The sequence below is a fragment of the Zea mays genome, chromosome 1 (genome assembly GCF_902167145.1).
Source record: "Zea mays cultivar B73 chromosome 1, Zm-B73-REFERENCE-NAM-5.0, whole genome shotgun sequence".
Taxonomy (NCBI): Eukaryota; Viridiplantae; Streptophyta; class Magnoliopsida; order Poales; family Poaceae; genus Zea; species Zea mays.
The window spans coordinates 35,392,098-35,463,368 of NC_050096.1; the positions used below are offsets into that span (position 1 = coordinate 35,392,098).

General features: G+C 47.8%; 3 protein-coding genes and 1 long non-coding RNA gene across 4 annotated transcripts; 1 reads left to right on the forward strand and 3 right to left on the reverse strand.

Moving 5' to 3' along the window:
* Positions 1-5,804: 5,804 nt before the first annotated feature.
* On the forward strand, positions 5,805-8,141 carry LOC109943088 (uncharacterized). Its single transcript, XR_002265710.3, has 2 exons — positions 5,805-7,330; positions 7,432-8,141. It is a non-coding gene; the product is annotated as an uncharacterized lncRNA (long non-coding RNA).
* Positions 8,084-18,446, reverse strand: LOC100282199 (chorismate synthase 2). Its single transcript, NM_001367060.1, has 13 exons — positions 18,253-18,446; positions 17,561-17,711; positions 17,190-17,266; positions 17,034-17,092; positions 16,840-16,923; positions 16,602-16,694; positions 16,150-16,230; positions 15,917-16,048; positions 9,374-9,476; positions 9,124-9,218; positions 8,955-9,020; positions 8,552-8,636; positions 8,084-8,481 (listed from the first exon to the last, which is right to left on the reverse strand). Exons 1-13 carry the CDS (start codon positions 18,392-18,394, stop codon positions 8,327-8,329), a joined length of 1,323 nt encoding a protein of 440 aa, NP_001353989.1. The 5' UTR covers positions 18,395-18,446; the 3' UTR covers positions 8,084-8,326.
* A 21,784-nt stretch (positions 18,447-40,230) lies between these two features.
* On the reverse strand, positions 40,231-41,976 carry LOC103633736 (pentatricopeptide repeat-containing protein At5g42310, chloroplastic-like). The gene is made up of 3 exons (XM_020541260.3): positions 41,821-41,976; positions 41,645-41,716; positions 40,231-41,411 (listed from the first exon to the last, which is right to left on the reverse strand). The coding sequence occupies exons 1-3, from the start codon at positions 41,935-41,937 to the stop codon at positions 41,265-41,267; spliced, it is 336 nt and encodes a 111-aa protein (XP_020396849.1). The 5' UTR covers positions 41,938-41,976; the 3' UTR covers positions 40,231-41,264.
* A 6,831-nt stretch (positions 41,977-48,807) lies between these two features.
* Positions 48,808-52,817, reverse strand: LOC103633744 (probable E3 ubiquitin-protein ligase LUL2). Its single transcript, NM_001347003.1, has 3 exons — positions 51,962-52,817; positions 49,679-50,180; positions 48,808-49,367 (listed from the first exon to the last, which is right to left on the reverse strand). Exons 1-3 carry the CDS (start codon positions 52,483-52,485, stop codon positions 49,191-49,193), a joined length of 1,203 nt encoding a protein of 400 aa, NP_001333932.1. The 5' UTR covers positions 52,486-52,817; the 3' UTR covers positions 48,808-49,190.
* Positions 52,818-71,271: the final 18,454 nt, after the last annotated feature.

The window sequence follows — 71,271 nt, forward strand, 5'->3', positions numbered from 1 at the left end:
AGCATCTTTTCCTTTTTCCTCTGGACCTGTTGATGAATGGCTTCGAGGTCCCTGATTTCTTGGTCCAAATCCTCCTCCTGAGGTGTCGAACTGGTAGCCTTCCTTTTTTGGCTCCTAGCTTCGCATAATGTGTCCTGATTGACGTCCAGTGGCTGTAGTGCAGCCCCTAGCCCTGAAGACTTCTTCGGCGGCATGACAAAGGTCACAGCTTATCGAAGGTGGTCAAATGAGTTCACCGGAGGTGGGCGCCAATGTTGGTCACTTGTTCTCAAATGCTATGAGATAAGAACAAGGCAACACAAATGTTAATTGTTAAAGACCTTCGTCCTTCGAAGCATTATCTCCCTTAGGATATAATGATCTTCAGACGAAGGTTATGAAGGGCAAACCTTCATCATCTCAATATGTCATAATATAAAGTAGGAACATATAAGACATATAGAGAACATGAATAATCATATTAAATCATTAGATTATCTATCTCCTCCTTATATGATCACGAACAAACATTAATGATATCGAGTTACATTTGTACCTTCGGCTTGACAAAAGGTAAGAATCCAAGAGTGACGTGCGAGTGATTACCGATCAGCGTGAACAATACGGTGTTACTGTTCATCTATTTATAGGCACAGGACGTAGCCTAGGTAAAATTACATCCATGTCCTTGACATTTACTATTGACTAAGGAGTAATCTATCAAGGACTAAGCAGTCTTTTCCCCTTTAGGTCGGTTTCATTCTCCATCACCGTCTTTGCGCTAAGCCGAAGCTTCTCCATTCATAGCTTCGGAACTGATTCATCCTTCTTCCAGATCGCGCCTTTCATACCGTGCGCGCCTTCATCTCAAAGCCGAAGGTTCCTGTTATAGCATAATATACTTGGAAAAGATGTTAGTCGTGTTTTTGAGGACCTTCGAAAGACAAAGGCCCCCCAACAGTAGCCATGTGCGACGTGTCGTCGGTCGTCGTGGCTTAGCTGTCTGTCGAGGCAGTTGTGGACACCACAGTCCTGGCAGTTGTCGAGGAGGCGGTCTTGGACCATGAGGACTTTCTCCTTTGTGGGCTCAGGGTGGACCGAGGCCTCCCTCTCTAGGCGAGAGGGGCCTGCTAGTTGCTCCGAGGCGGGCTCCTGAAGCTGGAAGGCAGAGCTCTCGGCCTGCTGGATCGCAACACACTCCAGGAGTCCCCTTATCTCACCATGGATTCAGCGTCCCTCAGTGGTGGATGGCTCTGGCATGGTTCGGAGCAAGATTGATATTGCGGTGAGGTTCTGACTAGCCCTATGAAAGGCCAGAGGGGCTTCAGCCTCGGCATCTTCCATGATGCGACGTGGAAATCACATGCCTGGCACGTGCTCCCTCGTCAGAAGCTCTACCTGCCGCTTCCCGCTCGAGAACTTGCCGAAGATGTTGTAGCCATCGTTGTTCCTCACCGAGCTTGGTGTGAAGCTCGTGGAGCTGCTCGAGGTGGGCCATGTGACTCCTCAGGGGGGTTCTGAGCATCACCCTGCTCCCTTGGTTCCTCGATGTGTGGGGGCGATGCATCGTCTTCTAGAGGCATGCTGATTTGGTTTCCTTCGTCATGCTCCTCGTGCCCCATATGAAAGCACTCCCGAGTTGGGTTGTAACCCACCTCGTCTGCGTTGTAGTCGTCAGAGCCATCGAAGAAGAGTTCATCGCACACGAACAGGAACTGCAACATGGCCTCTAGGTCATGAAGCCTAGAGAACTCCACGCCGGGGTCCGGACCATCCTCCTCCTCGGAGTCAAGGCACCCTGACAGGAAGAGGAGATCAGCATACATGTTGGTGAAGGCGCTTGTGTCAAAGCTCGGTTGAAAGGGAATAGGGTTGAACACTGATGGTTCTCCCCTAGCCACTAACGGAACCGACATCTCCTGCCTTGAGATGAAGCTGGTGCCTCCCAACACGCAGGTGGGGGAGTCGGTAAAGCTGGCGTGACTCGACCTATGTTGTGGGGAGCTGGCGGAGCTAGCGCTCACCACACCATATGAGGAGGAGCCAGTATAGTCGATGCGGGTATGCCTTTTGTTGCCATCGATGCTCCGGGTGTGATGCTGATGTTCGTCAGGTCCCTCGCGAGGGAGTCTATGTCATTAGTCAGACCAGGAGCGTTGAATGGGCATGGGGCGCTGCCCGCGGTGCGATTGCGGTTGTTCCGTCTTTGCCTCCTATAGCAAAGAGGACGGGGGCGGAAGTTTGGTTGCTCCTGAGCATCAGCAAGGTGTTTAGGTGGGAGGAGCACCATGTCATACTCAATGTCGAGCGACATGTACTCTAGACTCCCAAACCATATCACCATGCCGAGCCTCAAAGGGTGTTGGAGGTTGGCCATTTGGAACCTTGATGGGAACAAATGTTTTACACGTAGTGAGCCCCTACCCGGCGCGCCAACTGTTGGTGTCTTGACCTGAGGGTCTTACCAACTAGTGAAATGATGTTGTGTGCTCTGTCCCATATGGGTGATGCAAGTTGATGCAAGTCGTTTATCCTGGTTCGGGCGAGAGAAATCCCTACTTTTGGCAGGGGGAGGTTGAGACTTATATTACTTCCACCTAAGTGCTTGCAGTAGGGAGTACAAGCTGATCGGGAGAAGGGAGGATCCCAAGTCCCTAGGGATGATTGAGGCAAGTGCCAATATCGTGGTAGAGGTGAAAACCATGAAGTGTTAGCCCACCCTGCCTAAAGCCATGGACTCCCCTATTTATAGCCTCATGGAGGGCTACCAGGAGTTCCGGGGTTGGCCGCGTACGGTGAGGAGGCGAGGCCGAGCCCCTATAGACGGTATGGCATGTGGTATGGGGCTTGTACTTGCTGCTGACTTATGCTCGGTGGAGACATCTGGTTCCTGCAGAGAGCTGAGAACAGATCCGAGGGCTCGGTCATGAGCCCGAGTCTACCTGATGGGGAAGTTGACCATGCCGTAGTGGTTGGTGCAGTGTTGAATATGGCAAAAGCCCCTAGGTAATACGTCAGCTCCGTTGTTTCTAGTGACGTCGGGTGTCTTTCAGTTGATAATATCGAGGCCGAAGCTAGGCTCGGGCGAGGCGGAAGTCTGTCCAAGGCTATGACCGAGCCCGCTCTAGGATTTGTGGACGTGTGTGACACAGTTGAAGGAGTGGCCTCCTGTGGGATTCATGGAGAGCAGGTAGCCGAGGCCAGGCTCGGGCGAGGAAGAGTTTGTCCCGAGGATGAGGTCGGCTTTGTGCGAGGCGGAGTTTGCACCCGAGGACCAGCCCACACTTTTGTCGTATATGCGTCCCATCAAGGGTTGGCAGGCGGGTTGGGGAACAGTAGTTGTTGTACTAAGACATACGTCATCATATTTGGTGAAGGCCAACAGAATCTCTGTCTTGTCGCTTCTGTTCACCTGCAATGCTACGAGGGGTAGGTATGCGCATTTAATGATTGTATCTCCCGCGGCCTTCAGCTAAGACCTGCCTCGGGGTTGTCTTCCTTGCCCTTATTGTAGCTACGACATCATGATCAAGAAAATTATATTTGTGCAAACCTTGGGGAAGATTAGATTGAGTAGCATTTGTCATCTTTTAGCTCGTTGCTACTGAACTGGAGCTAAGATTTGGGCTATTATTTTTGTGTTTGCAATGTAAGCACCAGTTAGTTGTGGGGCTTGCAGAGGCTATGGGAGAACACCAGAAGATTGAAGTGAAAGAAGAGGAGCTCGCAAATATGCTTGCAAATAGTAAACATTTATGTGAAGCTTTGATTACTTCAATAATGCACATAACATTTATGAATTGTATCTTCTCCTTGCCCAGTCACACTGATTGTCTCATGCACTAGACTGGAGTTAAAACATACAGACCACAATAGGGAAATGATATGTCGAAATCCATGCTAGAATGAACTCAATATCATCATTCTTTTTGTATGCATGGTCCTTTGAACTAATTGATGAATTGATACGATTGGTTTGTTCATTCATTATTGAGTTAGTTTCACATGCTTCTTTTATGTATTAACTTCTTATGATAATATGTGATAGTTCATTTTATGTAATCGTTGTGTACTAACATTTTGTTGAATATTCAGTATGTTGTTGCAACGCACGTGCACCTAACTAATTCAAAAGTATTATGTAGCATCTAGCCTAGTAGTAGTAGCATTCATACAGACGTAGCAGTAGCATTTATATAGATGATTTCGTACATCCTTATATCAAGTGCATATAAATAAAAAGTGAAAGGGAAATGACCTCAAACCATTTACTATATATATTGTGCTTGATGACTATCAGAGCCATATGGACTAACTAGTTTGTCAAGTCTTTTGATTCACATGTTCATAAGATCAACAATTCACTTTCTAAGTAAGAAATAGCTCAAATCCAACCTAAAAGGGGTGAAACTTAGAATATATGAACTAGCAATAATTTTATACTTTAGATAAGTTTTAAATACTAAGACTGGGCGAAAAATCCGTAACCCCAATCCTGAATACCCAAAACTCGAATTCCGTTCGGAAATTTCGGGTGGTAACTTGTAAAACCCGAATTTATTTCGGGTAATTCGGGTACCCGAAATACATAGACTTTCATGTGACATGTACTTATATCATTGTTAATTATCAATTTATGGATCTATACTTATGTGTAAGTGTATATGACTTGTGAACTTGTGATTGTAGATTACCATTGTTTTTAAGTGCATGTATATCATTATTCAAACTGTGATTTTTTATTAATTTAATAGGGTGTTTATGAAGCTAACACAACAGTTCCATTAGTTTGGGAATACCCGAACCCGAAATTCTGGGTACCCAAATTTTCGAGTATTGTAAAACTCATAATAACTTTGGGTACCGATTCTTAGAACCCAAAAATTAGGAACAATTGGACCTATACCATTAAAAGATCCAAACTTTAGATATATACCATGGACCCCACATGTCATTGACTCATGTGGACCCACATGTAAGTGAGATAGTAATGGTATGGATCCAAAGTGGTGATCTTTTAATGGTATGGATCCAAATTTCCCCAAAAATTAAAGTACCCAACCCAAAAATTTGGGTAACCCAAACACCGAGCCCTACTAAATACCCTAGGAACCTATTTAATACATCTAAAGAGGTTGAATAGCTCAGTTTCAATAAATCACTTTTTTGGAGCTAGTTTAAGCCAAAACATGAATATGAGTTAGAGAGATTAAAATGTTCAAGATTCATGACTTACACTAGTTAGATAATCTATAGATATATTTGTCTTAAGTCATAGGAACATCCTCAAGACCAGTCAAATTCATTTGAACAAGAATTGGACAAGTTTGTAAAATTTGGTCTGCTGACTTACGCACCGGACCAAGTATGCAGAGAAGATCGAGACTTGAGTTTTTCCCAATTGGTGTGCTAACCGATCCGGAGACTATCTAGGTCGTTTACGCGCAGAGGATGTAAAATGGATTCTCGAGCAATGGAGGATCGGACCGGTATAGTGTGCATCGGACAAGTCAAGATGCAACGACTATTTTACAGATCAACGATCATCTGCTGATGTGGCACCGACGTGGCAGGTCCGATGGCTCACTGGACCGATTATTGTGACAACCACCCGTCAGAATGGTAACCTGCCAAGTCAGGTGTAAGGCGGTATGGTGGTGCACCAGGCACGCACTATAGGGGTTTGGTGCACCACCCGTAGGGCAGAATTTACCCCACTTTTACAACAGCTATTTGGGGTGGTTGGGGATATAAATACCCCAACCAATACATTAAAGATACAAGAGCTATACCAAACCTCCATATATTCATTGCAACATCTCCTAAGCATTTAAAGCCTCACAAGCATCACATTTGATCGATTTGAGTTAGAGAGACTTAGGTCTTGTTTGGGATAGCTCCAGCTCCAGAAAATTTGGTGGAGTAGGTCATGAGGTGCTCTAGAAAATAATGGAGCTAGAGCTGTAAGCTTTTAGAAGACATTTAGATGACTCATTTTATTTATTATTTAGATTAAAAATATTTTTAAAACTAATTAAATTCCTCAGTGCCTTGTGATTTTAAGTGTTGCAAATTCTTGTGCTCTTGTTTTATGCTTTCATTCTCTCTCACACCCCATTCTAAAGGGTTATTTCACTAGTCTAAACTACCCCTAAATATATACAACTCATCCATTTAACCAAGGGCAAAATGGACTAACTCCTATAATATGCATCTGATAGCCACGTGCTCCACATGAAGTTGCTTCGCCTCGACACACCCTTCGTGATGACGCCATGTGTCGCCTTTAATTCCTTCTGGAACCGCACCGCCGAGTTTTGAGTCCCAAACTCGGTGAAACCCACCATCCGTAGTGTTAGGTGGTTTGAGGTTCAACCACCAAAATATCGTGAGTAGCGTACCGCATACGTGTTCCCCACGTCTTGGACACGTGTCCCATCAGTCCTCGACAACTGGTGACACAATCCGTTCTGCCACGTCCTCGCGCTAGTACGTGACCTAGGTGTCAACCACCAAGGCTAGTCACCCGACTGCTTTGGTCCCTTAGTCAAGTCCCAACGCTCGTTCTTCGCCGCTTTTGGTCCATCGGCACAAATCCACATGACATTCACCTTCGTCGTCGACCACCGTCCCTATGCTTCGCACCTGCACACCACAAGCCGACGAAAATAGTTTTACAATACAAGCTCTCGTACTCTAGTTAGTCCAAGACTCACATTAAAATACTACCAATGTTGACAATCACTCATCATCAACCCGAACCATAAATGTGATATCCTGGCCCCTGGGATGGTGATTTCCTGGTCCAAGGCTTAATAGAATTAATAGAGTATCCATACCAACAAGGTGCATCTTCTTTTTCGGAAGCCTATCTCGAAAGAACCTCCATGTTAAGTGTGCTTGGCTTGGAACAATTTGGGATGGGTGACCGACCGGGAAGTTTTCTCGAGTGCGCATGAGTAGGACAAAGTGCGCACAAAAGACACATGTTTGTCTGTGGGGACAACATATGATTCAGAGAGCTGCCAGGAGTAAGTACCACCGATCCAGGGATTGGACGAGGTGTTACAATAGGTCAAGTCAATCTTGTGTTCGCGCGGTTACTTCGAGTCACTGACGTGTGGAACCAGTTCTAGTGCGGCCCCATGCGTCAGTGACTCATCTGCAGTTACTTTCACAAAAGTAACTACAGAGGATCTCCTCGGCTTTCATACGCCGCAAACCAGCAACAATGATGGTACTTTAGATTTCACAAGCAAGGGTTATTTATTTATTTATAGGCAAGAAAATTGTAAAATCCGTCTTAAATATTACATCAAAAGGTGAAAGAGCCTCTATCTAAGTTAGTTAGGTGGTCTCCAAGCCGAGGTAAAAAAACCTCTTATTTGAATTGTAAAATCCATCTTAAATATTACATCAAAAGGTGAAAGAGCCTCTATCTAAGTTAGTTAGGTGGTCTTCAAGCCGAGGTAAAAAAATCCTCTTATTTGAAGTTCTTCTTAACACAATAGAATCCTCTTATTTGAAGTTCTTAACACAATAGACGGTCGGGTCGATAAGAGCTTAAAACATTGTTACCCTGTTTTTTGCTATTTGCATAAAAAACAGTTCACGAACAAAAAAATAAAATCAATTAAAGGTCTATTTAGTTTAGTTATAGATTTCTAAAAAAAATAATTCTAGTGATGTTTTGGAGAAGCTGTTGCGAGCTGACCGTCATAGAAAAACTAAAATATATTTGATTGAAACAATTATAAACTATAGAACTGATAAATTATAGATTCTATAAAAACATGATAGCTCGGTAGATGATAAGAATCTATTCTGAATTAAGGATGTGTTTAGTGTGTGGCGCCACGCCACACCTAAGTTGCGGCGGCCGAATCAGCCGCCACAACTGCGGCGGGAAAAGCGGTGGCTTAGGCCAGCTATCAAACACGCCCTAAATCTTGCACAGAATGCCGAACCGAACACACCAGTGCGCATGGCGAGGACGTTTTTCACCCAAACTAAGCAGGGGTGGACGATGCAGCAAAACAGAGTGGTCTTAACAGAATTCCTTTATATAGACCGTTCAAGTGCTGATCATATGAAGACACTGTTATCTCTCCCAAATTAAACTTTATTGCTCAAACGACATCATGCGTCCTCTCTCAAAAAAAGAAAAGGGGTAAATATCAGTTATACTACACATCACAAAAACATTAATGCATTTCTATCTTGATATCCGTTCACTTTATCTCTAGGTACAATAGTCGAGGGTTTATGGGGGTTCCGAATTGCAAACTGCTTAGCAAAGACCAGAATTTCGATAGAAGGAAAGCTGGGACATGTTCCACGACAAACATTATGATAGGTTTGGTGACAGTTCAGATGCACTGCTAGCAGAGCCAATGGGCTCTTGTAGGGCAAGGTTCAGCGGAAACATCTCACACTGGGCAATATGCGCCATGAGCTGGTCCATCAGGACCAGCGCAGCCATGGATTCCACCATAGGAACAGCTACAGAAGTAATAGAATAAAAAACATCAGAACGTGATGATAAAAGGTAGGAAATTTTTGGAGACATTACCTCGAGGGACAACACAGGGGTCATGGCGCCCCCTTGCCAAAAGTTCAACATCCTCATGCTCCCTTGACACAGTATTTTGCTTCTTCTGGAATAGTGAAATCAATATCTCAGATAACTGACAATAACTTTTCACAAGTAGCAGAAGCATAACTGGAATCGTGTAAAAGATAACTATGCCATACTGCCATTATTGAATACAAAAGAAATTGCAGATGTTGAACCAAGTAAATATTCTAACATTCATGGTAGTTGCAAAAAGTATGTGTTTTTGACAAATTAGTGGTTCCAACTGTATTCACAGCATTTCTCTGTATTATCACTCAAAAGGCAGTATATGGTAATTATGCCACTGCTAACATTTTAAGGAAGCAAAGAAAGGAAGTTTTGAACTGGGATGCCTTACTCCGATAGTTGCTGTTGGCTTAAAAGCCACTTTGAAGTAAATAATTTCACCATTTGATATCCCTCCCTGCATGCACATACAAGTTAAAAATAATAAGTCAGCAATTTCATACGAAATACAACTATATCACAAAAAATGTAGTAGAGCAATAAGATTTTAGGATAAAAACCTGAACACCGCCTGAGCGATTAGTTCGTGTCCTCACATTTCCAGCCTCATCCATATAGAACTCATCATTATGCTCACTTCCAGTAAAGTCCGTACCTTGGCACAAGTTATTAGGAATTAGTCAAACTGTAGAGTAGGCTGCATGCAAACAACGCCAACTAGTCATGTGCAAAATGTACATATTCCTTGTGTATTCAAGGAAACAAAATGATCCATTTTTTCCAGGAACATAAATGAAAATGATTCCTTACCAGCGAACCCACTGCCAATCTCAAACCCCTTGCTTGCAGGAAGAGAAAGCATGGCTTTTGCCAGTTCAGCTTCAAGTTTGTCAAAAACAGGAGAGCCAAGACCCTACAAATTGTTGTTGCCCCAATCAAACCAGCTATCAGAATTCAAAATAAAATTTGAAATGGATGATAAACTTAAATGTTGTAGTGCTTATTGACGAAAGTCGGGCAAGAAAGACTGGAGTTTTGGTGGGAGACTAGAGTCCAAAGGTTTTAGATTTAGTAGACCTAAAACCGAATATATGAGATGTAAAACTTGACCGGTAGGGGAAAGACCACCCCCACGGTATTATATTAAGAAGAACCTCAATCGGTGCCTCGACCGAGAAAGGCCACGAAAACTGGCACCCCGTACAGCATGAGGGTCCGCCCACTATAGGTTGGGTCTTTACTCGTGCTTTGAGCCCTTCCAGCCCCTATCCCTTACACGAGGATCCGCCCCCCATAGGTCAGTCCATCCTATGTGCACAGAACCAGGGGAACCAGCGAGTGACCTTTTTAACCTCAGCCTGAAATTCACTCCCACTGGGATTCGAACTCAAGACCTAAGGAGTGTTACTCAGACCACCTAACCAACTTAGCTAGAGGAGCACTACCATATATAAGGAGATGTTTACCACATTTGAGAAAGGATATATGTTGTGAACCCGGCTGCGATGCGCAGGACGGGGAGGAGTGCACCACGAAGGGTGGGATATCAAGGTGGATTGAGTGGAAGAACGCAGCGAATAGGGTATCCTGTGTGGCGGCTGGGGACTTAGGTCACCTGATGGCGGAAGGTCCGCCGGGGTGATCAAGCAGTCGCACCCACAAGTACAACTTCTTTGATGATCTCCTAGTACAATCTAAGGCCACCTTTATAGCTTAGGTGCCTAACCATATTACAGATTTTCTAGGGGATAAGATAACTCTCCCGGGAGGATAAGCCTCCTTAATTATTGCCTAACATTTAGCCTTCTTAACAAACTAAATCTGGTGCCTAGTATAATGCCGGCCCACAAAAGAATCTACAACACTTCCCCCCTCCCCAACAAACAGCTCGTCCGCGAGCGCCACATGTGGATATTGGCGTTTAAATGCCTCAACTTCCGTCCGCGAGCGCCACATGTGAATATTGGCGTTTAAATGCCTCAACTTCTTCCCATGACGTATCTGCTTCTGAGCGCCCTACCCATTTTACCAGCAGCTCCCAGACTCCTCTATTCAGCCTTGCTCGGAGGACCTTCTCAGGAGATGGAATAATCCGCCCATGTAACAAGGGTGGTAAGGGGACCAGCTGTGTTGGCAGGGTGCCTTCGAACTTCTTCAAGAGAGCAACATGGAAAACGTCATGAATGCGTGCATTTGGTGGTAGTTGCAGCTTGTAGGACACCTCCCCTATCTTTTGTGTGATCTGATATGGACCATAAAATTTTGGTCCCAACTTGGAGGGAGAAGTCGTAGTGACCCCTACAGCCGTTCGCTATTGTAGCCGTAGCCAGACCCAATCTCCCACACTGAATTCCACTTCTCTGCGACGCTGATCCTGGTAACTTTTCATAGTGACTTGAGCTTGCACTAGACGTGCTTTGATCTCCTCAAGAAATGCATCTCTATCCTGCAGCTGGACATCAATGGCTGCTACCTTGGAGTTCCCTGGCGGGTAGGAAACCATAGGAGGAGGGTCCCTGCCATACACTACTTTGAATGGCGAGCACTTTAGAGCAGACTGATATGATGAATTATAGCAATATTCAGCCCATGGGAGCCACTTCAACCACGATTTAGGCCGATCCCCAGCGAGACAGCGGAGGTACATAGTTATAATCTAGTTCACCACTTCTGATTGACCATCTGATTGTGGGTGGAAGGCTGAGCTCATCTGTAACTTAACCCCGACCATGTGAAACAGTTCAGTCCAAAACTGGCTAGTGAAAACAGTGTCACGATCACTTACAATGGAACATGGTAGACCATGAAGTTTGACAATATCATCGAAGAAAGCCTTCGCCACTGAGACTGTCGTGTAGGGGTGGCCCAAGGCAATGAAATGGCCATATTTCGAGAATCGGTCTACAACTGTAAGCACTACTGACTTGCCACCAACCTTTGGAAAGCCCTCAATGAAGTCCATTGATATGTCAACCCAAACCATAGAAGGAATGGGCAAGGGTTGCAGCAAACCAGCTGGATGAAGGTGCTGAGTCTTGTTGCGTTGGCAAACTGCACAACTGCGCACGAACTCACGTACCCGGTGGAGTGCTTTTGGACTGTAAAAAGATGTTCTCCACCTCTGAACTGCCTTTTGCACGCCTTCATGGCCAGATTCATGAGCTTGGGCAAGAAGTACAGACCATAATGACGATGCCTCTGGAATGAATACTTTGCCCTTGAACCGTAGCAGACCATCCGTTGTAGTCCAACCTAGACTAGCAGTGTCGTCAGCCAACTGCTTGCAGATTGCAGCCACCTGTGGATCAGATTCAACTTCTGCCTTTAAAGTAGCAAATAAATCAAAGGAAGGCGAGGAGATGGTGTACATAGTTCCCATATCCTCATCCCGACGGGATAGCGCATCCGTTGCGCCATTGAGTGTGCCTGGCCGGTATTCCACCGTGATGTCATATCCAAAAAGCTTGTTGACCCACATGTGTTGAGGAATCGTTGATCAAGCAAGAACTTCAAGCTATAATGGTCAGTCCGGACTGTGAATGGTCGACCCCATACATATGGTCTCCAATGCCGAACTGCTTTGACCAATCCAATCAATTCCCTCTCATAGGCTGGCAGTTTCTGATGATGGCGAGACACAGGCCTGCTGAAAAATGCTATGGCTCCATCCCTTTGGTGTAGAACTGCCCCAAATCCTGAGCCCGACGCATCACAATCAATGAAGAATCTTTTGGTGAAATCGGGTAACTGAAGAAGTGGTGTTGTTAATAGTGATTGTTTCAGCTGCAAAAGGCCTTTGTTGCCTCATTTGTCCATTGGAAGGCATCCCTTTTTAGAAGAGCAGTGAGAGGGCTTGCAACAGACCCATAACCAGCTATGAACTTGCGATAATATCTTGTAAGACCAAGAAAACCGCGGAGAGCTCTGAGGGTACGCGGTATTGGCCACGACTCCACTGCATCCACTTTAGATGGATCCATGGCGACCCCCTGTGCTGATACAATATGTCCAAGATATGACACTGCAGGTTCACCGAAGGAGCATTTGGAACGCTTGAGAACCAACTTGTTGTCACTCAGCAGCTGGAACACCTACTTTACATGCCTTAGGTGGTCTGTCCAGGACGAACTATATACCAAGATGCCGTTGAAGAAAACCAGTGTGAACTTCCGGATGAAGGGCTTCAAGATGTTATTCATGAGAGCCTGGAAAGTGGATGGTGCATTGGTAAGGCCGAATGGCATTACAAGAAACTCGAAATGACCACAATGTGTCCGGAAAGCTGTCTTGTGGATGTCGCTGGGATGCATTCGGACTTGATGATATCCACTGCGAAGATCAAGCTTGGTGAAGAAGCATGAACCCCGTAAGCTCATCTAGAAGTTCATCAACCACCGGAATAGGAAACTTGTCTTTTATTGTTTTTGCATTCAACTCATGATAGTCGATACAAAATCGCCATGTATTGTCTGCCTTCTTCACCAACAAGACGGGTGATGAAAATGCTGATGTGCACTCACGAATGATCCCCTGCTGCAACATTTGGTCACACTGCCTCTCGATTTCATCCTTTAGAAGTTGGGGGTATCTGTATGGTCGCACTGCCACCGGTTCTGTTCCAGACAGTAACCGAATATGACATCATGGCAACGCGAAGGCGGCAGACCGTGTGGTTCTTCAAACAAAGCAGCAAAGGATTGTAGAAGTTCCTCCATGCATTCTCGGCTTTTGTCAACGGCTGTGCTGCAGAGAATAGGGTCCCCCATGCCTGTCAAGCGGATCAGCCGTCCTTGGCGCCAGAATGCCATAGTGTGGTTGTCAAAATTACATATGACGGATCCTAAAGACCGCAACCACTCAACCCCCAGAACTAGATCGAAGTCGTCCAATGGTAAGGAGTAGCATGTTGTGGGGAAATCCTCAGTGCCGATGGTGAGTGTGGTAGTGACCCTGCCTCTGCTGGATATGCGCTCGCCATTGGCCACTTTTACTGAGAGACCAGGTTGAGGAACCACTTGTAAGCCCAGGCGCGACACTGCAGCGTCACAAAGAAACGTGTGGGTGGAACCTGAATCAACCAATGCAGTGAGTGTGATGCCATTGATGCTGACCGGGAGTCTGAGAGTGTCAGCGACTCCTATTCCGGTCATAGCCTGCAGCGAGATACCCAAGTCTTCTGGTGAACCAGTCTCTGTGGTAGTGTCATCTTCCTCCAATTCTAGCAGGAACACGCCGCGACCAGAACACTTGTGGTCTGGAGAATACTTCTCTTTGCAATGGTAGCATTCGCCATTGGCTCGCTTGGCAGCGATCTCCTCAAGAGATAGACGCCGGAAGCGGGGCCTGCTGGAGGCAAATGATGTCGACCGTGCTGCTGCAGGTGTTGAGGATTTGGATGGTGCTGCTGGTGCCTGATATGAGGTGGTGTTGGGGCTGGCAGATAGCAGCAGACGCCGCTCATACACTCGGCCAGATGCATTGCCCGTTGAAGTGTCTCTGGCATTTCCATCTCCACATCAGTGCGTAGGGGCTCCCCCAATCCTGTTGTGTACATGTTGGTCTGCTGCCGATGAGTCATGTCGTCACAGCGGCATAGGATTGTCAAGAACTGCCGAGTGTAGTCTTCGACGGTGCCGGTGCGCTGCAATGCTTTCAAGTCAGCCATGCCGTTGAAACGGAGTGGTGGCCCAAAACGCATCTGGAGGAATTCTATAAATCTTGACCAAGTGAGTGCACCACCAATGTCACGCTCCAGGGCATAAAACCACTCTGCTGCGACGCCTTCCAAGTGCAAGGATGCCTGCCAAACCCGCTCATCTTGATGAACGCCCATGCCGCGAAAATATGTGTCGCATTTGTTGATCCAAGGCAAGGGGTCAGCTTCACCGTCAAAGTGGGGGAAGGTAAAATTTGGTCGTCGTGGTCCGCTATCTTCATAGCGATCGCGGTGACCGCTGTGCAGTGGGGCTCGACGACCACCGGCGAATCCGCCATTGTAAGCGCCAGAACTGGTGTGCTCTGCACTTGCGTGACTCTCTAGGGCAGGACCTGTGGACAGGGTCGTCGCGGCCAGAAGTGGCGCTAGCGGCGATCCTGTCGGTTGAACAGGTTCTTGTTCCAGGAGGGCGAGCCGTTGAGCGTGGGCGTCCAGGCGGTTGTTCATGGTCTAGCTTCTCGGAGTCAGTCATCTTCCCAAGATCTTCGTCGCTACCGGACATGGATGTCGCTGCAGCTTTGGAATCTGATACCAAATTGTTGTAAACCCGGCTGCGATGCGCAGGACGGGGAGGAGTGCACCACGAAGGGTGGGATATCAAGGTGGATTGAGTGGAAGAACGCAAGGAATAGGGTATCCTGTGTGGCGGCTGGGGACTTAGGTCACCTGATGGCGGAAGGTCCGCCAGGGTGATCAAGCAGTCGCACCCACAGGTACAACTTCTTTGATGATCTCCTAGTACAATCTAAGGCCACCTTTATAGCTTAGGTGCCTAACCATATTACAGATTTTCTAGGGGATAAGATAACTCTCCCGGGAGGATAAGCCTCCTTAATTATTGCCTAATTTTTAGCCTTCTTAACAAACTAAATCTGGCGCCTAGCATAATGTCGGCCCACAAAAGAATCTACAACATATGTTAGTTTGGAAGTTCGATATTTAGGATCAATGCTACTGAGGGGGATATTGATGAAGATGTTAGCCAAAGAACCAAAGCAGGGTAGATAAAGTGGCATCAAGCATCTGACATTCTATGTGACAAGAGGGTGCCATAGAAGCTAAAAGGCAAGTTTTATTGGATAGCGATTAGACCTGTTATATTATATGGTGTAGAATGTTGGCCTACAAAAAGACATGTTTAGAAATGCGTATGTTGCATTGGATTTATGGCCATACAGGAAAGGGTCATGGAACGATGATATATGTGATAGGTTAGATGATATACGTGATAGGTTAGGGGTAGTACCAATTGAAGAAAAGTTTGACCAACATTAGTTGAGATGGTTTGGACATGTCCAACGTAAACCTCCATAGGTGTGTATAGTGGGATCCTAATGTGCGATAGCAATGGAAAGAGAGGCAGCGAAAGGCTGAAGTTGACATGGGAAGAGGCACTATAAAGAGACTTGAAAAAAATGAAATGTATCCAAAGATTTAGCCTTGAATAAAAGTGCATGGAAAATTGCTATTCATGTATTTGAACCTCGATTTGTGGTTTCTGATGAGTTTCAATTCTAACCTATTTCAACTTGCTTGGGAAGTCCCTAAAAGACTTTGTTGTTGCTGATCAACCTTAAAGGATGTGATGCAATCAAAACTAAAACAAATAAAAATAACCATAGAGCTTCAACACTTACACGAGGAACATTTCTTGCAATGCATGTGACGACCCCACCAATTGAATCTCCTCTAACTCGTACCGTATCAATGGCAGCAATCATCTTCTCTGCATATTCTGGATCAGGACATCTAACGATGTTGCTCTCTATCTGAAATTTACAAGAATAGGATAAAAATCATCAAATGTGTGCAAAGACTAATAGACTATCCCTGTAATGCTTTGGAGGGGGAGGTAGTGACAAGAAGATACATGTTCCAAGGTTACAGTCTCATAATCAACTGCATCTTCTGGAAGTACGACTTGGTGCACTTTAGAAACAAATGCCAAGATCTGCATGTAGATGATGTTCTTCCATCAGGATTAAAAGGGAGAGGGAGGGACTGCCTTTTTGCAGTGTAAATGAAAATGCAAAAGGAAAGTTTATTACTCTAGGCAAATACTTGCATAGTCTGAACTACACATAACAAATGCTTGTCATATTAGGTCAAGCAACAACCAGGATCCAAGTCCAAGCAATCTGAGGAGCGCTGTTTAACCAGGATCCAATGTTTGCTCTTATAGCTTTTATATATAAAAAACTCAAAAAAACAAGCTTCCGTTTTCTTTAGCATTGCATTTTTCTATAGTAAGTAACCAGGCCAACTACAGTTGATCACAAGAGTATAATGGTTCAAGAAAAAGGTTGTCAAGTAGGGTCACACCTCCACTCCTGATTTGAGCTTTAGAATTTTCTTTGCAAGAGCTCCTGCAGCCACCCTGCCAATGGTTTCTCTGGCTGATGACCTTCCACCTCCCTACCATTAATCAAGCACAAATACTTTAATTCAAATATTAAAGTCTGAGAATCATTACTTACACAAATTCTAGCAAAAAAAAGTGTAAGAAATAGTTGTACAATGTGGTAACTACTTTATACTTATATGTGCATAAAAAAGGTACCTGCACAGCTCTAACTCCATACTTGAAGTCATAGGTTGCATCTGCATGGGATGGTCTGTACGCCTTAGACATTTCACTGTAATCCTGTAGAAGCGAGTATGTTTATGAAACAAAATATACTACTGACACTGTCCCTTCTAAATGTTCAACTTCCATTCATGAGAAAATATATATATCCAGAATTAGATACTTACACCACCCCTTTGATCTGTGTTTGGGACAAAGACGTGAATTGGTGTACCAGTAGTCATCCCTGGAGAAAAAAACAACACCAGTATTATCATGCTACTGAGAAAAGCTAATGCAATCTTAGTTCCAGAAATTGTCTTCTATCCTGGTAGGTACCATACCATCATGTGTCCCTGATAGAATTTTGCATGTATCAGTCTCCTTTCTTGGGGTTGTAATTCTACTTTGACCCGGACGTCTGTATAAATCAATCTTCAGAATCAGTAAACATTACAGGAATAGTTTAGCAATACATCGAGGAAAATTCATCCTTTGGCATCAGCGAACACCAAAGAAATAATCAAGCAAGGATATATGCTACTAGTGGTCCACCCCAATATGAGTTTGATGATATGTCATTCCGCATGTTTCTAACATGATAGTGGCAATGCGAGTGGCATATAAAAAATCCATATAAGAACTGTATTATGCTAGATTTTAGTAAACTAGTAATAACTTAAAACTAATATGTGGAAGAGAGTAAGAGACACACCTTCTATCGAGTTCTACTTGCATGTCTGCCTCAGTGAGAGGAATTCTGGGTGGGCAGCCACTGATAACGCAACCAACACCCCCTCCATGGGATTCGCCATAGGTTGCAACCTGGAAGTAGTTCCCGAACACATTTCCCGATGCCTTCACCTCTGTTCTCAAAAGCACACAATGTAAGAGTCGGCTCCTTTTTCATTCTTGTTCTAAGAAAATACCAATCATGTACTAGCAGATTAAGAAGCCATTTGCTAGAGTACCATAAGAATTGAGGCATGGAAATCAATGATGGAAATTGACAAAGATAACAATAGTTAGAACCAGCTGCGATAGCCACTAGGTCTAAAACACTTACTGATTAATTGAATACTGAACTAAGCAAACTAGCACCAGAACCTTGGAATCCTATATTGGTTGGGACGATTACTAAACGAATCACAACAAAGCATGTGCATGCCGTCATCATACGCTGTGTTATTCTCACTGCGGAGGGGAAGATTTTCATAACCCCTCATACCATCAATGAAAGGACACGATGCAATCCACCGAGAGGCAAAGCAACCCCCAGGTCCCACCCGGGGTTCCCGCCCCGCAACCTCCAACCCATTTGCGCCACAGACGCGCCATGCCCATCCGCTCAACGCCGTTTGCGCAACAAACTCCAGCAATATATAAGTGAAGGGGATCCAGGCGAACCTAGGCTGGCGGCCCGGCGACGGCGGCCGACGGATAACCGGAGGGACGTGGGAGCGGACTCCGGGAGCGCGCCTATCCCGCGGGGGAGAAACCGTGTGGACGCCCTGGCGGACACCGGCGGCTGCGACACGGGCGCGGCCATCGGAGAAGGTTTGGTTGCCTGGTTGGTGAGGGTCTGAGGGAGAAAGAACGGCGAAGTGGAGGATGGTTGCAGGGAGAGTTTTAATACACGGCGCGGAGTTCCACCTACCCCGTCGGGGCCTCCGGTCCGGTCCAGCCGCCCGGGCTGCAAAACCAGCACGGCAGCACCTACTACGCACGGGTAGTAGTAGTACACGAGCTCCGGTTCCGCGCCGCCTGGGTTCGCGGTTCGCCAAAGCCACACCTGCCAGTGCCATGCGATGCGATTTTGACTTGGACGCTGATCCGATCGGCAACCAGAATTGGCTTGCCAGCTGTTTAGACTACTACGGTTATAATCTACCGTAATAATTTATAGAGAAAAAAACATTATAATAATTTATATGAATAAAAATATTATAAAAATAATAAAAGCCAGTATAGATTAAAGTCAACCAAGCATACGAATATGTCTTGCAGTTGCAAATGAGTAAGACATGGGATAGTAAAAAAAACAAGGATCGGTCCGGACAAAAAATATTCTCAGATTTATCTTAGTTACTAGCAGTGCCGGCCCTGGCGGGGGTCGAGCAGTGCCCCCGACCAGGGCCCCCAAATTAATAGGGCCTCATTTTAGTTACTAAATAATAGTATATATATACAATCATATAGCGTATATTGTATATATATATATATATATATATCTCTGTTAGCTCTATAAAACTTTTAAAGACTTAATTATAAGTCAACAACATGCAAGGAGAATTAGACGTAACCCATTAATCTTAATTTATATATTCTAGTAGTAGTACTTCTTAGTCTCAGGCCCATCTGCCTAGGCTCTCAGTCGCAAACAGACAGGCGGTCGTGCCCTCTCCTCTCGGTAGCCAACACACGACATTGGGTACGACAGCGCTTTTGTCTTTCCCTACATAGCGAACACGAAACTAACATGACATAATCGATTGATCTTACAACGTATTACATCTATTTGATCATTGTTCGAGGTAACCTTCTTTTGAGTCATCTGGACACATATATACCCCATTTTTCTACGAGGTGTTATGTTATATTTTAGTTACTTTGTATTTAATATGAACAATGTTTTCAAATATACATAAATATTTATGAACAATATATATATATATGCACTATAATTATGTGTAATAATTAATATTATCAAGGGCCTTCATTATAAGTCTTGCCCTGGGCCTCTAAAATGTCAGGACCGGCACTGGTTACTAGGTATGTGCTCATGCGTTGCAACGGTAGTAAAAAAAATTTATATGAAACATAGAAACGGAACGACAAATATCAGTATGATATGCAAAATTTGTACCTTGGAACATTAGCAGGGCAGAGGAGCACGTCGGGGCTTCGACCACGGAGTCGTGACGACAAGCATGACAGGGAGAAGATCACGACTTGAGCGAACTTGACGCGGAGCAGCGTACGAAGGAGAGGCGGCACTCGGCACAACTTTAGACGTCAGGCGCACATGGCTCGACCACGTAGCAGTTAGTGATGACGACGAACTTGGATGATGGCAACGACTTTCCAACGTCGCGAACAGAGGGTGCACATGAACAGCGAGCTCGGCGAGACTTTCAGCGTCGCGAACGGAGGGCGTACGTCGAGCTGGCAGCAAGTAACAGGCGATGCAAAAAGGAGAAGCGAGCAGGGGATATGGCTCGGTTGAGGTGGGGGAAGAAGACCGTGATCTTGCATTTTATACAGCAGAGAGAGGCGAGGACGTCGTGAAAAGAGATCGTTGTTGCCATTAATGGCGTGCAAGAGAAGAAATAAGTCTGACGATCGTGGAAACAAATATTGGAAAGATAAAAGGAATTCACGTACAAGGGAAGTAGATCTAAAGAGGGAAAATAAACCTAGCAGCTGCTAAGAATGGGGTTAGCAATCTATATTCTTCTCTAATAGTAGAAGATGTGCACCGCGATCCACATAGCGATAAGATATATATCAAAGGAACAGAACTTTATCGTAAAGTTATTTATTCTATTTGTCGTTGGAATTATTGTCGATTTGTGCATATTCAATTAGGTCTAAACTTCATTAGTAACGTGTCATTGAAAGTCGCAACATATTTATAAAGACTAAAAAATATGCAGTGTGAAGCCCGAGAAATTGAAGTACCAAATGGATACTCTATTTGTATTCAGACATAGCAACATCTTAGCCATTGTTACTCCATCCGATCCAGCAATCCAAATCCATGTTTATTAGTAGTAAAAAGGATCATTTTAAGGTTTTTGGCCTCAATATAATACCTCAACCGACCCAAATTAAAAGCTAAAGTAAATACTAATTTGAGACGGAGGGAATGAACTGTAACCAGAAACTAATTGAAGCAAACATTTTCTCAGTAGTCTCCATTCATCTTGGATATCACATTTTTCAGTTTTTCAATATAAATATACATACAAACAGCCTTAAAGCTAGAAATCCGACCAGCAACTTTCCCTGGTATCAACCCCTTGTTACACCACGTCCACCACGTCCAATGATCGTGACGAGCAGAGCTTCAGCTCACCATGTACCTGCCACTACTAACATTTTCAGCTTTAAGTATTAGCTAATACCAATATTTCTAAGCACTTACCCAGTTCTTTCTTCTTTCCCATGTCGTTTGCACTTCACTGGTATATGTTTTGGCTAAGCTTATGTTGCGACTCTTCAAATTTAAGTTTAGTTTCAGCATACTAACATTAAATGAACCTGGCAAAGTAGTTATCCGCGTTCCAAATTTTGCTGCCAGCAACACATGTGGTGATCTGTACTACTCACTATTTTTGTTCTTTTGCCTTGCGTGGCTGATCAATTATGGTGTCCTCCTTCCTGAAAATGGATCTTTTGGACTTCCTATTCCTGAAATCAAATCGAGCTTCTGCACTTTAGTTAATGAGACATAAATCATATTGTTTATATTTATTTGGGATAACTAATAAATAATATTTACTTTTCAAATCAAATCTAAAAACATGTGGTGATCTGTACATCTCACTATTTTTGTTCTTTATACTTGCGCGGCTGATCAATTATGGTGTCCTCCTTCCTTAAAATGGACCTTTTGGACTTCATGTTCCTGAAATCAAATCGAGCTTCAGCTCTAGATGTGGTGCGAACAATCCCATACAGAGGAGAGTCGTGTCTATCCTCTAGAAGGTCTGTCGCTTCCAGCCTAGCTGTAGTGAGGCTGGTATGCACCCATGGCAATCTCATCGGACATTGGTGGAATCGAGGTGACTTAGTGATGAATACAACGAGTGGACCATTGTCAGGTGGAGATGCTCTTGCTCCATTGGTAGGAGCAGCACAAGAGTGATCAGTGGAGTGTCTTGATGTCAAGGTTTACTCTGGGGTTCTTAAGAGCTGATGTTACCGGTTACAATGAAAGTCATTAGAAAGAAAAAAAGCCCAGTTAGACGATGAAATGAGATTAACTAATAAGCATTGACCAGAGAACCAGAATGGCGGGGAGAGAAAAATGATGGATCCATTGTTTTAGTCTGTGTGATGAAGCAACATGTTGCTTATTGCAGGTATACTTCCTACCACCCTTTGGCCAAATATCAAAGACCTCTCTTTCTCCCAATAAAATGCAGCCTCATATGTTGTCAATGGTGACAAACTACAGTGCTGACTAAACAGAAGTGGTAAACAAAAGTATGAATTAGTTCTTATCTAGTGTGAATAGCGCACTATAAGAGCACTAAGATTAATTGCAGATTATAGAACATAAAACAAAGATACAAAATAATCCAGTGTGGTGAGTACCAAAAAAATCCACTAAAATTGCAAATCTTTGCCCAACTTCCTGGTGAAATTGGTACATTTCTACCATCAAATTTAGTCAGTTTTCCATATCCAAAGAAGACAGAACTGGAATGGGACAGAAACACAGAATGAAGTATTAGCAATGTTCTTAAAAACATTGCACATTATAAAAACATTGCACATCGCCTAGAGGGGGGTGAATAGGGCGAAACTCAAATTTACAAATATAAACACAACTACAAGTCGGGTTAGCGTTAGAAATAAACACGAGTCCAAGAGAGGGCGTGAAAACAAATCGCAAGCGAATAATGAAGTGAGACACGTGGATTTGTTTTACCGAGGTTCGGTTCTCTCAAACCTACTCCCCGTTGAGGAGGCCACAAAGGCCGGGTCTCTTTCAACCCTTCCCTCTCTCAAACGGTCCCTTGGACCGAGTGAGCTTCTCTTCTCAAATCACTTGGGAATCAAACTTCCCACAAGGACCACCACACAATTGGTGTCTCTTGCCTCAATTACAAGTGAGTGTTTGATCACAAGAAAGAATGCCAAAGAAAAGAAGCGATCCAAGCGCAAGAGCTCAAATGAACACTACAAATCACTCTCTCTAGTCACTAAGGCTTTGTGTGGAGTTGGGAGAGGATTTGATCTCTTTTGGTGTGCTTTGCAATGAATGCTAGCTCTTGTATAGTGGTTGGAAGCTGGAAAACTTGGATGCAATGAATGGTGGGGTGGTTGGGGTATTTATAGCCCCAACCACCAAACATGACCGTTGGTGGAGGCTGTCTGTCGTATGGTGCACCGGACAGTCCGGTGCACACCGCACATGTCCGGTGCGCCAGCCACGTCACCAAAGTCGTTGGAATTTGACCGTTGGAGTTCTGACTTCTGGGCCCGCCTGGATGTCCGGTGGCGCACCGGACATGACTGTAGAGTGTTCGGTGCGCCAGCATGGGCGTGCCTGACGCCTGCGAGCTCTGGCGCGCATTAAATGCCGTTGCAGGTGACCGTTGGCGCGAAGTAGCCGTTGCCCCGCAGTTGCACCGGACAGTCCGGTGAATTATAGCGGAGCAGCCGCTTCGGATTCCCGAGGCTGCCAAGTTCCGGAGCCGCGTCTTCTTGGAGCACCGGACACTGTCCGGTGTACACCGGACAGTCCGGTGAATTATAGCGCGCCGGCTCTGAGAATTTCCCGAGGCTGAGGAGTTCTGGGCAAAGTCCCCTGGTGCACCGGACACTGTTCGGTGCGCCACCGAACAGTCCGGTGCGCCAGACCAGGGAGCCTTTCGGGATGCCTTTAGCTCTCTATTTTGAACCCAACTTTGGTCTTTTTAATTGGCTTGTTGTGAACCTTTGACACCTGTATAACTTATACACTAGAGCAAACTAGTTAGTTCAATTGTTTGTGTTGGGCAATTTGAAAGGGAATCAGGCTTACACCTAGTCCCTAATTAATTTTGGTGGTTGAATTGCCCAACACAAATAATTGGACTAACTAGTTTCCCCAAGTGTATAGATTATACAGGTGTAAAAGGTTCACACTCAGCCAATAAAAAGATCAAGTTTTGGATTCAACGAAAGGAGCAAAGAGGGAACCGAAGGCACCTCTGGTCTGGGGGCACCGGACTGTCCGGTGTACACCGGACAGTGTCCGGTGCACCAGAGGACTCCAACTCCAACTTGCCACCCTTCGAGAAAATCCAGAGCCGGCACGCTATAATTCACCGGACTGTCCGGTGTACACCGGACAGTGTCCGGTGCTCCAACGGGACGCAGCTCTGGAACTCGCCAGCCTCGGGATGTTACGAAGGCTGCTCCGCTATAATTCACCGGACATGTCCGGTGTGCACCGGACTGTCCGGTGCAACCGCGGAGAAACGGCTATTTCGGCGCCAACGGCTACCTGCGACGCATTCAATGCGCGCGCAGCGCGCGCAGATGTCAGGCACGCCCATACTGGTGCACCAGACATCCAACAGTACATGTCCGGTGTGCACCGGACATCCAGGCGGGCCCAGAAGTCAGAAGCTCCAACGGTCAGAATCCAACGGCATTGATGACGTGGCGGGGGCACCGGACATGTCCGGTGTGCACCGGACTGTCCGGTGCGCCATCGAACAGACAGCCTCCACCAACGGTCAAGTTTGGTGGTTGGGGCTATAAATACCCCAACCACCCCACCATTCATCGTATACAAGTTTTCCACTTCTCAACCACTTACAAGAGCTAGGCATTCAATTCTAGACACACCAAAGAGATCAAATCCTCTCCAATTCCACAAAAGGCTTTAGTGATTAGCGAGAGAGATTTGCCATGTTCTTTTGAGCTCTTGCGCTTGGATTGCTTCTTTACTTTCTCACTTGCTCTTGTGATCAACACTCCATTGTAATCAAGGCAAGAGGCACCAATTGTGTGGTGGCCCTTGCGGGGAAGTTTTGTTCCCGACTTTGATTTGAGAAGAGAAGCTCACTCGGTCCGAGGGACCGTTTGAGAGAGGGAAGGGTTGAAAGAGACCCGGCCTTTGTGGCCTCCTCAACGGGGAGTAGGTTTGCGAGAACCGAACCTCGGTAAAACAAATCCGCGTGTCACACTCTTTATTTGCTTGCGATTTGTTTTGCGCCCTCTCTCGCGGACTCGTTTATATTTCTAACGCTAACCCAGCTTGTAGTTGTGTTTATATTTGTAAATTTCAGTTTCGCCCTATTCACCCCCCCTTCTAGGCGACTATCAATTGGTATCAGAGCCCGGTGCTTCATTAGAGCCTAACCGCTCGAAGTGATGTCAGGAGATCACGCCAAGAAGGAGATGGAGACCGGCGAAAAGCCCACTACAAGCCACGGGAGCACTTCATCGGAAGAGTCCCGCACCAAGAGGAGGGAGAAGAAGAAGAGCTCCTCCAACAAAGGGAAGGAGAAGAAATCTTCTTCTCACCACAAAGAGAAGAAGGAAAAATCTTCTTCCCACAAGCCGCATCGGAGTGGGGACAAGCAAAAGAGGATGAGGAAAGTGGTCTACTATGAGACCGACACTTCATCAACATCGACCTCCGGCTCCGATGCGCCCTCCGTAACTTCTAAACGCCAAGAGCGTAAGAAGTTTAGTAAGATCCCCTTACACTACCCTCGTACATCTAGACATACTCCATTACTTTCCGTTCCATTAGGCAAACCGCCAACTTTTGACGGTGAAGATTATGCTAGGTGGAGTGATTTAATGAAATTTCATCTAACCTCACTCCACAAAAGTATATGGAATGTTGTTGAGTTTGGAGCACAGGTACCATCCATAGGGGATAAGGATTATGATGAGGATGAGGTGGCCCAAATCGAGCACTTCAACTCTCAAGCGACAACAATACTCCTCGCCTCTCTAAGTAGAGAGGAGTATAACAAAGTGCAAGGGTTGAAGAGTGCCAAAGAGGTTTGGGATGTGCTCAAAACCGCGCACGAGGGAGATGAGCTCACAAAGATCACCAAGAGGGAAACGATCGAGGGGGAGCTCGGTCGGTTCCGGCTTCGCAAAGGGGGAGGAGCCACAAAACATGTACAACCGGCTCAAGACCTTGGTGAATCAAGTGCGCAACCTCGGGAGCAAAAAGTGGGATGACCACGAGGTGGTTAAGGTTATTCTAAGATCTCTTATTTTCCTTAACCCTACTCAAGTTCAATTAATCCGTGGCAACCCAAGGTATACACTAATGACCCCCGAGGAAGTTATCGGGAATTTTGTAAGTTTTGAGTGCATGATCGAAGGCTCGAGGAAGATCAACGAGCTTGATGATCCCTCCACATCCGAAGCTCAACCCGTCGCATTCAAGGCGACGGAGGAAAAGAAGGAGGAGTCTACACCAAGTAGACAACCAATCGACGCCTCCAAGCTCGACAATGAGGAAATGGCGCTCGTCATCAAGAGCTTCCGCCAAATCCTCAAGCAAAGGAGGGGGAAAGACTACAAATCCCGCTCCAAGAAGGTTTGCTACAAGTGTGGTAAGCCCGGTCACTTTATAGCTAAATGTCCATTATCAAGTGATAGTGACAGGGGCGACGACAAGAAGGGAAGAAGAAAGGAGAAGAAGAGATACTACAAGAAAAAGGGCGGCGATGCCCATGTTTGTCGGGAGTGGGACTCCGACGAAAGCTCAAGCGACTCCTCCGACGACGAGGACGCCACCAACATCGTCGTCACGAAAGGGCTTCTCTTCCCCAACGTCGGCCACAAGTGCCTCATGGCAAAGGACGGCAAAAAGAAGGTTAAATCTAAATCCTCCACTAAATATGAATCCTCTAGTGATGATAATGCTAGTGATGAGGAAGATAATTTGCGCACTCTTTTTGCCAACCTCAACATGCAACAAAAAGAAAAACTCAATGAATTGATTAGTGCCATCCATGAAAAGGATGATCTCTTGGACACCCAAGAGGACTTCCTTATTAAAGAAAATAAGAAGCATGTTAAGGTTAAAAATGCTTATGCTCTAGAAATAGAAAAATGTGAAAAATTGTCTAGTGAGCTAAGCACTTGCCATGAGACCATAGACAACCTTAGAAATGAAAATGCTAATTTACTAGCTAAGGTTGATTCTATTTCTTGTAATGTTTCAACTTCCAATTCTAGAGATGTTAATGATGATTTGCTTGCTAGGATTGAAGAATTAAACTTATCTCTTGCTAGCCTTAGGAATGAAAATGAAAAATTACTTGCTAAGGCTAAAGATTTTGATGTTTGCAATGCTACTATTTCCGACCTTAGAAGTAAAAATGAAATATTGCATGCTAAGGTTGTAGAACTAAAATCTTGCAAACCCTCTACATCTGCCGTTGAGCACACTTCTATTTGTACTAGATGTAGAGATGTTAACATTGATGCTATACATGATCACATGACTTTAACTAAACAACAAAATGATCATATAGCAAAATTAGATGCTAAAATTGCCGAGCATAACTTAGAAAATGAAAAATTCAAATTTGCTAGAAGTATGCTCTATAGTGGGAGACGTCCTGGCATCAAAGATGGCATTGGCTTCCAAGGGGGAGACAATGTCAAACTTAGTGCCCCTCCTAAAAGATTGTCCAATTTTGTTAAGGGCAAGGCTCCCATGCCTCAGGATAACGAGGGTTACATTTTATACCCTGCTGGTTATCCTGAGAGCAAAATTAGGAAAATTCATTCTAGGAAGTCTCACTCTGGCCCTAACCATGCTTTTATGTATAAGGGTGAGACATCTAGCTCTAGGCAACCAACCCATGCTAAGTTGCCTAAGAAGAAAACTCCCAATGCATCAAATGAACATAGCATTTCATTTAAAACATTTGATGCATCTTATGTTCTGACTAACAAATCCGGCAAAGTAGTTGCCAAGTATGTTGGGGGCAAGCATAAGGGGTCAAAGACTTGTGTTTGGGTACCCAAAGTTCTTGTGTCTAATGCCAAAGGACCCAAAACCATTTGGGTACCTAAAGTCAAGAACTAAACTTGTTTTGTAGGTTTATGCATCCGGGGGCTCAAGTTGGATACTCGACAGCGGGTGCACAAACCACATGACAGGGGAGAAGAAGATGTTCTCCTCCTACGAGAAAAACCAAGATCCCCATCGAGCTATCACATTCGGGGATGGAAATCAAGGTTTGGTCAAAGGTCTTGGTAAAATAGCTATATCTCCTGACCATTCTATTTCCAATGTTTTTCTTGTAGATTCTTTAGATTACAATTTGCTTTCTGTATCTCAATTATGCAAAATGGGCTACAACTGTCTCTTTACTGATGTAGGTGTCACTGTCTTTAGAAGAAGTGATGATTCAATAGCATTTAAGGGTGTGTTAGAGGGTCAGCTAAACTTAGTAGATTTTGATAGAGCTGAACTCGACACATGCTTAATTGCTAAGACTAACATGGGCTGGCTCTGGCATCGCCGACTAGCACATGTTGGGATGAAGAATCTTCACAAGCTTCTAAAGGGAGAACACATTTTAGGACTAACAAATGTTCATTTTGAGAAAGACAGGGTTTGTAGCGCATGCCAAGCAGGAAAGCAAGTTGGTGCTCATCATCCACACAAGAACATCATGACGACCGACAGACCGCTTGAGCTACTCCACATGGATCTATTCGGCCCGATTGCTTACATAAGCATCGACGGGAGTAAGTATTGTCTTGTAATAGTGGATGATTATTCTCACTTTACTTGGGTGTTCTTTTTACAGGAAAAATCTCAAACCCAAGAAACCTTAAAGGGATTCTTGAGACGGGCTCAAAACGAGTTCGGCTTAAGGATCAAGAAAATTAGAAGCGACAACGAGACGGAGTTCAAGAACTCTCAAATCAAAGGCTTTCTTGAGGAGGAGGGCATCAAGCATAAGTTCTCTTCTCCCTACACGCCACAACAAAATGGTGTAGTGGAGAGGAAGAATCGAACTCTATTGGACATGGCAAGGACCATGCTTGATGAGTACAAGACTTCGGATCGGTTTTGGGCCGAGGCGGTCAACACCGCCTGCTACGCCATCAACCGATTATATCTTCACCAAATCTTCAAGAAGACATCGTATGAACTCCTAACCGGTAAAAAGCCCAACATTTCATATTTTAGAGTCTTTGGTAGCAAATGCTTTATTCTTGTTAAAAGAGGTAGAAAATCTAAATTTGCTCCTAAGACTGTAGAAGGCTTTTTACTAGGATATGACTCAAACACAAGGGCATATAGAATCTTTAACAAGTCCACTGGACAAGTTGAAGTTTCTTGTGACGTTGTGTTTGATGAGACTAACGGCTCTCAAGTAGAGCAAGTTGATCTTGATGAGATAGGTATTGAAGAGGCCCCATGCGTCGCGCTAAGGAACATGTCCATTGGGGATGTGTGTCCTAAGGAATCCAAAGAGCCTCCAAATGCACAAGATCAACCATCCTCCTCCATACAAGCATCTCCACCGACTCAAAATGAGGATGAAGCTCAAGTTGATGAAGTAGAAGATCAAGCAAATGAGCCACCTCAAGATGACGGCAATGATCAAGAGGGAGATGCAAATGATCAAGACAAGGAGGATGAAGAGCCAAGGCCGCCACACCCAAGAGTCCACCAAGCAGTCCAACGAGATCACCCCGTCGACACCATCCTCGGCGACATTCATAAGGGGGTAACTACTAGATCTCGTGTTGCACACTTTTGTGAGCATTACTCTTTTGTTTCCTCTATTGAGCCACACAGGGTAGAGGAAGCACTCCAAGATTCGGATTGGGTGGTGGCAATGCAAGAGGAGCTCAACAACTTCACTAGGAATGAGGTATGGCATTTAGTTCCACGTCCTAATCAAAATGTTGTAGGAACCAAATGGGTCTTCCGCAACAAGCAAGACGAGCATGGTGTGGTGACAAGGAATAAAGCTCGACTTGTGGCCAAGGGATACTCCCAAGTCGAAGGTTTGGATTTCGGTGAAACCTATGCACCCGTAGCTAGGCTTGAGTCAATTCGTATATTATTGGCCTATGCTACTTACCATTGCTTTAAGCTCTATCAAATGGACGTGAAAAGTGCCTTCCTCAATGGACCAATCAAGGAAGAGGTCTATGTTGAGCAACCTCCCGGCTTTGAAGACAGTGAGTACCCTAACCATGTCTATAAGCTCTCTAAGGCGCTTTATGGGCTCAAGCAAGCCCCAAGAGCATGGTATGAATGCCTTAGAGATTTCCTTATTGCTAATGGCTTCAAAGTCGGAAAGGCCGATCCTACACTCTTTACTAAAACTCTTGAAAATGACTTGTTTGTATGCCAAATTTATGTTGATGATATTATATTTGGGTCTACTAACGAGTCTACATGTGAAGAGTTTAGTAGGATCATGACACAAAAATTCGAGATGTCTATGATGGGGGAGTTGAAGTATTTTCTAGGATTTCAAGTGAAGCAACTCCAAGAGGGCACCTTCCTAAGCCAAACCAAGTACACTCAAGATATTCTAAGCAAGTTTGGAATGAAGGATGCCAAACCCATCAAGACACCCATGGGAACTAATGGGCATCTCGACCTCGACACGGGAGGTAAGTCCGTAGATCAAAAGGTATACCGGTCGATGATAGGTTCTTTACTCTATTTATGTGCATCTCGAGCGGATATTATGCTTTCCGTATGCATGTGTGCAAGATTCCAAGCCGACCCTAAGGAAGCTCACCTTACGGCCGTAAAACGAATCTTGAGATATTTGGCTTATACTCCTAAGTTTGGGCTTTGGTATACTAGGGGATCCACATTTGATTTGATTGGATATTCGGATGCCGATTGGGCGGGGTGCAAAATCAATAGGAAGAGCACATCGGGGACTTGCCAGTTCTTGGGAAGATCCTTGGTGTCTTGGGCTTCAAAGAAGCAAAATTCAGTCGCTCTTTCCACCGCCGAAGCCGAGTACATTGCCGCAGGCCATTGTTGCGCGCAATTGCTTTGGATGAGGCAAACCCTGCGGGACTACGGTTACAAATTGACCAAAGTCCCTTTGCTGTGTGATAATGAGAGTGCAATCAAGATGACGGATAATCCCGTCGAGCATAGCCGCACTAAACACATAGCCATTCGGTATCATTTTCTTAGGGATCACCAACAAAAGGGAGATATCGAGATTTCTTACATTAATACTAAAGATCAATTAGCCGATATCTTTACCAAGCCTCTTGATGAACAAACTTTTAACAAACTTAGGCATGAGCTAAACATTCTTGATTCTAGGAATTTCTTTTGTTGACTTACACACATAGCTCATTTATATACCTTTGATCATGTCTCTTTCATATGCTATGACTAATGTATTTTCAAGTCTATTTCAAACCAAGTCATAGGTGTATTGAAAGGAATTGGTGTCTTCGGCGAAGACAAAGGCTTCCACTACGTAACTCATCCTTCGTCGTCACTCCAAGCAACTCTCCATTCTTGGGGGAGAAAGCATGAGCACAAAGCAAAAGGACTCCATCTTTGGTATAATCTTCACTCATTTGTTTTGACCAAAGAGGGGAATGTAACTCGAGGGCTCTAATGATTCCGTTTTTGGCGATTCATGCCAAAGGGGGAGAAAGTAAGAGCCCAAAGCAAAAGGACCGCACCACCACCAATTTCAAAACTCTGTGTTTCCAAGAATATTATCAATTGGTATCCTTTTGTGTTCAAAAGGGGGAGAAAGTAGTATTTCAAAAGTGATATATCAAAACCCTCTTGAACATTAAGAGGAGGATTTCATTTAGTGGAAGTTTTGTTTAGTCAAAGGAAAAGCATTTGAAACAGGGGGAGAAAATTTCAAATCCTGAAAATGCTTTGCAAAATCTTATTCAATTACCTTTGACTATTTGCAAAAGAACTTTGAAAAGGATTTACAAAATAGTTTGCAAAAACAAAACATGTGGTGCAAGCAAGGTCCAAAATGTTAACAAGAGAAGAAACAATCCATGAATATCTTGTAAGTATTTATATTGGCTCAATTCCAAGCAACCTTTGCACTTACATCATGAAAACTAGTTCAATTATGCACTTCTACATTTGCTTTGGTTTGTGTTGGCATCAATCACCAAAAAGGGGGAGATTGAAAGGGAATCAGGCTTACACCTAGTCCCTAATTAATTTTGGTGGTTGAATTGCCCAACACAAATAATTGGACTAACTAGTTTCCCCAAGTGTATAGATTATACAGGTGTAAAAGGTTCACACTCAGCCAATAAAAAGATCAAGTTTTGGATTCAACGAAAGGAGCAAAGAGGGAACCGAAGGCACCTCTGGTCTGGGGGCACCGGACTGTCCGGTGTACACCGGACAGTGTCTGGTGCACCAGAGGACTCCAACTCCAACTTGCCACCCTTCGGGAAAATCCAGAGCCGGCGCGCTATAATTCACCAGACTGTCTGGTGTACACCGGACAGTGTCCGGTGCTCCAACGGGACGCAGCTCTGGAACTCGCCAGCCCCGGGATGTTACGAAGGCTGCTCCGCTATAATTCACCGGACATGTCCGGTGTGCACCGGACTGTTCGGTGCAACCGCGGAGCAACGGCTATTTCGGCGCCAACGGCTACCTGCGACGCATTCAATGCGCGCGCAGCGCGCGCAGATGTCAGGCACGCCCATACTGGCGCACCGGACATCCAACAGTACATGTCCGGTGTGCACCGGACATCCAGGCGGGCCCAGAAGTCAGAAGCTCCAACGGTCAGAATCCAACGACATTGATGACGTGGCGGGGGCACCGGACATGTCCGGTGTGCACCGGACTGTCCGGTGCGCCATCGAACAGACAGCCTCCACCAACGGTCAAGTTTGGTGGTTGGGGCTATAAATACCCCAACCACCCCACCATTCATCGTATCCAAGTTTTCCACTTCTCAACCACTTACAAGAGCTAGGCATTCAATTCTAGACACACCAAAGAGATCAAATCCTCTCCAATTCCACAAAAGGCTTTAGTGATTAGCGAGAGAGATTTGCCGTGTTCTTTTGAGCTCTTGCGCTTGGATTGCTTCTTTACTTTCTCACTTGCTCTTGTGATCAACACTCCATTGTAATCAAGGCAAGAGGCACCAATTGTGTGGTGGCCCTTGCGGGGAAGTTTTGTTCCCGGCTTTGATTTGAGAAGAGAAGCTCACTCGGTCCGAGGGACCATTTGAGAGAGGGAAGGGTTGAAAGAGACCCGGCCTTTGTGGCCTCCTCAACGGGGAGTAGGTTTGCGAGAACCGAACCTCGGTAAAACAAATCCGCGTGTCACACTCTTTATTTGCTTGCGATTTGTTTTGCGCCCTCTCTCGCGGACTCGTTTATATTTCTAACGCTAACCCGGCTTGTAGTTGTGTTTATATTTGTAAATTTCAGTTTCGCCCTATTCACCCCCCCTTCTAGGCGACTATCACAATTCAACCACCAAAATTATTTAGGAACTAGGTGTAAGCCTAATTCCCTTCCAATCTCCCCCTTTTTGGTGATTGATGCCAACACAAACCAAAGCAAATATAGAAGTGCATAATTGAACTAGTTTGCGTAATGTAAGTGCAAAGGTTACTTGGAATTGAGCCAATATAAATACTTACAAGATATGCATGGATCGTTCCTTTGTTTTTAACATTTTGGACCACGCTTGCACCACATGTTTTGTTTTTGCAAATTCTTTTGTAAATCCTTTTTAAAGTTCTTTTGCAAATAGTCAAAGGTAAATGAATAGAATTTTGCAAAGCATTTTCAAGATTTGAAATTTTCTCCCCCTGTTTCAAATGCTTTTCCTTTGACTAAGCAAAACTCCCCCTAAATGAGATCCTCCTCTTAGTGTTCAAGAGGGTTTTGATATACAATTTTTGAAGTACTGCTTTCTCCCCCTTTTGAACACAAGAAGATACCAATTGAAAATGCTCTTTGAAAAACTAAGTTTTTTGAAATTGGTGGTGGTGCGGTCCTTTTGCTTTGGGCTCATACTTTCTCCCCCTTTGGCATGAATCGCCAAAAACGGAATCATTAGAGCCCTCGAAGTGCTTTCTTCCCCTTTGGTTATAAATAAATGAGTTTAAGTTTATACCAAAGACGAAGTCCTTTTGCTCTCTCCCCCAAAGATGGAGAGTGGCTCGGAGCGACGGTGAAGGATGAGTTACGGAGTGGAAGCCTTTGTCTTCACCGAAGACTCCAATTCCCTTTCAATACACCTATGACTTGGTTTGAAATAGACTTGAAAAACACATTAGTCATAGCATATGAAAGAGACATAATCAAAGGTATTCAAATGAGCCATGTGTGCAAGTTAGCAAAAGAAATTCCTAGAATCAAGAATATTTAGCTCATGCCTAAGTTTGTTAAAAGTTTGTTCATCAAGAGGCTTGGTAAAGATATCGGCTAATTGATCTTTAGTATTAATGTAAGAAATCTCGATATCTCCCTTTTGTTGGTGATCCCTAAGAAAATGATACCGAATGGCTATGTGTTTAGTGCGACTATGCTCGACGGGATTATCCGTCATCTTGATTGCACTCTCATTATCACATAGCAAAGGGACTTTGGTTAATTTGTAACCGTAGTCCCGCAGGGTTTTCCTCATCCAAAGCAATTGTGCGCAACAATGGCCTGCGGCAATGTACTCGGCTTCGACGGTGGAAAGAGCGACCGAATTTTGCTTCTTTGAAGCCCAAGACACCAAGGATCTTCCCAAGAACTGGCAAGTCCCCGATGTGCTCTTCCTATTGATTTTACACCCTGCCCAATCGGCATCCGAATAACCAATCGAATCAAATGTGGATCCCCTAGGATACCAAAGCCCAAACTTAGGAGTATAAGCCAAATATCTCAAGATTCGTTTTACGGCCGTAAGGTGAGCTTCCTTAGGGTCGGCTTGGAATCTTGCACACATGCATACGGAAAGCATAATATCCGGTCGAGATGCACATAAATAGAGTAAAGAACCTATCATCGACCGGTATACCTTTTGATCGACGGACTTACCTCCCGTGTCGAGGTCGAGATGCCCATTAGTTTCCATGGGTGTCTTAATGGGTTTGGCATCCTTCATTCCAAACTTGCTTAGAATATCTTGAGTGTACTTGGTTTGGCTTAGGAAGGTGCCCTCTTGGAGTTGCTTTACTTGAAATCCCAAGAAATACTTCAACTCCCCTATCATAGACATCTCAAACTTTTGTGTCATGATCCTACTAAACTCTTCACATGTAGATTCGTTAGTAGACCCAAATATAATATCATCAACATAAATTTGGCATACAAACAAATCATTCTCAAATGTTTTGTAAAGAGCGTAGGATCGGCCTTTCCGACTTTGAAGCCATTAGCAATAAGGAAATCTCTAAGGCATTCATACCATGCTCTTGGGGCTTGCTTTAGCCCATAAAGCGCCTTAGAGAGCTTATAGACATGGTTAGGGTACTCACTGTCTTCAAAGCCGGGAGGTTGCTCAACATAGACCTCTTCCTTGATCGGTCCGTTGAGGAAAGCACTTTTCACGTCCATTTGATAAAGCTTAAAGCCATGGTAAGTAGCATATGCCAATAATATGCGAATTGACTCAAGCCTAGCTACGGGTGCATAGGTTTCACCGAAATCCAAACCTTCGACTTGGGAGTATCCCTTGGCCACAAGTCGAGCTTTGTTCCTTGTCACCACACCATGCTCATCTTGCTTGTTGCGGAAGACCCATTTGGTTCCTACAACATTTTGATTAGGACGTGGAACTAAATGCCATACCTCATTCCTAGTGAAGTTGTTGAGCTCCTCTTGCATCGCCACCACCCAATCCGAATCTTGTAGTGCTTCCTCTACCCTGTGTGGCTCAATAGAGGAAACAAAAGAGTAATGCTCACAAAAATGTGCAACACGAGATCTAGTGGTTACCCCCTTATGAATGTCACCGAGGATGGTGTCGACGGGGTGATCTCGTTGGATTGCTTGATGGACTCTTGGGTGTGGCGGCCTTTGCTCTTCATCCTCCTTGTCTTCCTCATTTGCATCTCCCCCTTGATCATTGCCATCATCTTGAGGTGGCTCGTTTGCTTGATCTTCTACTTCATCAACTTGAGCTTCATCCTCATTTTGAGTCGGTGGAGATGCTTGCGTGGAGGAGGACGGTTGATCTTGTGCAATTGGAGGTTCTTCGAATTCCTTAGGACACACATCCCCAATGGACATGTTCCTTAGCGCGATGCACGGAGCCTCTTCAATACCTATCTCATCAAGATCAACTTGCTCTACTTGAGAGCCGTTAGTCTCATCAAACACAACGTCACAAGAAACTTCAACTTGTCCAGTGGACTTGTTAAAGACTCTATATGCCCTTGTGTTTGAATCATATCCTAGTAAAAAGCCTTCTACAGTCTTAGGAGCAAATTTAGATTTTCTACCTCTTTTAATAAGAATGAAACATTTGCTACCAAAGACTCTAAAATATGAAATGTTGGGCTTTTTACCGGTTAGGAGTTCATATGATGTCTTCTTGAGGATTCGGTGTAGATACAACCGGTTGATGGCGTAGCAAGCGGTGTTGACCGCCTCCGCCCAAAACCGATCCGAAGTCTTGTACTCATCAAGCATGGTTCTAGCCATGTCCAATAGAGTTCGATTCTTCCTCTCCACTACACCATTTTGTTGAGGGGTGTAGGGAGAAGAGAACTCATGCTTGATGCCCTCCTCCTCAAGGAAGCCTTCAAATTGTGAGTTCTTGAACTCCGTCTCGTTGTCGCTTCTAATTTTATTGATCCTTAATCCGAACTCGTTTTGAGCTCGTCTCAAGAATCCCTTTAAGGTTTCTTGGGTTTGAGATTTTTCCTGCAAAAAGAATACCCAAGTGAAGCGAGAATAATCATCCACTATTACAAGACAATACTTACTCCCGCCAATGCTTATGTAAGCAATCGGGCCGAATAGATCCATGTGGAGTAGCTCAAGCGGCCTGTCAGTCGTCATGATGTTCTTGTGTGGATGATGGGCACCAACTTGCTTTCCTGCTTGGCATGCGCTACAAATCCTGTCTTTCTCAAAATGAACATTTGTTAGTCCTAAAATGTGCTCTCCCTTTAGAAGCTTATGAAGATTCTTCATCCCAACATGGGCTAGTCGGCGGTGCCAGAGCCAACTCATGTTAGTCTTAGCAATTAAGCAAGTGTCGAGTTCAGCTCTATCAAAATCTACCAAGTATAGCTGACCCTCTAACACTCCCTTAAATGCTATTGAATCATCACTTCTTCTAAAGACAGTGACACCTACATCAGTAAATAGACAGTTGTAGCCCATTTTGCATAATTGAGATACGGAAAGCAAATTGTAATCTAATGAATCAACAAGAAAAACATTGGAAATAGAATGGTCAGGGGAGATAGCTATTTTACCCAAACCTTTGACCAAACCTTGATTTCCATCCCCGAATGTGATAGCTCGTTGGGGATCCTGATTTTTCTCATATGAGGAGAACATCTTCTTCTCCCCTGTCATGTGGTTTGTGCACCCGCTGTCGATTATCCAACTTGAGCCCCCGGATGCATAAACCTACAAAACAAGTTTAGTTCTTGACTTCAGGTACCCAAACGGTTTTGGGTCCTTTGGCATTAGAAACAAGAACTTTGGGGACCCAAACACAAGTTTTGGAGCTCTTGTGTTTGCCCCCAACATATTTGGCAACGATCTTGCCGGATTTGTTAGTCAAAACATATGATGCATCAAAAGTTTTAAATGAAAAGCTATGTTCATTTGATGCACTAGGAGTTTTCTTCTTAGGCAACTTAGCATGGGTTGGTTGCCTAGAGCTAGATGTCTCACCCTTATACATAAAATCATGATTAGGCCCAGAGTGAGACTTCCTAGAATGAATTCTCCTAATTTTGTCCTCGGGATAACCGGCAGGGTATAAAATGTAACCCTCGTTATCCTGAGGCATGGAAGCCTTGCCCTTAACAAAGTTAGACAATCTTTTAGGAGGGGCATTAAGTTTGACATTGTCTCCCCTTTGGAAGCCAATACCATCCTTGATGCCAGGGCGTCTCCCACTATAGAGCATACTTCTAGCAAATTTAAATTTTTCATTTTCTAAGTTATGCTCGGCAATTTTAGCATCTAGTTTTGCTATATGATCATTTTGTTGTTTAATTAAAGTCATGTGATCATGAATAGCATTAACATCAATATCTCTACATCTAGTGCAAATAGAAGTGTGCTCAACAGTAGATGTAGAGGGTTTGCAAGATTTTAATTCTACAACCTTAGCATGCAATATATCATTCTTAGTTCTAAGGTCGGAAATAGTAGCATTGCAAACATCAAAATCTTTAGCCTTAGCAAGCAATTTCTCATTTTCAATCCTAAGGCTAGCAAGAGAAATGTTCAATTCTTCAATCCTAGCAAGTAAATCATCATCACTATTTTTAGAATTGGTAATTGAAACATTACAAACATGAGAATCAACCTTAGCTAACAAATTAGCATTTTCATTTCTAAGGTTGTCTATTGTCTCATGGCAAGTGCTTAGCTCACTAGACAATTTTTCACATTTCTCAATTTCTAGAGCATAAGCATTTTTAACCTTAACATGTTTCTTGTTCTCCTTAATTAGGAAGTCCTCTTGGGAATCCAAAAGGTCATCCTTTTCATGAATAGCACTAATCAATTCATTTAATTTTTCTTTTTGTTCCATGTTAAGGTTGGCAAAAAGGGTACGCAAATTATCTTCCTCATCACTAGCATTATCATCACTAGAGGATTCATATCTAGTGGAGGATTTAGATTTAACCTTCTTCTTTTTGCCGTCCTTTGCCATGAGGCACTTGTGGCCGACGTTGGGGAAGAGAAGTCCTTTGGTGATGGCGATGTTGGCGGCGTCCTCGTCGTCGGAGGAGTCGCTAGAGCTTTCGTCGGAGTCCCACTCCCGACAAACATGGGCATCGCCGCCCTTCTTCTTGTAGTACCTCTTCTTCTCCTTTCTTCTCCCCTTCTTGTCGTCGCCCCTGTCACTATCACTTGATAATGGACATTTAGCTATAAAGTGACTGGGCTTACCACATTTGTAGCAAACCTTCTTGGAGCGGGACTTATAGTCTTTCCCCCTCCTTTGCTTGAGGATTTGGCGAAAGCTTTTGATGACAAGCGCCATTTCCTCGTTGTCGAGCTTGGAGGCGTCGATGGGTGTTCTACTTGATGTATACTCCTCCTTCTTCTCCTCCGTCGCCTTGAATGCGACGGGTTGAGCTTCGGACGTGGAGGGATCATCAAGCTCATTGATCTTCCTCGAGCCTTCGATCATGCACTCAAAACTTACAAAATTCCCGATTACTTCCTCGGGAGTCATTAGTGTATATCTAGGGTTGCCACGAATTAATTGAACTTGAGTAGGGTTAAGAAAAATAAGTGATCTTAAAATAACCTTAACCATTTCGTGGTCATCCCATTTCTTGCTCCCGAGGTTGCGCACTTGATTCACCAAGGTCTTGAGCCGGTTGTACATGTTTTGTGACTCCTCCCCTTTGTGAAGCCGGAACCGACCGAGCTCCCCCTCGATCGTTTCCCGCTTGGTGATCTTTGTGAGCTCATCTCCTTCGTATGCGGTTTTGAGCACATCCCAAACCTCATTGGCGCTCCTCAACCCTTGCACTTTGTTATACTCTTCTCTACTTAGAGAGGCGAGGAGTATTGTTGTTGCTTGAGAGTTGAAGTTCTCGATTTGGGCCACCTCATCCTCATCATAGTCTTCATCCCCTACGGATGGTACCTGTGCACCAAACTCAACAACATCCCATATACTTTTGTGGAGTGAGGTTAGATGAAATTGCATTAAATCACTCCACCTAGCATAATCTTCACCATCAAATGTTGGTGGTTTGCCTAATGGGACGGAAAGTAAAGGTGTATGTTTAGAAATGCGAGGGTAGCATAGGGGGATCTTACTATACTTCTTGCGCTCTTGGCGCTTAGAAGTGACGGACGCCGCGTCGGAGCCGAAGGTGGATGTTGATGAAGAGTCGGTCTCGTAGTAGACCACTTTCCTCATCTTCTTTTTCTTGTCCCCACTCCGACGAGGCTTGTGAGAAGAGGATTTTTCCTTCTTCTCTTTGTGTGAAGAAGATTTCTTCTCCTTCCCTTTGGAGGAGTCCTTCTTCTTCTCCTTCCCTTTGGAGGAGTCTTTCTTCTCCTTTCTCTTGGTGCGGGACTCTTCCGATGAAGTACTCCCGTGGCTTGTAGTGGGCTTTTCGCCGGTCTCCATCTCCTTCTTGGCGTGATCTCCCGACATCACTTCGAGTGGTTAGGCTCTAATGAAGCACCGAGCTCCGATACCAATTGATAGTCGCCTAGAGGGGGGGTGAATAGGGCGAAACTGAAATTTACAAATATAAACACAACTACAAGTCGGGTTAGCGTTAGAAATAAACACGAGTCCAAGAGAGGGTGTGAAAACAAATCGCAAGCGAATAATGAAGTGAGACACGTGGATTTGTTTTACCGAGGTTCGGTTCTCTCAAACCTACTCCCCGTTGAGGAGGCCACAAAGGCCGGGTCTCTTTCAACCCTTCCCTCTCTCAAACGGTCCCTTGGACCGAGTGAGCTTCTCTTCTCAAATCACTTGGGAATCAAACTTCCCACAAGGACCACCACACAATTGGTGTCTCTTGCCTCAATTACAAGTGAGTGTTTGATCACAAGAAAGAATGCCAAAGAAAAGAAGCGATCCAAGCGCAAGAGCTCAAATGAACACTACAAATCACTCTCTCTAGTCACTAAGGCTTTGTGTGGAGTTGGGAGAGGATTTGATCTCTTTTGGTGTGCTTTGCAATGAATGCTAGCTCTTGTATAGTGGTTGGAAGCTAGAAAACTTGGATACAATGAATGGTGGGGTGGTTGGGGTATTTATAGCCCCAACCACCAAACATGACCGTTGGTGGAGGCTGTCTGTCGTATGGTGCACCGGACAGTCCGGTGCACACCGGACATGTCCGGTGCGCCAGCCACGTCACCAAAGTCGTTGGAATTTGACCGTTGGAGTTCTGACTTCTGGGCCCGCCTGGATGTCCGGTGGCGCACCGGACATGAACTGTAGAGTGTCCGGTGCGCCAGCATGGGCGTGCCTGACGCCTGCGAGCTCTGGTGCGTATTAAATGTCGTTGCAGGTGACCGTTGGCGCGAAGTAGCCGTTGTCCCGCAGTTGCACCGGACAGTACGGTGTACACCGGACATGTCCGGTGAATTATAGCGGAGCAGCCGCTTCGGATTCCCGAGGCTGCCAAGTTCCGGAGCCGCGTCTTCTTGGAGCACCGGACACTGTCCGGTGTACACCGGACAGTTCGGTGAATTATAGCGCGCCGGCTCTGAGAATTTCCCGAGGCTGAGGAGTTCTGGGCGAAGTCCCCTGGTGCACCGGACACTGTCCGGTGCGCCACCGGACAGTCCGGTGCGCCAGACCAGGGAGCCTTTCGGGATGCCTTTAGCTCTCTATTTTGAACCCAACTTTGGTCTTTTTAATTGGCTTGCTGTGAACCTTTGACACCTATATAACTTATACACTAGAGCAAACTAGTTAGTTCAATTGTTTATGTTGGGCAATTCAACCACCAAAATTATTTAGGAACTAGGTGTAAGCCTAATTCCCTTTCAGCATACATCATCAGTCATCCATTCTACTCGCCCTTAAAGCACAACTCATATGAAATGAAATACTTACATCCTCTTTGTTCTAGAACTACAGTTGCATCATGTAACATTTCTCTAGCCTTTCTATCTGGAGCGCATCCAGCACGTTCCATTTCTCTGTATACTTCAGATACCTACTCGAGCCAAGAGCAGAATTATTTCAATGCTTTTAGATTAATCAGGTACATACAATAAAATCAGTTACTTTTATATTCGACCATCCTAATAAAAAACAACTAAAATTTGAAACCTATATTCATGAGCTGAAAACAAAACCTTCCATAATCATAACCAACAGTTAATATTCTGTGCATGTTACCATGTGTGGCTATTCTAATTTTACAAAAGAGGAGATAAAATGGCAGACCTTTTCAAATTTCTTTGCTCTCATGAATGTCTTCATAAGTGTAGTGTATGTCACAACATCTGGGCTCATACCCTATAAGAAAAAGAACAGGTAATCATAGGAGTGCAAAGAAAGCAAAACTTCAAAACAAGATTTTTAAAAACAATTTTCATCTCGTTTCTAGATGTGGTGCATACACTATCCTTGATATGCTGAAATACAGCTAGTGCCTCCAAATGCCTTCCAGCAGTGCCAAAAGCATTGATTAACGAATTCAGCATAACAAGGCTTGGCTCAAATCCTTCTTCCTCCATCAACTGAAGTACATTTACAGTTTGCTCACACGGTCCCTGAAAGAGAAAGGGAACACCTTGACTCCTTGAGTAAGTAGTCAACATGATTCGCATGGATTGAAACATGTGCATAAGGACAGACAGATATCGACGTTCTACTGACAAACTAACCCTCTCTCCCCTAAGTAAAAGGCAAATACAGAAAAATAGTTGAAGGTTGTATGGCATTGACCTACTGCATTGGGGCAAGCTTATTAATTGTACTAAACAAAAACAATTGCAGCAAGTGAAGCCTATTCATGGCACCAAAAAAATTGGGGCAAGTTAGCACAACCTTTGTGCATTAATTTGCAAGAGAATGCACAGATTTACAGTACCATGGCTACTAAACACCCTTTAAATGTTTTTCCTTTTAAAAACATAAAGAGTGTGCACTTCTTCAACTATACAATGTGCACTGTGCAGTAAGAGTTTTTATTTGAATATCGATCTCCAATAGCCTTATAGGGGATAGTGACAGGAATTCATGCTGTATTTGAAGTTAGTGTGTAAAACCATTAACAAACCAGATATTGGCCCTAAATTCTCACATAACTAATGAATATTTTGCACCTAAAGTCCATCAATATACAAGGGAACTCATAAATATAGCTGGAGGAAACGTACGAGCAATTCATAAATTGCTACAAAAGGATTTACAGAAATAGTGTAAGCAACATATCTTGGTTTCTCCCGATAATCATGTACTTGAACATAAAACTAAAGGTAGAATGAGGTTGGCCAGGGAGGTTGCAACTAATGCTGAGGTACACGGGCTTGCTCTCCCTCAGTGCCATAGCAATGGCCATGTCGAGTGTGCACCATTTAGATACCGCCTGAATTCTCAAACAACCAAGCAGATGAAAACGGACAGTCAAACCCACCCGAAATCACAAGCAAAAGTAGGTCAACACATAAATATATTTAAAATAAACAGCAATATGAATTGTTTCATGTAAACCAACCAAACTAAGAAGCATATTCATCTAAACTACAACTGCATTGCTTGCATAGAAAGAGCCAGTCAATAGCCAATAGCACAAATAAGCATCTGCATTAACTCCGATTAATAATACATGTTTAACAAATGAGCCTGTTGCATGACCAAAATTTCAGTCTAGTTATCTAGGAACATAGAGTTCTTTAATACTTATTATTTGGCCCGTTTGTTGTCACTCCAAACTTATATGGCTTTAGTAGGCAAAAAAGATAAAGCATCGCAGTGTACATATTGCATATAGGCATAAGGCAAAACCAAACCCTAATCCTATGAAATACCCAATCATAAAAAACAAAAACATGTGACCATAATATAATCCATGTCAAATATGCAACACATCAACAGTTCTAACACCATATACAGATCTAAAACAAGCTATTTAGATATACTCTTGTAATGACATGATTCAGGCTCAAGTGCAATAAGCTGCAGAAAAATTAAAGCACCAATACCTGGATGACATTGGTGACTTGTTTCACTTCCCAGCCAACTATTGTGGAAATAAACACCAAGATAATGATGGGGATTTGGTTCAGGAGACCTTTGCATGCCTATGAAAATATTATTGATAATACAGAAATGTCAGGTGCCAAACAACTCACATGCCAACTCCAAATGGCAATATATAGAAATGATGCAATCTTACACTAAGCAAGCTTGTTGACTTCTCATCAGCAAAGAGAAAGAGGATAATATATTCAAAACCTGTAAGTTTGGTCAAAATAAATAGTTTAGAGGATGAAATGTAAACGCATATTTTGCTAGCTGAGTAAAAAATTGCTGGATGTGCTTTATTCAGTCCACAATACAATCTACATTCGGATTGGATGAATTCGAGCTGCACAAGATCATAATTTCTAAGGACAACACAAAGTATGAGCAATGACTTACCTCATAAGAAACACAGCAGAAGGCCATGAATGGCCTGTACCGATAATATAATTTCAGAAATCAATAATGAAATCGAGATCACAAACCAAACCTTCTGCTGTGTACCCAGACGAGCACTCCGACCTTGGCGTTTGGCCCTATCACGCCCGTTACCGAGCACCCCAAATCTCTCACCTCCTCGTCCGGTGCACTTGGACCTCGTCGACGATGCTCATGTCTGTGTCTGCTGGTCGTTCGGCTCGAGCAGGCCGGCACCGCACAGGGGGAGGGGGTGCAGTGACGGGGCTGCCTCAGTGGACATCGCAGGGAGGAGGCATGAGTGCATCACGGCTGGGTGGGGGTGGCGCACCTCCTCGTCCGACGCACTTTGACCTCGGCGACGATGCTCCCGTCTGCATCTTCTGGTCGTTCGGCTCGAGCAGGTCGGCACCGCGCGGGGGGGGGGGGGGGGGCTGCTGTGGTGGGACAGGGTGCGTGCGCGGCGGCGGCGGCGCTGTCTCGGCGGACATCGCGGTTGGGTGGGGGTGAGTTTTGCGGCGACTGGCGCATCACAAGTGGACGGCGGCGGGGGTAGGCGGGGTCGGGGGTGTGGACGCCTTCGTTAGCTGTGGACTGCCGTGATGTGGGGAAGATTGAGGCTGCACTCTCCAGCGACGATGGAAGATCTCCAAATTTGGGAAAGGTTACCAGATGTCGACGCACATTGTGGGGAAAGGAGAGGAGCCGGGTAGGGTTTTGGGGGATGCGGGCAGATCGGACGCCATGGTGGGTCGAGGGCGCGTACTTGGACTGTACTGTCGAGGAACCGAGGCGGGATCTGGCCGCCATGGTGATTGCGGGGACACGGTGAAGCCATCGCGGTGATTGCGGTGGAGACACCGAAGGTGCGGTGGGGAAGGGCGAGGATTCGGGGCGAGGACTTTGGAACGAAAACTGCGGCGAGGATTCGGGGCGAGGATGGCTCCATCAGCGTTGAAGCCAAGGGCGCTGATGGCTCCACTGCGCCGCGTGTGGGGACGGGTGTGGAGGCGGGGGCTCGGGCGCAGTCGGTGGCGCCGCGCAATAGTGGCGGACTGGCGAGGCGGGGGCATGGTGATGCCGGGTGGACGCCCTCGTTGGATACATATGGTGTAGTAGAGATTAATATAAAAATAGTCAAATTTTATTCTAATCTATCCCAGCACATCTAAACAAGTTCTCACGGTCTGATGCTTCCACTTAAATTGATTGAATTTTCTTTTTAAAAATACTAAAAAGATTTGTGTATCAATAAAACTTGCTGACTTTATTTGTTTCATTCATACCAATAGTAAAAAAGGAATATAAGAGAATGCATAGTAGCTAAGAGTCTACATGATATAATTTTGAACTCCTAGATCATAATTATAGTTATCAGACAATATATATAGAGTCTAAATATACTCTTCACAAAAAGTTCATCTCTTATACTTTTCCCAGTTAACCTCGAAAGAACATTCAAGAGACACATATTAAATGGAGTTGTGCTTATGCATACCCTAAAGACCCCCTAAGGCTATCTACAACATCTTATTCATTCACATCTTCTATTTCAAACTCTGCTCTATAAAAGTGCAGTATATATTGCAAAATAATGCTTTGTATGGGCATATGCACAGTCTGCTGGCCATAGTCTAGAGACCCCTTAATAGCATGCACAATCACATTTAGTATAGGGTCTCTTAAGGGGTCTTTAGAGGGAGGTACAAGAGATGTGCTCTTCACGAAGAGTCCATCTCTACACGACTCCATACATATTATCGCATAAGTACATTTATGATCTAGGACTCAGAGTTGTACATGTCCTAATGCCCTCGTTCCATCGAAGTTGGTGCTACAGTAAACACTTACAGCATGTGGTCTTAAATAAGACTAAAGCCCCTTTGGTAGGATTATTTTAAAGGCTCCTCCAATAGCTCCAAAAAATCCACCAAATGGAGAGTTCCTTTATTGGCTTCTCCGTAAAAATGGAAAAGAGCTACCGTCCTCCCCTCTTGTGAAAATAGGAGCTAGTTTCCAACCATATAGGGGGCTCCTTCAGGGTAGGGATATCAATGGATGGGTGTGGTACGGATGGAACAAACACCCATATATGTCGATATCCGGTACATCAAGCCACACCTCGCACCTATAATGCCTACTTGGTGTGTTTTACGCCCATGTCTACACCCGCTAGGTGTTGGGCACCCACTCGTGATCGACAATTGCAAATAATTAAATAAAGGCACCACAAATATCAAAGGAAAATACATATAAGTATTTAGTAGCACACCATATTTAAAAGCTGAACAAGGGGATGGTTGGAGAAGAGGTGAAATAGGGGAAGATATATAAAATGAATAGAAAGTACAAATAAGGGGATATGAGAGGGAAAATGGTTGGAATCAACCTTATGGCACGACGACCTCTCTCTCCGTATTTGTTCCTAATTTGTGTTGAAGGTTCCTTTGTACTTTTTTGTGATATTACATTGAGTATTAATCATTTGTTATTTGCTGATGACTCAATGTTTCTCCTTAAAGTTCAGTGTTGGGGAGAAGGTCTCTAGCCAAATGTCTATACTAATAAAATCAATGTTTAGATATTTTTTCAGAATAAGGAACTCAATCAAAGCTAAGAACCCTCACGTATAAAAGGAACTTCAGACATCAAAGTAATCTTGAAGCTTATAGGGAACCGAATGAAGGGGAAGAGGAGCTTCAACGCCTTTGGAACTGTCTCTGGAGAAGGTGGAGAAGGGAGGTGAAGAAGGTTTCCAGGAAGAACAAAAGTCACACACAACACTATAAAATGGCATAATTGTACCTCATGTGTTTCCTCTCTCGTATGATGCTTCTCCCACATATGTTCGTCCTCCCACAAACACGATAGTGCCTCCAAGCATCCACAATGATGCAACCTCTAATCGGTCCATGTACTCTGGTGCATCACAATTCCAGCAAGGACTAAGATTGTGAATGAAAGACTTGTAAGTACACAAATGCTTTTTATCACTTAGACCCAATTTTTAAGTCAAGCAAAGTTTTTTTAGTTCATAAATTTATAAGCGCATGTGTGGCTACTACACTCTATTGACCTCGTTGAGATCAACTCCAAAAAAGGAATCGACCTCTTCGGACCAAATAGCATCTTCGTACAACTCAACCATCAAACCTCCTCACTATTAGGAGCAAATGATCATGTCTCGATGTGGAAGACGATTATAGCTTCACATCACCGGATAGTGTCGGATTGACACGCCTTATTGACCACGGGCACAAGCGCAACGCAAAGGTAACCCTGCAATGAGTAGCAACATGTCCCTTGCCATGGAGAAGAGAATGATGAATAAGCTCTACAAGGCCAACAAGAATATAAGTCAATAAAAAATATACGAGCACTTCACTAAGTTCCACCGCTGATATGGATGATGATATAAAAAAGACCCAGAGGTTTATCGTAAAAATCATCAAGAAATGAAAAGTAGCTAATAAAGAAAATGCAAAAGGAATAAAGAAAAAATGAGTAAAGAATGACGATGATGTTTTTTACGAACTATGCGAGTAAAGAACATGCTTGTTGATTTTTTTGTCAAATAAAACGTGTTCCACCCGGAGTATGTAAAATAAAAGCTGATGTAGACTAACGTTATAAGCTATATACTAGAATACTACTAGCATATAAGCACGTGTTAACGTGATAAATCCGGAGAGGGGCCGACAGCGGCAGCGGTGCAAGTGAGGGGAGGGAGAGGGCTAGTGGGGGCATCGAGGTCATGGGAGGGAGAAGGGATGAGAGATGATCCAAATAATATTGTCTATTGAATTTAAGTAAATGAGAGTATATTATCCAGCGATCTGAACCGTTGATTTTGATGATGTGTTAAATCTGGATGCAATTTATTTGGTGAATTTAGTGAAGGTTATGAGTGTGCGGGTGATTTGGTTGGGTGGATTTTATGAAGTTTAAACTAATGAATTATATAGTGATATAGTTAGTACTAAATAAAACCTGATGGTGATATAGTTTGATAGGGTATCAGACAGTTTAAAGGAGGCTCGGCGGTAAGGTCCTGCTTGGTTCCCATTAGTCCCAGAGCTAAAGTTTAGTCTTTATCTATTCGGTTTCAAGGACTAAATAGGTTTAGAACATATTAAATATACTATAGAAAGAGTGAAATACTCATTGTATGTTTAAGATGTCACAAAGAACAATAAATGAAGAACAAGGAGATGAATGAATTTGCTTTAGTCCTTTTTAGCGGACTAAATAATAAGACCTTGTTTGGTTCACAGGACTAATTTTTAGCCCCGTTTAGTTCCCTTTTTACTAAATTGAAGGACTAAAATAGAGACTAATTGACTTTAGTCTTTAATCCCTTAAAAGGTAGCTAAAAGGGACCAAATCAAATTTATTCCTCTCTCTCTCTGCGTGACATCTTAAGCGTACAAGAGGTATTTAAGTCTTTCTATAGAACAACTAATGTGTTCTGAACCTGTTTAGTTTTTAGAACCAAACAGATAGAGGCTAAAATTTAGTCATAGGACTAAACTTTAGTTCTAGAGCTAATCGAACCAAATAGGATCTAAAGCCAATAAGTCTCTACTTCGATCCTTCTGTTTGGTAAAGAAAGGAACTAAGCAAGACTAAGAGGATCGTTTGGTTCACCGAAATGTAAGCAAACGATTTACATGAGATAATGGATACCGATACTTTTGTTTGGTTGAGCTCTTTCCATTAGTACTAAATACTATTATCCAATCCAATTATAACTGGTAACCATTACCACCAATAAGATATCTCATTGTCATCCCTTAACTATGTCTAAACCAAACACCATCTAAAAGCCAAGGACTAAAGATTAGTCCCTCGGGCCTTAGTCACACAAAATCTCTCACCACCAGACGAGCTATTGCACTTGGAATGTTTTATGACTGGCACAAGGAAAATAATCATCGACTTTTCAGGGCATAACAGAGAAGGCATGTAATCAAGGTGAAATAGTCATTTTTTGTACAAATTTATGAGACAACCTTCTCTTCCCCTGGTTTCCTGGAGGAAGTCAACCAGAAATGAGGAATCCTCCTCGCTACGCTTCTTAAGGTAGCCATGGCACACGCATGCATGGTGTATATATGGTACACACTCTTCTTGGCATCTTGGTCTCCCACCTCCAGATAGGCAGATACAGCAGAGGTCGGCAAAGCCATGCCAGAACCTTACATACGTAAAGGTAAAGTACCAGTTACATTCCCCATTGCTCAAATGAGAGAACAAACCTTTAGGGAAGGCCTGAAGGTCCGCAAACGAGAGCCATATAATGTTTCAGAACTGACTTTGATCATGGCTACACCTCTTCCTGCTGCGGATCCAGTGCTGGGAGCGGTGGCGATTGGGGCATCTGTTGCTGATCTTCAGATTTGTTGTTCACTTTGATCTCGAGGAGACGCTCAACAGGCTGCCTGCAGATGGGGCACCGAGTGGTTTGGTACCTCAGGACCTTGGCGCACTCACTGCACATGCACTGTAGTGAAGATGTAAGCAAAATGTCAGGGTTTAGCACATATGCTAATGCAACGCTAAATCAGTTCTGAGAAAATGGAAGTTGCTTAAGACATCAGTATGGTACTGCCTGCCTTTCTGGACCAATATTCTGAATATGTCATACTGCATATCATACATTTGGGAATATGGGGAGCATATATTATCAAAAGAACTGTGTTTAATTTAGAACATAGTCAAATAATGAAAACTTATACCAAGTTACTTCAAAAATTGAGCATTAGTTTCTACAAAAAAAAATGCAATCCTTGAATAGATTGCCAGCATACTTACCATATGCCTACATGGGAGGACAGTAGTATCCCTTGGTTCTGAGAGGCAAATAACACATTCTTTCCCTGGATCATTTGCATCAGCATCACCTTCCACGGAGTTCCCTATGCCATATATTTCTTGCAGTTCATACCTAGTTCCATTGACCCAAAGGATCTGGCAAACAACTCTTACATGATAATCCCCATTTTCTTTCTTTTCAAACACGGCCTGGGTGATCTGTGAGTTAGGAGTTTTCATCTTTTGGTCATCCCCTTCTGGTGGGTGATCAACAAGCAATGTTGTTTCAGCTTTAACTGCAAGTGGATATACATCCATGTCCCCCTGCTTTAATAAATCTGATTCTTCAAACACTGAAAAGTCAATTCCTGTTCCTGAAGGTTGCCTGAATTTTTGACCAAGACCCTCTTTGAAGCTAACAGTAACGGGCTTCATTAGGTCTTCTTTCACTGCTGTTAGATTGCAGTTGAGCTCTTCCTTTGCAAACAAGTAAACAGTCATGCTGTTCAAGGAAGCAAACGAAAAAAATTGGTCACTATACATAACAGCAAGAATAGAACTTCTTTTGTTAGTAATAATAGTCAAGATGCAGGGTTTGTCTCATGCAGTCATGCTATAAAAAGGGGCGTACCCAGTGCCGTAGGCTTCCCGCACTGTGCGGGGTCTGGGGAAGGGTATCTTTAAGCGCCAAGCCTTACCCGCATAATATGCAGAGGCTGGGGCTCGAACCCGGGACCTTCCGGTTACAGACGGTAGGCTCTACCGCTGCAGTCATGCTATAAAGATAGGTGAATATCCTATTTCATACATAGCTGTGCAGCTTTTAGCACAAAGCACTACAACTAAAAACTATGTAAAAGTATTATTATATTTGAACATAGGGTAACGTAGTTAAGTAAGGAGTTGTGATCATATATTATTATGAAAGCTACAATTCTAGAAACAATGCAATCAATACAGATGAAGAGATTCTCCTGCCATTAAAAATTAGGACACCATTAAACTGTAATCTTTAGAATAAATTAAAACATATAAGTGGCAACAACAATAAATACCAACTTCGAACAAACAACCGACATGTTGCGAAAATAGTAGCACTCAAAATGTTGCAAAATGGTTATGAAACATAAGAATTAATGCTAAAGCAAGTCTTATAGCTTTGACACTATAGTAACTAGTAATGCTGCCCTACAACACCTGAGGTTGTTGAAAAGGTCAGGTATTTAGTACATGCCTGGTAATGAAGAAAATATTTAAATGCAGGGCCAATCAAGTTAAGAATCAATGAAAATGAAATGATACACGAGAAGAAAAGTGATATATATTAGCGCATACACAATCTATAATGCTAATTGCTTATTGCTGACAATTCATTTGATAGCAGGGCATCTAGTGTAAACTCGACGGTTGACATCAAAATTTCAAAAAAAATTACCGAGAAAAGATCTCCAATCAAGTTCCATGGCAGACTCATCATACAGGTATAGAGCATAGAACTTATGCAGACGGTCATATCTAGAGCTAGAATACTGCAAAGTCCTTTGCACAGGCTAACACTAATCTACTAACAAGGATAGATAGATACTTGGATTGGGAAAAGAGGAGAAGCTACAGGTCTCTCTAGTTTAATGCCAAACAAAATTTGTTGGATTATATAATCTGGACAACTTATAATCCCAAACAAACACCACCTAAGGCAATACTATGATAGTTTAATGCGTAATGGAGAACTTATTGTTGGGTTGTATGCCTCCATAAAGAACAAGTCTCTAAGAGGGAAAGGGTACTCCCTTTATATAGTTCTCTCTAGTTTCTTTTGTTCATTACAACAAACAGAATTTTCAGTCAACAAATAAACAAAGGTCAACGAAAACTAAAACAGGTCTCCAACCTCAAGGACTGAAAGCATTACCAACACAAGAGACAGATTCCTCAAACCATCAACATCATTATATCAATATACAAAGCAAAGCAATATGCATCTATACACAAAACAAAACAATATAGATTGCAGCAATTCCATACATGTCCTAGTAAAGTACTCCCTCCATTCCAAATTTTAAGACGTTTTGGCTTTTCAACATACATTGATGTTATTGTGTATCTAAACATAGTGTACATCAAAGCGCGTAGCAAAAACCATGTATCTAGAAAAGTCAAAACGTCAAATACTTTGGAACAAATGGAATAGATACCAGGGAAGGAGATTCACATGCAAACATGAAATACAAATTAGAATACAACATGTTTGATGTTAAGTGGACTGAATGAGTGAATAATCACCTGCCAGCGACCGTGGCGTCAAAGGTGAAGGCAACGAGGAAGTGGCCAGGGCACTCTTCATCAGGCTCGATCCTAAGCGTCTCCTTCTTAAGGTTGACGTCGTTGCGGATAGTGACGGCCTTCTGGTGCTCAACGTAGGGAGTGGGCATAGGCAGATGTTGTCCGTAGGAGGGATACCGCCCAGCCCAGCCAGGGTAGTGGTGGGGGTGGGTGAGGGGCGGGGGCGGGAACTCGCCGGGGGCGGCGGTGGGTGGCCTGTGGTGGTGGTCGTACGGCGCCGGAAGGGGCACCGGCACGGATGGTGGTGGTGGTGGGTAGTAGTTCCCGTACTGCGGGTAGTACTGCGGCGGGTTGGGGTTAGGGTACTGGGGCGGGTACGGCGTGGCGGCCGCGAACACGTAGCGGTTGGCCGCAGTCTCCTGCGGCTGGTGAGGCGGCGGCGCCTGGTGGTGGTGGCCGTGGCCGGAGCTCCGACGGCGGTGACCAGCGGCAGCGCCTCCACCGTTGCTACCCGCGTTGCCCATCCTCTTGCGTAGATCGATGCGGATAGCGCGGGAAAGGCCTCAGAGTTGGATCTTGAGGCCTGAGTGCACCGGAATTGCAAACAGCCTTTTCTGCTCTTGAGAAAACTCGCACAAATAAACCAAAAGAAATCGGGGGGTGGGGTGGGGGTGGGGGTGGGAGGAGGCTCGCGAAGAACTCCGGCTCCCAAGATCACAAGCTCAAAGGGGAGCGGGATGCAATTGGATCCTCGCGCAAGCCTAGATCGACGCACAAACCTGGGAATGGTTCGAGCGATTCGATTGGAGTTGAGGGGAGGAAAGGAGGAGACGATAAGGAAGTGGTCACGCTTCTTGCTTTTCCGCCTGTATTTTGGGCGTTATAATGGAGGGTTGCGCGGAAAGCACCACCACTGTCCTCCGTTGCTTTTCCGGTGGTTAAGATTTAGCACACGCAAAGAAAATGTAATTACCATGAGGTCCTCATCATTTTCTCCACATGCATGTTGTTTTTTACATGCATGCGCGACTTACGGCAAAAAAAATCTATCAACCGTGTGTGATCTTGTATTTGTATACTCCTATAGTCCTATTCCGACTGAAGCGCGAGTTGACATGGATTTTTTTTCGCTCTCAGTCTGAGGTATAGGACGAACTTCTAAAGAACCACGTGTGTAATATTGTGACCAAAGCGTTACTTACGCAGAAGGTAAAACAAATGTGGTTCTTAGCTCCAACAACATGACATATAAAAATGCTTTAGGTCTTGTTCGTTTGTGCCAGATTAGTGGGTGAGAACGATTCCTAACCGGATTGCTTCTCTAATTTATATAAACTTTGATTATCTGGAACGATTCCGGGTGCAATCCGACAGAAACGAACAGTGTCTTATAATTTAAAAATAAATATATTTTATAGAAGTTAGGGCCCAACAAAAATATTCTGCTTTAGTAATAACTAGTAACTGGCTCGCGTCTTGCGCGAGTAAGCATGTCACTGCTGTTCAATATCAGTTTTGTGTGAGTGTTGTTGGCCATTTTTTTTGGCTCTCGTCTTACGCAAGTCTTTAATTAATACACTTACATAATCAATAAATTATTGTTATAGATATGTAGGATGAATAAACACAGTTTTTTTATCTCCTGTTGCAGCATCAAGGCAAGGACCAATGTAAGCACATCACTGTTGTTCAATATCAGTTTTGTGTGAGTGTCGCTGGTTGACGAAAATATTTAATCTGGTCAACTCTTGGACATGTTTAGAACACATGGATTCTTGTCCTACATAATGCATGGATTAATTGAAGAAACACAATGTCCTGCTTTATTTCACACTGGACGACGCGATATACAGAATGCAATAAGTAGAAAAAACGATTTATTCTCCAACGACAATGATAGACTGGAGTACTGGACTGGACAGTCTTGACATCATCGAAAGACATATGTATGTTGAGATCAACAAAAGCAGAAGGCACCCAAGCTGTATTTCTGTGATGAAAATGGTGAACGCCTCAAAGAAATGGTAGCCAGATGCCTAGAACTATGTGATGTAGGGCTCAACCACCATGCTCTCTACGTCCTTCTTGATGGACTGGAACAGGACCGAGTTAATCGAAGCTTAGGAACATAACCTGCGTTGAGGAACAAATTGATTTTGATAATTCGAAAACCATTTCAAATCATGTCACCTCATGGAACCAAGAGGCTCTAGGCTCCACTGCTCCAGCAGACAGCGCGCTATTCAGGCGAGGCATTTCGCCGAACGCCTTCGGCTCATCTAACGTGGCTGGTGCACCTGACGTCAGCAAATAGAGAATGTATATACGTAGGTTCAAATAGGAGAAGGTAGCATATCATATTGTTGGCTCCTTGCACTCCATTACAAAACAGGAAAGAGATGGAGCTAGTACTGAGCGTGGCCAAGGTGTCGTTGTCGTTGTCGTAGAAGCTGGTGGAGCTGGAGGCGAGCGATTCAGGGTCGTCGGAGTCGTCAGTGTTGAACACAGAGGTAGTGGCGGCGAGCTGTGGACCCGCGCCGACGGAGGAGGAATGCACCTCAACATCGGTCGTGCTCCAGTTCATCATCCTCGTTAGGAGCAACAACGACGCGTCCAGCACGGGCGAGGACGACGATGACATCACGTTGTCGAGCAAGAAGGCAATGCATACCGTAGCAGTCAGAAGACAAAAATCAAAGGTGGAGCTAACGATGGGCTGACAAACGGGGGGATGCGGTGGGAGAAGGAAGGGAGATAGAGGTGGGGCCGTAGGAGGGTGGCATGATCTGTTGCGGCGGCATGGGTGGGGTAGCGGCGGGAGGTGAGAGACACCACGAAGCATTGGAGGAGAGATGCGGTGGCGGAGTCGGGGTGGGACTTGGAAGAAGATAGAAGAGGCTAGAAGCGTCGCGTTGCTGGGAGCCATCCAAACGTCGAGCCAGTTGTCGTTCGATGAAAATCGAATTGTGTTTAATGAAACTGACGACGTGGACGAATCTGGTGGGAGCTTTGCGCCCACGGTTAATATATAGAAAAGCCTCAAATCTAAATTATAGGTCAATCCACTACGATATAGTATATTTAAGGCACTTAAGAGAGTTTTCTATAATTTTTTAACCAACTTTTATAAAATAAGGTATTGTTAGAATAGTTTTTTCTGCGTAGAGCCATATATTTTAATTTGAGCCACTAGTTTGAGGCATTACTGGAGATGCTCTTATAAATAAACCGTGACTATGTATATAATGGAGTTTTTATAAGATTGAATAAATTTCTAAATAACTGTTCTCTCCATCTTAATTTATAATTTGTTTGACTTTTTTGTGCCAAGTTTGACCGAATTGTCTTATTCAAATTCTATATGAAAAAATGAAAATTTTAAAGCCATTTTAAAAGTATAATATATGCTAGACGGTATCACAATAAAACTTAACTATAATTATGAATTTTTTTGAATAAGACGTGATTGTTAAACTTGGGGTAAAAAGTTAAAGTAGTTATAAATTCGAACGGAGTAAGTATATGTTACTGTTGCTACAACTTACCACATGTCATCCAAGATTTACTTTTTAGCCTTACAGTAATCTCTACCCTTATAATACAGGAGTTTATCTGTTTGTGCATCATGTGTCTCCCTTCGAGTCCATTCACACTACTTCCATATTCACACCCACATAGCCAACCGAACACAAATACTTTTGTGTTTTACATTCTATACTCAAGCATAATATAATTTTTTTATGAAAAAAGAAAAAATAAAATGGTTATGTACCGGGCCTAGCACGCCATGTCGCACCTAAGGTCCAGATACAACACCGTGATCCAAACAAGTCAGTCCGAGCTCGGTGGACAACGGTCCATGTCGTGCTCAGGCCGGACAAAATCGTGCTAGGCCACAGGTGTGGGGATAGATATCCCCCGGGTCACCACCGTCCGGAGACTTTTTGTGGGCCATCTGAAAGGCCCTTGATGGGTCGCTCGATGGGCCTTGGTCGAGCGGGAGCAGTTGGAGTCCGAGGAAGGTGTGGGTGTGCATACGCGAGAAACCAGACATGTTCAGTAAGCGCAGCGCGCAGAAACCGGCAAACAACTCGTTTGACCGTAGCCCAGCGCGACGAGAGGTAGAATAAGCGGAACATGGAGATCATGGACTCTTAGTAGTTTCTCTTTAACCCCAATTCAGTCAGCAATAAGGCTGAAGAGGGGTGTCGGTGCTTCGTACCTCGCTCCGATAAGTAAATTTATAGTGCGTGTTCCGGGCTCGGAGGGTGTGCGCGAAGGGCGCAAGATTTATACTGGTTCGGGCAGAACATCCCTGCATCTAGTCATTGGTGGCTTTCTCTACCGGCACCATAGATGATCAAACTCATAGTAGGGGTTACAAGCAGTCGAGAGAGGGAGGAGAGCATCCTAGATCTCTTATCGGGTGGAAGTAGAGCTTAGAAGATTAGAGGTGGAGTCCTAGCTAACTCTTGGCTTGGTGGGGCTCCGACCTCCTGGTCCTCGTTGGTGCTCTTCCTCTTTTTGTCCTTGTGGGCTCGTCTCCATCTGAAGGCGTCCGGTCGTCCCTCAGTTCGTCCTTCTATTCCTCGATCGGTCGATCCCCTTGCCCTAAGGCGGCCCTCTCCCTTTCATAGGCCAGGAGAGGGGTCGACCAGCGGTGGCTCCTCTAGGAAGGAACCATAAAGCAAGGGTAAAATCAAGTGTTTTACCCCCAGGTGAGGCCATGCATACTTGTGGGGCCTAGGGTTGCCTAACTCGCGTATTTATCATGGTGGATGACGTGGGAGCGGCGATGGTTCTAGGCGCCATCATTTGGGATACGCCGACCCCAGGCTTCTGTAGCCTGGGGCTCGGCGCGACTCGTCGTGTAGTGCCCTGTGGAAGGTTTGCACACTCAGGCCCAATCCAATAGGCCATAAGTGCGACGTAGGCTGAGGGGCGCGTGGGCTGTTAATGTGTCGCAGTTCGGGGGCTCGTAGGTCATGAGTGCTATGTGGCCCAAGGGGTCCATAGGTCATGAGTGGCAAGCTGTGGGGGACAGATATCCCCCGGGTCCACTGGACGGATAAAATACCTCACGAAAGGCCCAAGGGTCCAATAAATCGTAAGGTCACTCCTCCATGGGCCTGGGGAGGAACGACCAGTGAAGCAGATCGACATGAGGCCGGATCGGTGCGAGCCCGAATGGCCCAACAACGTTGAGCAATCAACCACAACGGAAGACCCGACTTTCCCGCGCTGGAGCCCTGTACAACGGAGCTAGGCGAGGATAAGTCGGCAGAATTATAGGAGGATAGACTCAATCAGTTCACTATCTCTTAGGTGCGGTTTGTTATCTCATCCGCATGTATTGCCTCACGGTTAGGGATGGCAGTGGGTAAGGTACCCGGTGGGCACACGAAGCCATACCCATACCCACTAGGAAAAAATTGACTCATACTCATACCCACTACCCATCATGGGTACAAAATTACGCCACACCCATACCCACCATGGGTAGCGGGTACCCATCGGGTACCCATTAATATTACGATAGACATGCTCATTTGAATCGCAAAAATAAGTACCAGCATAACAAATGTATCGAACCCAACATATTATCACAGGTTCAACAATATTCAACATTAAATGGCAATATCATGCCTTTAAATCACACAAAACATAGCATTGATTTTACAAAATTGTGGACAAAACATAGCATTCATTTTATATGAGACATAAATCTGGACCCACGTGTCATATATTAGCGGGTTCCCCATCGGGTAGCGGGTACGGGGCAACAGAGAACATACCCACACCCACCATACCCGATGGGCATAACAAATGACCCAATAAAATACCCATGGGTATCAAAATCCGCCATACCCATGCCCTAATAGGGTTTTTACCCATCGAGTTTCGGGTTTCGGGTACCCATTGCCATCCCTACTCACGGTCGAATATATAAGGCCTAGGGGGCACCCCTTCAGAACGATTGTCGGGGACCATAATTAGGGGTACCCTCAAGACGCCTAATTCTCAGCTGGTAACCCCCATCAGCATAAAGCTGCAGAGGCCTGATGGGTGCGATTAAGTCAGGGATCAGTCCATACGAGCGACTCGATCACGCCTCGCCCGAGCCTAGCCTCGGACAAGGGCAGCCGACCCCGAGGGATTCCCGTCTCGCCCGAGGCCCCCCTTTAACGGCGGACACATCTCCGGCTCGCCCGAGGCCTTGCCTTCGCTAAGAAGCAACCCTGACTAAATCGCCGCGTCGACCGACCGAGTCACAGGAGCATTTAACGCAAAGGTGGCCTGACACCTTTATCCTGACGCGCGCCCCCCGGCAGAGCCGAAGTGACCGCCGTCACTTCGCCGCTCCACTGACCGGTCTGACAGAGGGACAGCGCCGCCTGCGCCACTCCGACTGCAGTGCCACTTGACAGAGTGAGACTGATAGGCAGTCAGGCCCTGCCAAAGGCACCATAGGAAACTCCGCTCCGCCCGACCCAGGGCTCGGACTCGGGCTAAGCCCCGGAAGACGGCAAACTCCGCTCCGCCCGACCCAGGGCTCGGACTCGGGCTAAGCCCCAGAAGACGGCGAACTCCGCTCCGCCCGACCCAGGGCTCGGACTCGGGCTAAGCCCCGGAAGACGGCGAACTCCGCTCCGCCCGACCCAGGGCTCGGACTCGGGCTAAGCCCCGGAAGATGGCGAACTCTGCTCCGCCCGACCCCAGGGCTCGGACTCCGCCCTGGCCTCTGTCGAACGACTTCTGCCTCGCCCGACCCAGGAGCTCGGGCTCGGCCTCGGCCATGGAAGACAGACTCGACCTCGGCTTCGGAGGAGCCTCCACGTCGCCCGACCTAGGGCACAGGCCCGCCACGTCAACAGGAAGCGCCATCATCACCCTACCCCGAGCCGACTCGGGCCGCAGAGAACAAGACCGGTGTCCCATCTGGCTAGCTCCGCCAGATAGGCAATGATGGCGCCCCGCAAGCTCTGTGACGACGGCGGCTCTCAGCTCTCTTACGGAAGCAGGGGGCGTCAGCAAGGACTCAACCGCTCCGACAGCTGTCCCTCCGCCAGGCTCCGTTGCTCCTCCGACAGCCACGACATCACACCAGCAGGGTGCCAAGATCTCTCCGGCTGCCACATTGGCATGTACTTAGGGCGCTAGCTCTCCCCCCGCTAGACACGTAGCACTCTGCTACACCCCCATTGTACACCTGGATCCTCTCCTTACGCCTATAAAAGGAAGGACCAGGGCCCTCTTAGAGAAGGTTGGCCGCGCGGGGACGAGGACGAGACAGGCGCTCTCTTGGGGCCGCTCGCTTCCCTCACCCGTGTGGACGCTTGTAACCCCCTACTGCAAGCGCACCCGACCTGGGCGCGGGACGAACACGAAGGCCGCGGGATTTCCACCTCTCTCACGCCCGTCTCCGGCCACCTCGCTTCCCCCCTTCGCGCTCGCCCACGCGCTCGACCCATCTGGGCTGGGGCACGCGGCACACTCACTCGTCGGCTTAGGGACCCCCCGGTCTCAAAACGCCGACAGTTGGCGCGCCAGGTAGGGGCCTGCTGCGTGTTGACGAACAGCTTCCCGTCAAGCTCCAGATGGGCAGTCTCCAGCAACCTCTCCGGCCCGGGAAGGTGCTCCGTTTCGGGAGTCTTGAGTTCATGTCTTTCGACGGCAGCTACGACATGATACTCCTTCCACCGCCGCGCGACAACGACAATGGCGACCGACAACCCGCCCGCCGGCGGCGGAATCAACGACATCTTCCCCGCGTGGTGGAAGAACAACATTCGAGCTCGCCCCATCCTCTCCCCCGCCAACGGAGGAGGAGGCGAGGCAACCAAGGCCAAGCGGGAGGCCGCGCTTCGTCGGCTGTCGAGCGAATCGACGTCCCCAGCGCCCCAACGGGGGGCGCGTCAGGCGTCGACCTCGCGTTTGAGACGAAGGCGAGCGCCGTCCCCCCGCGACACACCAATCCCGAGCAAGTGGACGACGCCAGCGCGCTCGCGGAGAGCTTGTAGGACGTCGCCCTCGTACCTGAGACGACGGTGCAATCAGTCCCCGGTGTGACTATGTCGCTCCTCGTCGACCAAAAGGTACCGACTGATTCCCATCCTACGTCATTTCGACTCGGCCTCAACCCGCCCAGCGACCTTGCTTTGGCGGGCGCTCTCGTTGAGGCGAGTGCAACCCCTCTGGGGTTTCGTATGCGGTCGCCTTGGGACCGGATGACGGACGTCTCGACCTACGGGCCCTCTGGGTCCGAGGAAGATGACGATCCCAGCATCTGTTGGGATTTCTCTGGATTTGGCAACCCCAGTGCCATGCGAGACTTTATGACCGCATGTGACTACTGCCTCTCCGACTGTTCCGACGGTAGCCGCAGCCTTGACGACGAGGACTGCGGCCCAAGCCGCGAATGTTTCCACGTCGAGCTAGGGGATCCCTCCGAAGGCAACCATCTCGGCATGCCGGAGGACGGTGATCTCCCTAGGCCGGTGCCTCGCGCTGACATCCCGCGGGAGCTAGCTGTGGTCCCCGTTCCGGCGGGGGGTCACGACCCACAGCTCGAGCAAGTCCGCGGGGCGCAGGCCAGGCTCGACGAGGGAGCAGGAGCGCTTAAGCCGATCCGCCGGGACGTCGGGCAGGTATGGGCGGGCCAACCCCCGGCCGGAGAAATACGTCACCTGCCCCAGGGTTTCTAGCACCGCGTCGCCAACGACGTCAGGGTCAGGCCGCCACCCGCATCCAGTGGGGTCGGTCAGAACCTGGCAGCCGCAGCGATGCTCCTCCGCGCGATGCCGGAGCCATCAACCACCGAGGGTCGGCGAATCCAGGGAGAGCTCAAGAATCTCCTGGAAGGCACTGCGGTCCGACGGGCCGAGAGCTCTGCCTCCCGGAGGCAGGGATACCCCTCGGAACCTCATGTCGCGACTTCCCGATTCATGCGGGAAGCCTCGGTCTACACCGGGCGCACGCGCAACACCGCGCCTGCGGCCCCGGGCCACCTCGGCAACGAGCACCATCGTCGCGACCGTCGGGCCCACCTCGACGAGAGGGTGCGCCGAGGGTACCACCCCAGGCGTGGGGGACGCTATGACAGCGGGGAGGATCGGAGTCCCTCGCCCGAACCACCCGGTCCGCAGGCTTTCAGTCGGGCCATCCGACGGGCGCCGTTCCCGAACCGGTTCCGACCCCCGACTACTATCACAAAGTACTCGGGGGAAACGAGACCGGAACTGTGGCTCGCAGACTACCGCCTGGCCTGCCAACTGGGTGGAACGGACGACGACAACCTCATCATCCGCAACCTCCCCCTGTTCCTCTCCGACACTGCTCGCGCCTGGTTGGAGCACCTGCCTCCGGGGCAGATCTCCAACTGGGATGACTTGGTCCAAGCCTTCGCCGGCAATTTCCAGGGCACGTACGTGCGCCCCGGGAATTCCTGGGACCTCCGAAGCTGCCGGCAACAGCCGGGAGAGTCTCTCCGGGACTACATCCGGCGATTCTCGAAGCAGCGCACCGAGCTGCCCAACATCACCGACTCGGATGTCATCGGCGCGTTCCTTGCCGGCACCACCTGCCGTGACCTGGTGAGTAAGTTGGGTCGCAAGACCCCCACCAGGGCGAGCGAGCTGATGGACATCGCCACCAAGTTCGCCTCTGGCCAGGAGGCGGTCGAGGCTATCTTCCGAAAGGACAAGCAGCCCCAGGGCCGCCCATCGGAAGAGGCTCCCGAGGCGTCAACTCCGCGCGGCGCAAAGAAGAAAGGCAGGAAGAAGTCACAAGCGAAACGCGTCGCCGCCGACGCGGACCTTGTCGCCGCCGCCGAGTACAAGAACCCTCGGAAGCCCCCCGGAGGTGCTAACCTCTTTGACAAGATGCTCAAGGAGCCGTGCCCCTATCATCAGGGGCCCGTCAAGCACACCCTCGAGGAGTGTGTCATGCTTCGGCGCCACTTCCACAGGGCCGGGCCACCCGCAGAGGGTGGCAGGGCCCGCGACGACAACAAGAAGGAAGATCACCAAGCAGGAGAGTTCCCCGAGGTCCGCGACTGCTTCATGATCTACGGTGGGCATGCGGCGAATGCCTCGGCTCGGCATCGCAAGCAAGAGCGCCGGGAGGTCTGTTCGGTGAAGGTGGCGGCGCCAGTCTACCTAGACTGGTCCGACAAGCCCATCACCTTCGACCAAGCTGACCACCCCGACCACGTGCCGAGCCCGGGGAAATACCCGCTCGTCGTCGACCCCATCGTCGACGACGTCAGGCTCACCAAGGTCCTGATGGACGGGGGCAGCTGCCTCAACATCATCTACGCCGAGACCCTCAGGCTCCTGAGCGTCGATCTGTCCTCCGTCCGAGCAGGCGCTGTGCCCTTCCACGGGATCATTCCTGGGAAGCACGTCCAGCCCCTCGGACGACTCGACCTTCCCGTCTGCTTCGGAACGCCCTCCAACTTCCGAAGGGAGACTTTGACGTTCGAGGTGGTCGGGTTCCGAGGAACCTACCACGCGGTACTGGGGAGGCCATGCTACGCGAAGTTCATGGCCGTCCCCAACTACACCTACCTGAAGCTCAAGACGCCGGGCCCCAACGGGGTCATCACCGTCGGCCCCACGTACAAACACGCGTTCGAATGCGACGTGGAGTGCGTGGAGTACGCCAAGTACGCCGAGGCCCTCGCCGAGTCCGAGGCCCTCATCGCCGACCTGGATAGCCTCTCCAAAGAGGTGCCAGACGTGAAGCGTCATGCCGGCAACTTCGAGCCAGCGGAGACGGTTAAGGCCGTCCCTCTCGACCCCAGTGGCGACACCTCCAAGCAGATCTGGATCGGTTCCGGGCTCGACCCCAAATAGGAAGCAGTGCTCATCGACTTTCTCCGCGCAAACGCTGACGCCTTTGCGTGGAGTCCCTCGGACATGCCCGGCATACCGAGGGATGTCGCCGAGCACTCGCTGGATATTCGGGCCGGAGCCCGACCCGTCAGGCAGCCTCTGCGCCGATTCGACGAGGAGAAGCGCAGAGTGATAGGCGAAGAGATCCACAAGCTAATGGCAGCAGGGTTCATCAAAGAGGTATTCCATCCCGAATGGCTTGCCAACCCTGTGCTTGTGAGAAAGAAAGGGGGGAAATGGCGAATGTGCGTAGACTACACTGGTCTCAACAAAGCATGTCCGAAGGTTCCCTACCCTCTGCCTCGCATCGATCAAATCGTGGATTCCACTGCTGGGTGCGAAACCCTGTCCTTCCTCGATGCCTACTCAGGGTATCACCAAATCCGGATGAAAGAGTCCGACCAGCTCGCGACTTCTTTCATCATGCCCTTCGGCATGTACTGCTATGTCACCATGCCGTTCGGTTTGAGGAATGCAGGCGCGACGTACCAGCGGTGCATGAACCATGTGTTCGGCGAACACATCGGTCGCACAGTCGAGGCCTACGTCGATGACATCGTAGTCAAGACGAGGAAGGCTTCCGACCTCCTCTCCGACCTTGAAGTGACATTCCGATGTCTCAAGGCGAAAGGCGTCAAGCTCAATCCCGAGAAGTGTGTCTTCGGGGTGCCCCGAGGCATGCTCTTGGGGTTCATCGTCTCCGAACGAGGCATCGAAGCCAACCCGGAGAAGATCGCAGCCATCACCAGCATGGGGCCCATCAAGGACTTAAAAGGCGTACAGAGGGTCATGGGATGTCTCGCGGCCCTGAGCCGCTTCATCTCACGCCTCGGCGAAAGAGGTCTGCCTCTGTACCGCCTCTTGAGGAAGGCCGAGTGTTTCACTTGGACCCCTGAGGCCGAGGAAGCTCTCGGGAACCTGAAGGCGCTCCTCACAAAGGCGCCTATCTTGGTGCCCCCAGCCGATGGAGAAGCCCTCTTGGTCTACGTCGCCGCGACCACTCAGGTGGTTAGCGCCGCGATTGTGGTCGAGAGGCAAGAAGAGGGGCATGCATTGCCCGTTTAGAGGCCAGTTTACTTCGTCAGCGAGGTACTGTCCGAGACCAAGATCCGCTACCCACAAGTTCAGAAGCTGCTGTATGCAGTGATCCTGACGAGGCGAAAGTTGCGACATTACTTCGAGTCTCATCCGGTAACTGTGGTGTCATCCTTCCCCCTGGGGGAGATCATCCAGTGCCGAGAGGCCTCGGGCAGGATCGCAAAGTGGGCGGTGGAAATCATGGGCGAGACAATCTCGTTCGCCCCTCGGAAGGCCATCAAGTCCCAGGTATTGGCGGACTTCATGGTCGAATGGGTCGACACCCAGCTGCCGACGGCTCCGATCCAACCGGAGCTCTGGACCATGTTTTTCGACGGGTCGCTGATGAAGACGGGAGCCGGCGCGGGCCTGCTCTTCATCTCGCCCCTCGGGAAACACCTACGCTACGTGCTACGCCTCCATTTCCCGGCGTCCAACAATGTGGCTGAGTACGAGGCTCTGGTCAACGGGTTACGGATCGCCATCGAGCTAGGGGTCAGACGCCTCGACGCCCGCGGTGACTCGCAGCTCGTCATCGACCAAGTCATGAAGAACTCCCACTGCCGCGACCCGAAGATGGAGGCCTACTGCGATGAGGTTCGGCGCCTGGAAGACAAGTTCTACGGGCTCGAGCTCAACCACATCGCTCGGCGCTACAACGAGACTGCGGACGAGCTGGCAAAAATAGCCTCGGGGCGAACGACGGTTCCCCCGGACGTCTTCTCCCAGGATCTCCATCAACCCTCCGTCAAGATCAACGACACGCCCGAGCCCGAGGCACCCTCGATCCAGCCCGAGGTACCCTCGGCCCAGCCCAAGGCGTCCTCGGTTCAGCCCGAGGTACCCTCGGCCCCCAAGGGCGAGGCACTGCACGTCGAGGAGGAGCAGAGCGGGGCCACGCCTGATCGAAATTGGCAGACCCCGTACCTGCAATATCTCCGCCAAGGAGAGCTACCCCTCGACCAAGCCGAGGCTCGGCGGGTAGCGCGACGCGCCAAGTCGTTCGTCTTGCTGGGCGATGAGAAGGAGCTCTACCACCGCAGCCCCTCGGGCATCCTCCAGCGATGCATCTCCATCGCCGAAGGTCAGGAACTCCTGCAAGAAAAACACTCGGGGGCTTGCGGCCATCATGCAGCGCCTCGAGCCCTCGTCGGGAATGCTTTCCGGCAAGGCTTCTACTGGCCAACGGCGGTGGCTGACGCCACTAGAATTGTCCGCACCTGCGAAGGGTGCCAATTCTATGCGAAGCAGACCCACCTGCCCGCTCAGGCTCTGCATATGATACCCATCACCTGGCCCTTTGCTGTGTGGGGTCTGGACCTCGTCGGTCCCTTGCAGAAGGCGCCCGAGGGCTACACGCACCTGCCGGTCGCCATCGACAAATTCTCCAAGTGGATCGAGGTCCGACCTCTAAACAACATCAGGTCCGAGCAGGCGGTGGCGTTCTTCACCAACATCATCCATCGCTTCGGGGTCCCAAACTCCATCATCACCGACAACGGCACCGAGTTCACCGGCAGAAAATTCTTGGATTTTTGCGAGGATCACCACATCCGGGTGGACTGGGCCGCCGTGGCTCATCCCATGTCGAATGGGCAAGTAGAGCATGCCAACGGCATGATTCTACAAGGGCTCAAGCCCCGGATTTACAACGACCTCAACAAGTTCGGCAAGCGATGGATGAAGGAACTCCCCTCGGTGGTCTGGAGCCTGAGGACAACGCCGAGCCGAGCCACGGGTTTCACGCCGTTCTTCCTGGTCTATGGGGCCGAGGCCGTCTTGCCCACTAACCTGGAATACGGCTCCCCGAGGACGAGGGCCTACAGCGATCAAAGCAACCAAGCTAGCCGAGAAGACTCGCTGAACCAGCTGGAAGAGGCTCGGGACAAGGCCTTACTACACTCGGCGCGGTACCAGCAGTCCTTGCGACGCTACCACGCCCGAGGGGTCCGGTCCCGAGACCTCCAGGTGGGCGACCTGGTGCTTCGACTGCGGCAAGACGCCCGAGGGAGGCACAAGCTCACGCCCCCCTGGGAAGGGCCATTCGTCATCGCCAAAGTTCTGAAGCCCGGAACGTACAAGCTGGCCAACAGTCAAGGCGAGGTCTACGGCAACGCTTGGAACATCCAACAGCTACGTCGCTTCTACCCTTAAGATGTTTTCAAGTTATTCATATACCTCGCACCCACGCAAAGTTTAGTCATCAAGGAAGGGTCGGCCTCGCCTCGGCAAAGCCCGACCCTCCCTCGGGGGCTAAAAGGGGGGAAACCCCCTATGCGTTAAAATTTTCCTCGAAAAAGATCTCTTCTGCCAGAATGTCTTCCGTGCTTTCTGACTACTTTGAAAAGCGGATCCTGAAAACGACGGAGTACACGTAAGCAGCCAAGGCTGACCGAGCCGAGGGACTCCTACGCCTCCGGGATACGGGTACCTCACTCATCACCTTCTGCGATAAGTAACTCGCGTTCGGATAAAGTGATTCCGCGGAACGAACAAGTCTTTACGTTCGGAAGCTCTTCTGCTGAAGCGGTCCTTCGAGCCATCTCGACTGAGTCGGTGACAGGGCCTCATGGACGGGTGAAAGTACGCATAAGCGGCAAGGCCGACCGAGCCGAGGGACTCCCACGCCTCCGGGATACGGATACCTCACTCATCACCTTCCGCGAGAAGCAACTCTTGCTCGCACAAACATCCCTGTTACCGACAAAAAAGTCCAGATACTCGAAATAAGAGGAAAAGAGACGCAGCTTTACAACGCAGCGAGGGTGTGTGTTCTGGCCTTAGCGGCCGCAGAAGGCACACGCTACAAGACAATCTGATCCTGCAGGCTCGGGTCTTCACGCTGGAAGGGGGTTGTAGCACCCTCGGCATCGACGACACCTTCGACAAGGTCCGACCCAGCCTCGGACGGCGACGCGGTCCAGGGACTTCTCCGGGAATCCGGCCCGAGCAGGCGGCTCGGCCGGTTACCCCAGGGGCCTCGGCCAACCATCTTCCAAGGGCGCCAGCCCGGTCCGAGGCCTCGGCTGGTCAACTCCGGCGTCGGTCCCGCTAACGGACAACCCGGCTAGGCTCCGGCCAACCAGGTTTTCATTTTCGAGCCAACTTCGCCTCTGTTCGTGCTGATATCGCTACCCCTGGCCTCGGCTCGTCGAAGAGCGGCCAAGGGGTCTCTTTAACTAAGCTAGAGGAGCCTCAGACAACAAGGCTGATCGAGCCGAGGGATTCCTACGCCTCCGGGATACGGATACCTCACTCGTCACCTTGACACGGGGCGACTCATGCTTGGTGAAGCGGTTCAGATAATCAACAGGCGAGTCTTAGTGCTCGAAAATGAGGAAAAAACATGGCTCCTTGCCAAAATTACACACATGTTCAGGCCTCGACAGCCATAATGAACAAAAACACTGGCATTCAAAGTGCCATTACAAACGGAACTCCGGTTCCCCCTCCGCAGGTACGAACAACCCCACTCCATGGGGGTGGGCCTGTGGAGCAACGGAAGACCGACGAACGGCACGCCGTCACCTGCTCCAGCAGCGACGACGACGACGACTTCTGCTCCGGGGGGCCGAACAGCGGCAGCACTGACCTCAAGGCGGGCGCTGCTGCTAGGAGGCCCCCGCCCATGCCCAAACTTGTGAGGCAAGGACGGGCAGAAGGCCGTAGAGTTGAAGGTCGGTCCGTGGCCGGCCTGGGCTATCTCGCCGGCAGAAGAACCTCTTCAAGCTGCCATGGCGGACGCCGGCGCCGCAAGCGGCTCCGAAGCCACTCGCGTCCGAGAGCCAGGCACGGTGCAGCTGCCAGCGCCACGGACGACGACCGCCCTTCCCTCCGATCACTGAGTGAAGGAGCGGGCCGCCGCCCACGCGGGGGCCGACCTCAACTCGGCACACTCCCCTCCCCAGCCCTGGTGATGAAAATCCTTGAGGCTGAGGGAGGGGCAGAGGCCGCAGCCCGGCTCGCTTTCCCCCACCATCAAGCCAGAGGTCACCATCTTGGGTGACCGCCGGTGGAGGGGTGCAGCCGGGCTGCATGATGAAAATCCTTGAAGCCGAACGATGGCTGAAAGGTACCAACTCCCACGGAGTTGCGTTCCTCCAACGATGAGGCGAAAAGACGGCGGGTACCCCCCATCCGGGGGCTTGGAAGGTGGAAAGACGCGACGCATAAGGGAGGAAGAAGACATGGTCGCCTTCCGAAAGGGGTCGCCCTCCTTTTGAAGGCAACTCTCCCTACGTGCGCCCCCAAACGTCACGGGCTGAGTCTTCTCCAACACGCTCCAAGGCCCTCCCCTGCGGCGCGGGGGCTGGGTCCCGCATGCCATGCAAACCGGCTCAGGGCAGAAGAAGCCAAACCGCCGCGCGTGGTGCGCACAACCGCCCAGCAGTTACAAGCGACCCCCCACTTTTGCCCAGACCAACGGGCGGAAGGGGCGGGCAGCCATGCAGGCGGCATGCAACCGCGCCAGGCGGACGCGCTTCTCCGACTCCCAACACGCCAGCATGGAGGCCCAGGCCCACGCGTCACGCAACCGGCGCGCCAGATGCTGCATGCAGACAACTGCACCGCCACTTGCGCCACCACCGCGCCTCTTCGGTTGCGGAACCAATACCGTGACTCGAGGCGGCCCAGCGCACGACCCAGCAGCGCCAGCCTGGCGCGACGGTCAATGCAGCCGAAAGTGGGCCGGCAGTAATGACGGTGGCAGGCGGGCGGGAGCAGCGGTCACGTCGTCGGCCAGACTCACGTCCCATCCAGGGGCAGCAAGAGAACCCCCTCTCACGGCATGAAGATAGGGCGCCCGTGATCCGTTCCTCGAACGGCTCACGCACGCGCAACGGCCGCCCCGCCAACCACTCGCCCTGTCGCATTAACTCCGCGGCGGGACAGGCGGCGCTTCTGGCAGGAGAAGCGGGCGACGCTTCGCCTTCGCCGTAATAACTGCGCCAAAAAAGGTACGCCACGTCGTTCGATTTCGTATCCTTTTCCTTTTTTCCTCTTTCTCTATCTCTTGCAACAGGGACCGGGAAAGGGGGATACCCCGAAAAGGATCCTTCCCTGTGAAGGAACCAGGCTCCGAGCCCCCTACTGATCAGAGGTTCGAAGGCTGGCCCTCCGAGGGGTTCAACAGTCGCCTCAGATCGCGTGGGCCCTACACCCACTACTGGTCAGAGGTTCGAAGGCCGGCACCCCGAAGGGCTCCACGGCCGCCTCAGGCTACTCGGGCTCCACGCCCATTACTGATCAGGGGTTCGAAGGCTGGCCCCCGAAGGGTTCACAGTCGCCTCAGACGCCGAGCGAGGGATGACCAGGGGTACGTTCGATACATAACCAAGGCTCGGGCTGCGCTCTCGAGGTACCCTAGGACATTTCCGAGACCAGCGAGAGCGATCTTGTAACGGAATCCCATCGGAGGGAGGCATCGAGCCCTCGGACCCCGTCGCCAGGGGACCGGGTCCGGCAGATCACCCGCAGGTACTTTTAGGCGTGCCTCTGGGCCCCTAGCCGACCCCCAATGAACGGGGCACGGACGTCCACTCGGATTACCCGCTTGCAGCTCACCGGAGACACCATGTTCGGTGCCCATCGAGGGTAACATGGCGCTCTCCCCCCCTCCTCCTTGCGGAAAGGCGACGTAGGGGCGTATGTAAAAAAGCCGAGTCTGTCCCTGATCGCCCTCTCGCCCTGTGCGGAGGCTCGGGGGCTGCTCTCACAAACCCGGCTCCGGCCGAACCGTTGACAGCGTCAACATACCAGCCCGAGAACTTGGGCCCCGACCGTGCACCCGGGCTACGGCCAGTTCGCATGAGGGAACAACCAGACCAGCCGAAGCATTACGCAAGGCATTAAGACCTCGGGGGAGTGAAACCACTCCTCCGAGGCCTCGGGGGCTACACCCGGCGGGTGCGCTCGCGCGCACCCACCGGAACAAAATGCAACCGAGAAAGGCTGGTCCCCTTGCAAAAAAGTGCGACGAAAGCCTCCAAGCGAGTGCTAACACTCCCTTCGAGGATCGGAGGCTACTGTCGGGGACCATAATTAGGGGTACCCTCAAGACGCCTAATTCTCAGCTGGTAACCCCCATCAGCATAAAGCTGCAAAGGCCTGATGGGTGCGATTAAGTCAGGGATCAGTCCATACGAGCGACTCGATCACGCCTCGCCCGAGCCTAGCCTCGTACAAGGGCAGCCGACCCCGAGGGATTTCCGTCTCGCCCGAGGCCCCCCTTTAACGGCGGACACATCTCCGGCTCACCCGAGGCCTTGCCTTCGCTAAGAAGCAACCCTGACTAAATTGCCGCGTCGACCGACCGAGTCGCAGGAGCATTTAACGCAAAGGTGGTCTGACACCTTTATCTTGACGCGTGCCCCCGGCAGAGCCGAAGTGACCACCGTCACTTCGCCGCTCCACTGACCGGTCTGACAGAGGGACAGCGCTGCCTGCGCCACTCCGACTGCAGTGCCACTTGACAGAGTGAGACTGACAGGCAGTCAGGCCCTGCCAAAGGCGCCATAGGAAACTCCGCTCCGCCCGACCCAGGGCTCGGACTCGGGCTAAGCCCCGGAAGACGGCGAACTCCGCTCCGCCCGACCCAGGGCTCGGACTCGGGCTAAGCCCCAGAAGACGGCGAACTCTGCTCCGCCCGACCGAGGGCTCGGACTCGGGCTAAGCCCCGGAAGACGGCGAACTCCGCTCCGCCCGACCCAGGGCTCGGACTCGGGCTAAGCCCCGGAAGACGGCGAACTCCGCTCCGCCCGACCCCAGGGCTCGGACTCCGCCCTGGCCTCTGCCGAACGACTTCCGCCTCGCCCGACCCAGGAGCTCGGGCTCGGCCTCAGCCATGGAAGACAGACTCGACCTCGGCTTCAGAGGAGCCTCCACGTCGCCCGACCTAGGGCACAGGCCCGCCACGTCAACAGGAAGCGCCATCATCACCCTACCCCGAGCCGACTCGGGCCGCAGAGAACAAGACCGGTGTCCCATCTGGCTAGCTCCGCCAGATAGGCAATGATGGCGCCCCGCAAGCCCTGTGACGACGGCGGCTCTCAGCTCTCTTACGGAAGCAGGGGGACGTCAGCAAGGACTCAACCGCTCCGACAGCTGTCCCTCCGCCAGGCTCCGTTGCTCCTCCGACAGCCACGACATCACCCCAGCAGGGTGCCAAGATCTCTCCGGCTGCCACATTGGCATGTACTTAGGGCGCTAGCTCTCCCCCCGCTAGACACGTAGCACTCTGCTACACCCCCATTGTACACCTGGATCCTCTCCTTACGCCTATAAAAGGAAGGACCAGGGCCCTCTTAGAGAAGGTTGGCCGTGCGGGGACGAGGACGA

Excerpts from the sequence above, each read along its gene's own strand:
- LOC100282199 (NM_001367060.1), bottom strand. The coding sequence starts at position 18,394 with ATGGCCGCGCCCGTGTCGCAGCCGCCGGTGTCCGCCAGGGCGTCCACA. Across the intron at positions 16,924-17,033 it reads ACACAGATCAAAGGGGTGGT|GATTACAGTGAAATGTCTAA; the intron begins GTAAGTATCTAA and ends TCGCTTCTACAG. Across the intron at positions 9,477-15,916 it reads TTGCAAGAAATGTTCCTCGT|GGTCTTGGCTCTCCTGTTTT; the intron begins GTAAGTGTTGAA and ends AACAATTTGTAG.
- LOC103633736 (XM_020541260.3), bottom strand. The coding sequence starts at position 41,937 with ATGGAGGAAGAAGGATTTGAGCCAAGCCTTGTTATGCTGAATTCGTTA. Across the intron at positions 41,717-41,820 it reads TTCAGCATATCAAGGATAGT|GGTATGAGCCCAGATGTTGT; the intron begins GTATGCACCACA and ends TTTTTCTTATAG. Across the intron at positions 41,412-41,644 it reads GAGCAAAGAAATTTGAAAAG|GTATCTGAAGTATACAGAGA; the intron begins GTCTGCCATTTT and ends TGGCTCGAGTAG.
- LOC103633744 (NM_001347003.1), bottom strand. The coding sequence starts at position 52,485 with ATGGGCAACGCGGGTAGCAACGGTGGAGGCGCTGCCGCTGGTCACCGC. Across the intron at positions 50,181-51,961 it reads GACGCCACGGTCGCTGGCAG|CATGACTGTTTACTTGTTTG; the intron begins GTGATTATTCAC and ends TTCCTTGAACAG. Across the intron at positions 49,368-49,678 it reads TCCTCCCATGTAGGCATATG|TGCATGTGCAGTGAGTGCGC; the intron begins GTAAGTATGCTG and ends TCTTCACTACAG.